Genomic DNA, 61,772 nt, shown 5'->3' with positions numbered 1-61,772 from the left:
ATTGCAATGTCCTCCCCAGCGACATCAGGTCAACCTGTGCATATTTGTATCCATTTTAAAAATATGCTTGGTGAACTTCCCAAAGAAACCATCAGTTTCAGGTACCCTTTCTTCTAACTGGAACTGTAAAGGCTGGTGATGAATTTTCCACCACCTGGAGAAGGGGAAATAGTTATGAGTTCAAGAGCCAGATCTCCTGAGGAACACACTGAGCATCTCAATCGAAAATTGGCCAAGGATCTTGCCATGGAAAGGAGAGGAGAGGCAATTTATCCCAGCTGCTAATCAGGCTCCCTGACTAATAGCACAAATCCAGAGCCAATTTAAAAATCTCAGTTCCCTTTAGCAGGACAAAGAGACAGGAAGATGAATGCTTAGCTCCTGACCCTGACCCCAAACATCAAGGAGACATGAAACAGAATTAACTTTCTGCCCCTCCTTTCCTATTTTAAATCATAAAGTGAAGAGACATATGTCTGATGTCTCTTATATCACCATACCTCTCAAAGAATGGTCTACCCTTAGCTAGGAATGGATCCAATCGCACCAGATTTGCAACACAACCTCAAATCAAGCCATTTTCTTCTAGGAGGAGGGCTCAGCTGGTCTGGGGAGGAGAGCCTGTCTTGTGGTAGAGAGCATGAATTGTCCCCTTTGCTAAGCAGGGTCCATCTAGGTTTGCATTTGGATGGTGTCTACGTGTGAGTGCTGCAAGATATTCCCCGTGGGGGTAGGGCCATAGCTCAATGGTAGAGCATCTACGTACTGTCCATGCAGAAGGTCCCAAGTTCACTGTCTGGCATCTCCAGATAGGGCTGAGAAAGACTCATGCCTGAAATCTTGGGGAACCACTGCTGGTCAGTGTAGACCAGGCCTGCTCAACTTTGGTCTTCCTGCAGATGTTGGCCTACAACTCCCATAATCCCTGGCTATTGGCCACTGTGGCTGGGGGTTATGGGAGCTGCAGTCCAAAAACAGCTAGGGGGCCATTGTTGAGCAAGCCTGGTGAGACGATACCTTGATGGACCAATGGTCTGACTTGGTAGAAAGCAGCTTCACGTGTTCCTATCTTTGCCCACCCCTAACTCTCCATAGCTCCAATGTACTCCCAGTTCTTCCTTGTCTTGTCAGGTTTAATTAAAGCCATACAGGCACTAGACACTTACTGTGCATGCATAAACACATCCCGGAGGACAATGGAGATATGACAATCACCATTGTTAACTTGATGTGGCTAGCAGCCATAGTACACACACTGTCCATCCAGGATGGTGTTGCCTTTCAGATACATGGCTGCTGTGATCTTGGATGTGATCACTTCTCACTAAGAATGTGTTCACGTTGGTTCAAAATGTTCACTGGGCATGTGATATAATCAAGATGGTAGCACCCAAAAAAGTTTGTGTCATGGCCAACAGCCACTAGGTGGCACAAGGCTAGAGGCCAGGACTGAGAGAGCCAGGCAACCAGTCAGGACTCAGGAATCGAACCTGTAGCCAGAGATCAAGGCAAACAGACCATCAGGAATCACGGTCAAGGAAACACCAAAGGCCAGGCCAAGCTAAGCAGACCGTTCAAGGAAGCAAGCAGGAAACACAAACAGCAACAAGGAAACAACAGTACTGAAGCAAGGCTTGCTTTAGACAAGAAGCCTTTTATATTTCCAGCTACAGCCAGTGGGTGACTCCACAGGGTGCGGCCCACCCAGGGGGAAAAGGCTTAAGAACCTGATGCAGTGCAGCAAGCTGCCACAAGGGGCAGCACAATGCAGAGACAGTGTGACACATATAATTTTTATGCATCAACTCGGAATAAGGTGATGACTTGATTTATAGAGCACTATCCATAGAAGGAGTGTTTTATCGAGTTTTATCATCAAAATGCAGGTCTCTGCCTCAATGAGCTTACAATTCAAATTTTAACTATATAAGGCAGTAGAGATGGAGGGTGGCAGGAAAGAGACAGTGAAGGCTGGATATGGGGGGTGGGGAGTGCAATTCCATGGACTTAGGGTGTGTTTCTGATGGGGACGCAAATTCAAGGGTTATACTGAAAGCTTCTTAAAGCTGGGTTTGAAGAGAAATTTGGAGGGTGTGGGGATGAGAGGTGGGGGACACAAAAAGGGCAGCAATGGTGGAACTCATTGGTAAGTGAGCTAAAACCCTTGTTTTACATGGAAGCATTCCCCATTGATATGGTTATAAGGAAGAACCCCGAATACTATTTACAACAAATGCAATGGAGGGTGACATTAATGCAGGGGTTCTCAAACTTGGGTCCCCAGATGTTGTTGGACTACAATCATCCTCAGCCACAATGGTCTTTTGGCCATTGTGACTGAGAATGATGAGAGCTGTAATCCAAAAACATCTGGGGATCCAAGTTTAAGAACCCCTGCATTAATGGATACTAGCTGACCTGGCACAGAGCATCTGTGCCCCTAGTTCTCCCTGTCTTTCCCCTCCCGATCCCTTCAGCCCCAATTCATTCTCCTCCAATGGCCGGACTGGCCATGGCTTCCCCTACTGCCTGACCAGGCCACCACTTCCCCTTGCCACCCGGTTGGTGGGCGGCCTGGCTGCTGCTTCCTCTCACGGGGCCGCTCACCTTCCTCTCCCCCTCCCCTCGCTCTCGAAGTCTCGTGAGAACTGCCACGCATGGGATTAGCGACAGGTATGCCATGTGTGTGTGTGTGTGTGTGTGTGTCACACTGATATACTGAAGTTGATGGAATAATGTTAGCATATTCAACATCCATCCGAGGGTGAGCCATACCATAATAGAGATCGCCTACCTGTATCAATTATATGAACCATTTTGTCTTCTCTTTGTAATCAGGCTTTATGCCTGCTGAGGAAAATAGCTCTTTTTGAAACAGCAATATATATATATATATATAGAAAGTAATATATTTTTAGATGTCATTACTACAGCAACTGGAGAATGAGAAAGGAGCCAGCCCACTCCACCTCTGAAGAACTGTACACAGTTCTGTAAAAATGAGGTTAGGCACCTTTGAGATAATCCATGTTTTAAGAATTCACTTATCTTTTCATTAACTTTCTAGGCCAGCACGATACAAGTTACCCGGATCTGTTTGGCACACCAGGGAAGAAAGCACTCCCTTAATTAATGCATCGATGCAAAAGGTGGAGGGATCAGCAATTCACATATTCACACTGCATGCTGCACCAGTGACTTGATTTAAGATGGGAAACTGGTCAATAATTCACACATTCTACCCGATGTTCCTTCTTGGTAAGCCACACATAGCAAGTTCCAGGAAAGGCGTTCAATATAAAGCTGCTCATGCAGATCAAAATGCCACTTTAGTGCCAGTTCTAGTGTGCAGGAAGGTACAGGATAGCCCTATTCAGACCATGAGGCTCTACACATGATCGGTGTGTAGAACCGGGAGGGGTTTGGTGGGGAGAGCAGGTCAAGCCCGTTATCCCCGCACACAAACACTCGGCTTGCCCTGGGCAGTGAGATCAGCCGCCTACACAACTACCGGCTTCGTCATTGAGCTGGTAGGGGCAGCAGGGATTGGGGCCACGCAGCTCCCGGAAGTCCCAGGATGCAACGTGCGAGTGCACAGGGCATTCTGGGGAGACCCCCAAGGCCATGAGGCTTGTTGTAGCCCCCTGGAAGGGGGTCTTCTCACGAGTCGCTGTGGCACGGCAACTCAAAAAATGGGGTTAGTGGAACCCTCACTCTGCTAACCTTGTTTAAGGGGAGGGCTACTTTGGCGGGCTAGCCACTGTTGAAACCCTGGGCTTGCCCACAAGCCTAGTAGTTCTCATGATGGAGGAAAATCGGACTGGCTCCCTTAGCCCGGTTTTCCTCCATCATGTGAACAGCCTTATTATGTTGAACACTTGTATGAGTGTGTAGTGTATGCAGTTACACATCTGTGCACAGGTAGAGTTATTCAAACATTATGTTGAACACAAGTACAACAGAACACTTCCTGTCTGCACCATGCATTTGTACCCAGGTGACCAGCATGATGGTGATCAGCGGAGCTGTGATCGGAAGGAGGAAGTCCTCCATTATCCCATAATGCATTGCACAGGAAGCAAAGAGAAAGCCTACACCAGTGCATGAGGGCTCCTTCCACTGGACTCACAAGCCAAAGCACTCTATGGTCACTGCCCCCCGCAAGTGGATGTTTCTGTCCTACCTAGGTTAAAGGCAGGGTAGAAAAGCAGGGTAGCCCAGGTTGACAGGCTCTGGGGAGGAGCAGGTTCAGAAGCTCCAGACAAGCCTCTGGACCCAGGTTAACCCTCTCCTACCCAGACAAGGCTGGTCATATGAATGATCCCAATGTCTGAACAGGGGTAATATTAGCGCAGTTGCCTTGGCAATGTACTCCCTCTTCCCTTTCCATCCAGAGTGCACTGCATGAGCTTCTATTGCCAGCAGTGACATCAACATGTAGCCAAATCTCATAGGCAGGATAGCACTGTGGCATCACTGTGATGCTTGATCTCTGCGTCAAACAGAGGGCCCCACTGCAGAAGTCAGCGGAAGTTGCACAGAAGCTTCTAATTAAAACACCATACAATCTCTTTTCTTCTCTTAGGGCAGCTTCACACATAATGGTGGCAAGTAAGTACAAGGGAAGAACCAATTTCTGGCAAGAGCCCCTTTCCATGTTGTCCAAACTGGGACCTATCAGGTTGCCAATGTCAGATCCTCTTCACTATACTGGTGAGGGAGAAGGTTAGCCCTGAGGGAGCATTTAATCATGTGATTCCCCCACCTGTAGACTAAACTGGTACAGTCCAAACACAGGTTTACTGACCCCATGAAAACTAAGGCTATATTCTGCCTTAATCAAAAAACAATACTTTGGGCAAGCCTAGCTAAGGCCCAGGGAAAGGAAATTGTGTAGGAAACGGTGAGGCTGTTCTCACGAGCAGACAAGCCTGGGCTTAGACAGCCAAGCTGGGCTTCGCTGCCTGTGAGAACCACTGGAAGCCACATGGATCCTGGCACTGCTGTGGCACCAAACCCAGCTTTCAAGTTGGGCTGTTAGCCAGGGCTAACAGACAGAGCACTCCATTAGCCCAGGAAGCGTGTGTCAGCATGGGTTGCTTGCAATCCATGCTAACACAGAAATGGGCTTCTAGAGCACCCGTCTCCGTGGGTATTCCTCAATGCACTGGGGGGGGGGCGCAGTGCATTGTGGGATTCCCCTGGCCTGTGGGTCGCTGTGCCGGTCTCTGCTGCAGTCATCATATGCGTGGCAGCACAGCTGGGGCCAGTTCAGGATGGTCTGTGGAGAAGGTAGGCTTAACTCTGCCTTTCCCCCACCCGCCCACATGATCGTGTGAAAGGCCCCTCTGTTTCCTGTGTAGGCCATTGTTTAATATGGAGGAACATTCCATCATGTGTCTGTAGTAGTACCCAGAGAGTTACAGCCTCAGTGAGAAAAAGGCCGTAAAAGTGAATGGGGGTTTTTTTGGGGGGGGATGCCCCTCCTTGCAGCCTGTGAAAAGAGCAACAAAGTTGGAGATCATTTTAGCTCACCTGGATACAGGGCTACCATTTGGGGTGCTGCTTTGTTTTTTCTTATAACGTGTAATTCCACGAGAAGAGTTAAAAGGGGGAGAATATAAACAGAGAGCTAAAACTCCATGATTGTTCCAATGCAATTGAAATGAGATGCGGACACAGTTTACATTTGCAGACAGTTTATTTATATATGGCACCAGATCAGAAATCCAATGTGCTCTCCAGAAGGAAAGAGAAAGCATTTTATATAAAACACATTTATTAAATACTAACAGTAAATATGCTATTTTAGGCAGAGATTGGATCCAAGCCTGCCTCAAACCAAAAACAATGGAAACCTGGCCATTGGCTCAGAGAAGGAGAAGAGCTAGCTATTACAGTTTTGCCTGAAGTCAAGAGGATAGAAGCTATGATGTTCCAAACTCCCTGCTCAGCTCTTTAGAGGGAGGAAAGCAGCACTCTACATATTTAAACCCAATATTTGTTTCCCCAATACATTACATGCAATTCATGCCCAACTAAGCAGTGAATAAAGGCCCCAAAAGAAAATACAAGGTACGAGTGTAAATTCTCAGAAGGTCTTTGGATGCAAATGCAAGATTTAATTTTTACCCAAAAAGTCTTAAAATTTGGATTTGGCATTTAACACCTATAGCTGGCATACAGAGCAAGGGTGCACCAGTGCAGTGGAAGAGCAGCCTAACAGAACTTCCTGACTAACTGTACCAGTGCACAGGGGGGACAGCAAGTTTTGATGCCCTCCCCTTCCCCAGGAAGTGCTCTGTACCACCCAAAAATATGTCCTCGAGGGTTGCACAATCTTCAGGGACATATATTTGGGTGACACAGAGGGCTTCCTAGGAAAGGAGAGAGCAGCAAAAACTGCAGCTTCTCCAGTGCACTGGTGGAGTTAGCTAGGAATTTATATTAGGCTACTGTTACACTGCACTGATGTTTCCGCAATCTGTATGTCAGCCTAGTAATGCAAAATGTGTTTAAAGTTCAGATTCCATATTTAAAGCCCACGCTACACAAGGTGGAGAGAGGTCTCTAATTTGACCTCCCATGGCTTTGTAAAAGATCAAATGGAGCCATAGATATCTGTATGCTTTGCCCCACGTATCAAATAGCAGCTGTGGGGAGAGGTGTGTGAGTCGGAGCAGGAAAACCACATGGGGAAAGGGTTAAATTCCCCCTCCCCACTTCCATGGTCTTTATCCCAATTGGGAGCCCTCTGCAGCTCCATTTGACCTTTTGAAAAATCAACCCACAGTTCTCCCAATAAATAAATACATCTGCCTAAATCAGAGCTGCTCAACTTTGGCCCTTCTGCAGATGTTGGCCTACAACTCCCATAATCCTTGGCTATTGGCCACTGTCACTGGGAATTATGGGAGTTGTAGTCCAAAAACAGCTGGAGGGCCTAAGCTGAGCAGGCCTGGCCTAAATACATCCCATTTGTGAAAACAGGGCTTGATGAATCCCAGGTGCCAGGGAGCCATGATTCCTTGAAATGCAACTGTGGTGTCTAGACCAGCATCTTTAGAGATAGGGATGCAGCCCTGTTTCTGCTCCAAGTATGTTATTTGGAATAACATACTTGGGAGTAAAGAGAAGCTCATCTACCCTCCCTCTCCACAATGTCCATTGCTAATTTTGTCAAGCGACCCCTGTCTGGTTCTTACAATTTGGGGCTAGCTCCCAGATCCAGAGCAAATTTGTCAAGGCCTGTGTTAAAATAAATTAGTTAAAATAAATACATATAACTAGTTTGACCCAGTTTCTCAAACCTGGGAGAATTTCAAGTTATGGCATGAAAATGGGTTATCAGTTCTCATGTTGCAATGCCCAATGGTTGGCACTTAGATTTCTTTTTTCATTTTCAAATGTGGATGTAGAACAGGGCTGTACAACTTCAGCCTTACGTGGGAGACTACAGCTCCCATTATCCCCAGCCACAGTGGCCAATAATCAGAGGTGATGGGAGTAGTCTAACAACAGCTGGAGGGCCAAAGTAGTGCAGCATTGATGTAGAATTTCAATGTTGCACTTTCATTTAAACTTATTCTTTCCCCAGGTAGCAATGGAGGAGGCGTAGTTGATGGCACCACTCAAGTAGTTCATCCATGAGTCTGTAATGGCCCACTGTAACTGTTGCACACAGATAATGGCCCACTGTATCTGTTACACACAGAAGTCTTTTTTACATTATGATAATTTCTTTTCCCATATTAAAAAAAAAGTTCACAAACACACACCACAGGACACATATTTAGAGGCTGAAACATTCATCCTTGTCATTATGAAAATAATCAGTAAAGATAAGAGTTCAAATATTTACAGGCAGCGAAAGTTACTTTTCCATTTATATGGAATATTATACTATTATTTCAGTATTGGTCAACAACGTTGCGGAAGGGATATAGCTCACTGGAAGAGCACAAACCTGACGTGTAAAAGGTCCTCAATTCCATCACTAGCATCTCAGTTCAAAAGGCAATCAAGACCTTACAAACACTTCAGATGATGTAAATCTAGTTTGCTTGTTTTTTGTTTGCTTTACTCTTTTGAAACTGGCACCAAACTGGTCATGTGGACACATGGACTGCTGGCAGCTCTGTTTTGGCTGCTGGGAGCCATTGTGACCATAGAGGCTGGGGAAAGGAACAACCCAGCTTCAAGATTTTCCATAATACACCGTGTTGCTCACAAAATGCATTGTGGAATATCTGGCGGCTGGGCATCCTTCCCCCAACCTCTGGAGTACCATGCTGCTCACTGCATTTCAGTTCGTGTGGGCGTACAAGTGGCATGGCTGGCCAGAACTGGAGGTCATGTGGGGGAAGGTAGGAATGATCCTGCCTCCCATCCAGCCCTCCCTGGCCCTACCAGAAGCAGTCGTGTGAACAACCTCACCCATTTGAAAAGGATAGCAAAATGGTGCACGTTCAGGGAAGGGTGGGGGATAGCTGTTTCAGCAGCTGTGGTTATTCACAACAACTACTGAAAACAAGATCTTTGGTTTGAAGCAAAGAATGAAACAAAAAATGATTTGGGAATGTGAGGGCCTTGTAGGAATGTTCCGGTACATTTTGGAACTCTGGGGAGAATGCCAGCACCTTCTTTCCCAGCATATAAAATTAAAGACATGGATTTCTTCAGATGTTACCATCCTCATTAAAAAGTCAGGCATGCAGGGATATTTATGCAGAAGGCAAATTACGAAGAGGACTTTGCAAGATCAAAGACTTATAATACATAAATAATCTGACATTGCTCTCAGTGGCAGATTCAGTAACAGAAGTGGCAATTTACATGAGTATCCAAGTCTACTGCAAAGTGGAAAGCCTTGGGCCCTGATCCAGCAGTAGCCATTGGCAGCTAGTCACATGTGTCAACAGACAGCTCTGGACACAGATGCCCATTCTCATCCAAATCTATGTAGTCAGTTCAATAGGGCTTGGTTGAGCATCGTGGCAATATGTATCCAGATTAGGGATGCACAGAATGAAATTTCACTTGCTTTATGCCAACTCATATATCCTTGGATGTTTTAATTTGGGAGGTACAGGTTGACCTCATTATCCATGGGGTTAATCCGCAGATTCCTGCGGATAACGAAAACGGGTAACGAAATGGGTTACTGCAGATAACAGGTAATAAAACCATGGATAATGAGGCATTGAGTCTATGGGATTGTGGGGGTTATGTTCCTAGACTGTTAAGAAATGAGGGGAAATGGGTCAAATAAATTGCCCTACTGTGCTGCCTTGATCTCCTGGCATCCAGCAATGCCTCCCAAATGCCTTCCCAAGTCCCAAATAGTCCCCAAAATCATTGATTTTTTCTTTCCATTTTAAAAAATGAAATGAGTCACAAAATGGCTCCTGTGGACAAAATGGAAGCTGGAAATGACCTCCACGGTCATTTCTGGCCTTCTAGGAAAAATGGACCCGTGGGTTTCAACCCTTTGGTATCCACGGATAAAGAGGTCGGGTGTCATATTTGACACCTGCGTATGAGAAATCATGAATAGCGGTTCCATGTATAACAAGTTTGTCTGTACTCTGAAATGCCCTTCAAATTTCACATTGTGTTAATTTTAGGAATGTGCAATAAGAAACTCCCTGAGAAATGCCACTTGTTTTACAGAAACTCACTTGGTTACCCTTGAACTGTCTCATATGCTTTTTCTTGAAAGTCACCTTCAAAAGAACTTTTTTGAAATTTCAGTTGTAACCCAGATATGCAAATCTGTTGCTGGATTGGGGTGAGTGTGATGCAGCAGAGAGAATGTTGGGTTTGGTGACAGTTCAAATCCTCTGCTCAGGAATGAAGCTCTCGGGTTGGCCTGAGGAAAAGCAACGGGTTTTTACTGGTAAAGAGATGTTGAGAATTTTCACTAAAAGGAAAAGGAAAAATATTTGAACTGCTAGAAGGGGAAAAGAATATTGCAAAAAACTCATTTTATTTTTGCTTCTATGAAGAGGTTGTGGTGTGGGGGAGGGACTGCCCCTTTCCCATCAGTAATGCAAAACTGAGCAAAGTACATAGGAAGCTGCCTTATAATGAGTCAGATGATTGGTCCATCTAACTCAGTACTGCCTGAACTGATTAGCAACAGCTTCTTCAAGGTTTCAGGCAGGAATCTTTCCCAGCCCTACCTGAAGATTCCACAGATTGAACCTGGGACCTTCTGTGTGCGAGAAGATGCTCTACCACTGAACTAAAGCTTCACCAGACTGTTACAAACGGATAAATCACACTTTTACCCTTATCACATGTGATTGTCCTTTTGAACATTTCTGTAGGGAGAAAATCAGAATTAATCGGCTCCACCTGATATTGCCCATGGACCCATCTACTGTTAGCTCTGCCTACAATTAGCTGTGCCTGTTGTTATCCCTGGCTCTGCCTGCCATTACCTGCCCTGACCTCCACCACACCAGCCCCAGTGGGCATGAACCACCACTGCTCCTGGCTGATCAGATCACAGGGGCTTGTTGAACACTGCTATGTAGAGGAGCTCCTTAGCAAGGGGGCAGGGGGGAGGCAAACTGCCCTGTGGCCTCATATGGCTGCGGGTCCTCAAAATGCCAGGACTATTGTTATTTTTTGACAGCAACTCATGAGGAGACCCCCAACCGGGAGGCTGAAAAGCAGCCTCCCAGTTTGGGGGTCTCTCCAGCATGCACTGCATGGTTTGTTTTCCTTAAATGATGGTTATATGCAACCTAAACAATGAAGCTCTCCTTATGATCAGTGGAGAGAGCTGCCAGGGCTAACTAAGCCCCAGTAATGCACCCTGGAGTCTGAAGTAAACCCTTTCGACCCCTAGTAATGCATGACATGAGTGCACAGTGCATTCCTGGGGGTCCCCCCTTCCCCCCTTCCCTGAGTGTGTCCCCTGTGGCTGGAAGCAGCTGCAGCAGACTCACACAGTCAGAAAAATGGGGTTAACACTAACCTCATTTAAGGGGAAGGGCATTTAAGCGGGCTTGCCGCCGGGAGCCACACAGCTCCCATTGCAGCACACGACCTGCCGAAACCAGGCTGGGCTCCCTTAGCCTGGTTTCGGCTGGTCATGAGAATCACCTTGACTTAAAATGGGTTTGCAAACAAACAGGTCTTTCATATGACCTCACGGTTGCTGCTGGTCATGCTGCAGGGAAGGCATGAACTTGCCTGCCTTCCCGGGCAGATGAACAGCAGCTGACCTCTCCTCTGCCATACCGCAGGCCCACATCCATGGCGGCACCGTGAATACAGGAGCTGGGAGCAGGAGGACTTTCCCCTCCCACGTCCCAGAGTGCACCGCACTAAACACCAGGTCAGAACCTCAGGCTTGGTGTGGGGGCAGTGCGGGGATTGAGACTGATCCCGGCACTTCACACATGTACTGTAGCCTAGGCTAGGAGGCTATTCACACAGTCTACCGAAATCGAGCTAGGGGAGCTTAGCCCAATTTCAGTCGACCGTGAGAACCACCGGGCTTGCAGGCGAGCCCCGTGTCCTCCAGGCTCCACGCCACAGCAACTCACGAGGAGACCCCCAACTGGGAGGCTGAAAAGCAGCCTCTTGGCTCAGGGGTCTCTCCAGGGTGCCCTGCGCACTCGTGCAGGGCATGCTGGAACTTCCAGGGGCCGTGCGGCCCCCGAACCCCCCAGCCTAGTGTCCTCCAGGCGGTTAACCCGCCAAACTACCCCTCCCCCTAAACCGGGTTTGCGGAGCAAGCGCGCCACAAACCCAGGTTTTTAAATCGTAAGTTGCCACGGCGCGGCTCCACGCCACAGCAACTCATGAGGAGACCCCCGACTGGGAGGCTGAAAAGCAGCCTCCCGACTCGGGGGTGCTCACGCAGGGCATGCTGGAGCTTCCGGGAGCTGAGCGGCCCCAAAACTCCCCAGCCCGCATCAGCTCCGTGACGGAGCCAGCAGTCATGTGAGCAGCTGCTGTAGCCGCCCGGAGCAGACTGACTGCTCGTCTGCGGGGAGGGAGAGCAGGCTTAGCCCGCAAACACCCTCATGGCTCTTCTCACCGATCGTGAGAAGAGCCTCATGGTTTCACTGTATTTTTGAGTTATTAATCAAGGTTAGGAGAACAAACCGTGGTTAGTGCTAACCATTGTTAAGCAGCATGTCTACATTAGCGTCTGGGAATCAAGTACCCTTGATCCCCAAAACAAATGCTAACCCTGTCATTCTCTGGCATGCAGATTCCTTGGATTACAATTTACATCTGTAACCGTTTACTTAAAGGGGAGAAAGCATCCCAGTTCAGATATAAACTGCCCACCTGACCACATCCCTGTCTATTTTATATAAAGGTAGATGTATTCTGTAGCTAATCATAATTTCACATATCCTATGAGAGCAGCACTGCGAATGAACACTAGTACAGTATATCATTAAGATTCTAGTTGTATATATGAAGAAGCAAGCTTTGGATATTAATTGCTTACAAGGCAAGCTGTTAACTATCGCCTTTTGCACTACATTTTACGAAGCAATAATAATATATTTTGCATGCCAACCTCAAGTTTGAAGCTAATCAAAAATGCACTCTGCAAGTCCTCCATGAGATCTACAAAGTACATCTAATATAATACAATGGCTTAATTCTTTAATTGTTTTAAAAGCTATCGTTATGGCAATCAAACTGAGCATCTAGCCAGCCACATTGCTCCATAATTTTTCAACTGAATCCCACAGGAGCAGAGACATTTTAAACAAAAACTGGAGTGGAGCAAAAATCTAAACACAAAATGCAAATCTGCAGCTTAGCCACTAAAAACCATCTTGTGCCAAATGCAAGAATTGTGCAAATGCATTGGCACAATGGACAGCCCTTGGAAATAACAGCCATCCATCGTGCAACTGTGTTTGTGCCATTCTTGCATTATAGACATGAGTGCTCTTGCGCAATTGCACGTCCATTCCATTGCAAGACAGATGGAACGTTGCGGAGTATGTCGGCCACTGCTCTTTAGCCTAAAAAGAAAACTAATACCAAGATCTGGCACAGTTTGCTCCTGATCATAGGCTGGTTCACACATGTGTGTCCATCACTTGTTGACTGCAGTGTTGATTGATGACCATGAAAAATTCATTCCCAGAGGTAGAACTCTAGGTCCATTCACACATTAAGGCTATTCTCATGAGCAGCCTAACCTAGGCTAGGGCAGCCCAGCCTGGGTTAGGCTGCTCATGCACAATGCCAGGATCAAGGCTGATCTTGGTGCTGTCGCCTCAACCAACCCTACCTTTCACCCCGGCTTTCAGTTAAGAGCATGAGCAACTTGAGCATACACCAAGCCGGGCACTCTGGGAGGATCGTTCAATGCACCACACTCCTGGCATGGTGAACTGAGGGATGCTGGAGGACTTCCTTCTCTGCCGATCGCTGCAGCATCGGCAAGCCGCAGAGCCTGGACAGAGACAGAGATTCTGTGCAAGGAGGCAGGCCTCCGCACCAGCCCTCCACCCCGCCAGCAAAAATGGTCGTGTGCACGACCTTATTATGTTCAATTATTACTGGACCTGTGTACGGATCTGTTCCTGTGTACACTGTACATCCGTACGAGTGTACACAGGAACAGATCCGTACACAGGTCCAGTCATTCACACATTATGCTGAATGCAGGTACAGAAAGTATACTTCTTATCTGTACCATGCATTTGAATGGCTTCTATTCAGGTTTACTTTTTAAATGAGCACAGGTACAGTTATTCACACAAACACATGTAGCAGTGTACAGACATCTGTACACTCATACAGCATAATGTCTGAATCGGACTCTTGATAAGACCTGATGAGAGTTTGTACATTTGACAGAGAGTCATCAAGTGTTGGAGAGTCATCAACTGATGAAAAACCATGAAGGACATGGATGTGTGAACTAGCCTTCTGTGTTGTCTTAATTGTAATGTGTCTACAGACAATATCTCCTTAACAATATACTTAATTCCGATTCAGTTTCCTTTCCAAAGACCTTTGCAGGCATCCCAATACAATTTTCACACTTGAACTCCAACCACAGCTGCCAAATTAGAGAATTATAAAACCTGCAATCTGCCGGGTAGACTGGCTTAGCTACCCATTAGATCATGCCACTTTTCTCCTCCTGAAAAGAAGTTCGTGATGAGGATCGTCCTAGCAAAAACTCCTTCTCATGAATCAGGCTATCCAGGAGGTCCTCCTGCCGGTAGTTGTGGTAAACCTTCAAGAAGGCCAAAATGGTAATTCCCAGCCAAGTCAGCCAGGCGGCCCAGAGGCCGAACTAGAGAAAGAGAGAGAGAGAGAGAGAGAGGAACTGAGAACAGGGACTATGAAGAGATCAAGCAGCTCAAAATACTACTTTGTACACTAACTGAATGACAATTTAATGCCATTTGCAATCCTGTTCATATTGATCACTGATGGACTGGATAATAATTAATGTTTGGGGTTGCTTCGTCTAGCCATTTCTCATTTGCATCCCAAACTATTGTTAATTTGTGTGTGTTTTAAAAATCAAGCTTCAGCTGGATATTCTTTCATTACACCAGTTGCTTTCAATGCTGAGGTTCTCAGAAGCTTAGCAAGAGAAGTGATGTGCCAAATTTTTGCAAGCATTTTCCATGTGACGGTAAACATTTTGGGGGCCCTGAAAACCTACCTCACCTCCTTTTCGTTTGTTTCTTCACAGCCCTGATCAGCTCTAGATTTGCCTGCCTCAACTTGTTAAGTTTTATTATTTGTTTACTTTATATTTTACTTTATATCTTATATAAAAATTAATTTTATACTTTATAATATATTTATATTATTGATATAATTTTTAAATTTTTATCTCTTTTATTAATGTTGTGAGCCACCCCGAGCACTAGCATGCTGGAGGGGCAGGGCATAAATATTTTAAATAAATAAATAAAATGTGCGAACTGACCCCAAGTGATGTTAGGTACAGAAGTTCCAAAGTTCCTACTTTGGTACATGGAGGAAGCTAATGCCCAGAGGTCCTTTGGGAAGCATTACTTGACTTACCTGCGTGATGGCAAACTGGTCATAGAATGCTGAGTTTTCTAAATTCAGCTCAAGATCTATATCCTGCAATTCTTCACAGCTAGAGGGTTTTGGATGAGAGGGAAAGAAAAGAAAATCATTTCAACCATTCCAAATGACCTTTCTGAGCTTTAGCTGAATCAGACCTCTAAATCCTGTTCTATAAAGCTTCATTTTTGAGTGCCCAAAGCCCACAGCTATATATAACCACCGGATGACAATATCTTCATTATAAAACAATCATCCTGCTATCCTTGAAACACAGATAAACTTTCATATTACAGCCCCTCTCCGAACACGCTATTAAACAGTCAACGCTTATTGCAGTTTTATCTCAAACAGAAATAATGGAACAAGGGCCAGTGTCAATGTCCCCTCAAATACTGTGCCAACTGTTCCAGTATGGACCAATTTCCTGCAGATGAAGAGAAAGAGAGAGGCTGTAAGAATTTTTCATCTAAATCCATAGCCCTAGTCACACATTAGCGTCACAGCACGTACAAGCTGTGTGTCATGGCTAGAGATGTGAAGGCCTAGGAGGAAAAAACAATTCCCTCCCCCCAGAAGAAGAAAAAACCCTCTTCCCCACCCCGCTCCAGTTTCCCCATTCTACCACACACCCCCAGGCTTTCAGATCTCTAATAGTGGCCGACTAACAAGTGCTTGAATAACAAAGTTTCATTAGCGTGTGGAGATTTCAAAGTTGCGCTAAAAAAAGATGGGCATTTATGGACTTCATCCTTTAAAACACATGAAGCATGCTGCAGGTGTTGCAGCTGTTGTGCAAGCACAAACCTGCTTGTGATAGCCCAACACTTCTCTGAAACGCAAGCACCAGACTTGGTGGAAATGGGCTGCTCAGTGCTCTTGTGCTAGTGCATTGCTGGTCAGGATGTCAGCCAGAGAAAGCATGTACAGAGCTGTACACATGTACAGTTTTCCACAATCATGTTTGAGGGATGTACAGTAGCACATTTCCCATCCAAAGCCTGCATTGCAGTGGGTCTGTGTCACTGTTCCATGTAATAAAATCGAACAAATAATAAAATAAAATAAATAACAGAGAACCCCAGATGTAGTTTACTAAAACTCCCATCATCCCCAGCTGCAATGGCCTTTGGCTGGGGATGATGGGAGTTGTAGTCAACAGCATCTGGGAATCCTGTTACTGTTCTGCACCCAGGACAATTTTTTTAAATTTTTAAAAATTAACACATATGTAGTTATTCACATAAGCACATGTGCACATGTACAGATATCTGTACACACAAACATCACATCTGAATGGGGCTCATGTCTGTAATGAAGCTGTAATCTTCAGCTGCCAGGGCCTTTCCACACAATCACTAAACATGCGATGCAAATGTGCATTTTAGCCATTGCACAACAATCTCATAACACGCAACACAAGTCCATTTTCAATGCGAAATAATGCAACATCCTGTCTACATACAAGGATTTGGCAACAGAGCCTTCTTCTAGGGCAGGAGTCTCAAACTGTGGCCCTCCAGCTGTTTATGGGCTACAACTCCCATCACTCTCCATTACAATGGAGAGAAGACAGGGATGATGGGAGATGGAGGCCAACATCTGCAGAAGGGCCACAACTGGACACCCCTCTTCCAGGGGGGATTCCTGTGCAGCTGTTTGCCTGTTTCTGTTCACAGGCATGTTTAGATGAATAACAGAGATCTATGAATAACAGGGAACAGGCAGCAGGGCAGTGTAGTTGCCTTTATACTCTGTTTGTGGACTACAGAGGCATCGGGCTTCCCACCGTGAGAAATGGGATAGTGGACTCTAAGAACCTTTGGTCCAAACCAGCAGGGCTCTTCTGAGTGTACAATCAATAGTTTTCTAATGAGAACTTCTGTGTGCTGTTTGCGGGATAAAGAAAGGACAAATGTGCCTTCCAACTCATGACAAGAGGAAGTACTTTTTCATACAGCGCACAATTAATCTATGGAATTCTTTGGCATGGGATGTGGTGGTGGCCACCAGCTTGGATGGTTTTAAAAGGGGCTTAGAGAGATTCATGGTGGACAGGTCTATCAGTGGCTACTAGTCTAGTGGCTGTGAGCCATCTCCAGCCTCAGAGGCATGACGCCTCTCAATACCAGTCGCAGGGAAGCAACAGCAGGAAAAAGGGTGTGTGCACACCTCTTGCCTGTGGGCTCCCCGGAGGCATTTGGTATTTGGTGGGCCACTGTGTGAAACAGGATGCTGGACTAGATGGGCCTTGTGCTTGATCCAGCAGGGCTGTTCTTATGTTTATGTTCTTATGTCCCTGACATCCTGACATCACTTGCACAACGACAATGTGCTTGCGCAAAGATGGTATACTGGCAAGTTCTGCTACATCAGGAGCCTGCGCTCCAGATTAGCGTTGTGCTAGTAATAATAATGCTATAATCCTTAAATTCTAGCTTAAGGATATAATGCAAGGATATTGTACAGAGGAAGGCGCCTCTGCAAGACCAGTCCTTGCATCAGCAGCAGACGTTGACAAGTTACACAACACTAGCTGCATAGCAGCTTTGTCATATGCCCCAGAGAAAGTCTTTCACTTGCGGTTGTCAACATCACGGAGGACCATGATTTGGTGCAGCTCTGCACCCTCAGCTCTTGCACAAGCACAACTCTGTGCACTGTGCAAGCACAACATCAGTTAGGATGTCAGCCACCAATTTTTGCCACCACTGGCCTGTTTTGTGGCGGCGGCAGCACTGTTCCTCTTGGCAGCCAGTACCTGCCATTCCCCCCCCCCCCCCGGACCATCCTCAGAGCTATGCTATATAGTGACTTTACATCACATGGGGAGAGATTTAGGGTGGGAAGGATGGAGAGGAGCACCGTTGCTACTTTCACTGCCTGGAATAAGTTCTGCCTCTGCCCCAATTTTGCCCACCACTCCTTCAAAAATGATCAAAATGGCCCCCAATTTTCACTGCTGGCGAATGGGACAGCAAAATGGGACAATTTGCTGTCTAGCTATCTCTCTAGCTAGACGTATGCCCTTCCATAAGAGCAGTATAAAGGGGAGCACACTGTTCAAGGAAAGGCAATGTGTACAAATGTAATAAATAAATAAGAACTTGAAGGGTTCACACTGGGAGGGGGAGCTGTGGCATTCGGTACTAATGAATGAGTTTGTGAACCGCCTTGAGGCTTTCGAGTCAGGCGGCATATACATAAATAAAACAATGACATCACAAACAATATCCAATAGATGCCGGACATTTGTCAGGCAACAATCAAGAGCCAGCGTGGTGTAGTGGTTAGAGTGCTGGACTAGGACCAGGGAGACCCGAGTTCAAATCCCCATTCAGCCATGAGACTTGCTGGGTGACTCTGGGCCAATCACTTCTCTCTCAGCCTAACCTACTTCACAGGGTTGCTGTGAGGAGAAACTTAAGTATGTAGTACACCGCTCTTGGCTCCTTGGAGGAAGAGCAGGATATAAATGTAATAAATAAAATAATAAATAAATAATAAATCAAAACAGTAATTGATGCACTGCCTGGAGCACAAATAACCTTTCCCCCGGTACAATTTATTGACTCTTAAGTACTAGGAACACAGGAAGCTGCCTTCTACTGAGTCAGACCATTGTTCCACCTAGTTCAGTACTATCTACACTGACTGGCAGCAGCACTCCGAGGTTTCCAGCAGGAGTCTTTCTCAGCCCTACCTGGAGATGTCAGGGACTGAAGCTGGGGTCTTTTGCATGGAGAATAGATGCTCTATCACTGAGCTATAGCCCCGTCCCCTAAGGGAATATCTTACAGCACTCACAAATAGTCACCCATCCAAATGCAAACCAAAGTGGGACCTGCTTAGCAAAGGGGGCAATTCATGCTCACTACCACAAAACCAGCTCACCTATAACAGTGCTGTGCCATGCTACCTTGAGGGGAGAAGTGCGAACTGAATGCAATCAATAGGAAACCAATGTGTACATGAATTGTGCAAGATGATACAAAACATGTGTGGAAAGGCCCAAAATTTTTATTATGCAAAAATAAAAATTTTAAGCACCTCCTCCCTTATTACACCCCACCCACTAAACCACCCACAGAAACACCCACTTTCACATCACCCAAAAGGGTGAGCTTCACACCACAACGAACCCAAGCTTATGAGCTTCCATTACCTTTTGACATCATCAGAGAAGACTTCCGAAGAAGGGAGCGTTTGGGTGTTTTGTTTCTGTTGCTCCAGAGTAAGGAGTTGGTAAGACAGACTCTGCCTATAGATTTTTGTTTTTTGTTTTACAAATAACTTCTATTTTTACGTGGCGCTGTGAAAAAATTCCAGGGGTTTTGAGGTTTCAGAAGGCCTCTTCTCTCTCTTTCTTGCCTTTCCATTGTTGTCGGCCATCTTGGAAGCTTATCCGAATATTCGATTAGTCAGGGTTTTTTCCCCCCAAAAAACCCCCAAGGGAATGTTTAACCGAATATTCGAATAATTGTTGCAGCCCTAAACAGAACATTTACCATGGCATTTTACAACATATGACAAAGTGAAACATAAAATTGACGTCGTAGCAATGCAGTTTACTCTATATCATATGACATAAAATGTCACGCTTTTCTCCTAAGACCTTGTTATCTAGCAGATAAAGTATTAAACTTAAATCCCTAAAACCTTTTTCCAATACAAAGACTGGTGGAATGCACTGGATAAAATCTCAAATTTACATTTTAATATAGAACTGGTTCTCCATACAGGTGGTCCTCATTATCCGTGGTCCCAGAAACTGTGGTTTTGTGTATCTGCAGTCGAGCAATGTAGACCCGACCTCATTCTCCGTGGTTTGAAAAATAGTAAGAATTCCCCTAACCATGGTTCCTGGGTGGCCCGAAATGACTTCTGAGGTCATTTCCGGCCACCATTTTGCTGAATGGAGCCATTTTGTTTTTTTGCAGAAAATCAGTGGAATTGGGAGTTGGGGGGCGGGAGGCATTTCTGGACAACTGGAGAGGATGGTACGGCACTTTATTTCTCTTATTTCTGCCTTTTAAAGCCTTTTTAACCTTTTTTCACCTTCAAGAACCTAACCCCCCAAATTCCATTTCCTCAAGATTTCATTATCTGTGGCTGTGAGCTAGAACAGAACCCCTACAGATAACGAGGGCCACCTGTAATAGATAGCACGAGCAAATTTAGCTTGCAGTCTGCAAGCAAACACACACTTCCCTGGGTCTCTCTGGCAATTCAGGTGTGTAAAGGGGCAGGAAAAATGACACAACTCAACATTTAGTGCTGCCCTACGTTTTGAGGTAATGTCCATGCCCTGACCTCTTCTGTTTGCCATAAACATTTCCAGATTTTTATAGAAACCCAGTTTCTTCGGGTGTCTTATCATATTTCCGCTTCCTAGGTATTGTAGGGATAGCCTAACTATTTGGGGATACACCAAGTTTGGCATTTTGAGAGAAAAGAGATAAAAATACCCCTCTTTACTAATAACCAGGAATCAGGACGTTCTATACAATGTCTGTATCCACCCTGCACAGGTTTGGAGAGTTGGGATATAAGTTAAATAAATAAGTGTGCCAAATGCAGGTGGTATAGAAGTCCCTTAGCCCCGCTTTTGGTGCATACTGAGTCCCCCATTTTGAGAGGAGTTTAAGTCTCTTTATAGAGAAGATTGTGCTGTATATTTTCCACCCGTAAGGCATTCTACAACTATTATTGTAAATGGGCAACCCCAAAGCACCACTGGGAAGAATGCTCTCGTCTTAGGTTACCAAGCACATCTGCAGTGCAGTTATAACTATAACCCAGAAATCCACATTTCCAGTCCCCTAAGCCAGGTCTTGACACATTTTCTTTCTATCTAGGAACCAACCCAAAAGATTTAGGAGACAGACAATGGACACTTGACAAAATTACTGGACTTCGTGACAGACATGGGGTGGGTGGGCTTTATCTCTTTTATAAGCAACATACATAGAACAGAAAAGGGGCTATCCAGGTCATATAAAGATTTTATTAAATAACTCTACTTCTGTATATCCTCGACCTCGACTAGGTACCATGGTTAAATTTAAAGGTGCCATGGCTCCCTGGCCCTTGAGATTTGTCAAGCCCTGCCCTAATGAAGATTCTGGTCATGTGATATAATTTTTAGACCATCAAATTTTATTTTAGACCAACAAGATGACTGCCATGTGTGCCAACATCACAGCTACCAAATTCAATACAGGACTCGCCACTTGTGTTTTCCTGAGTCACACAGAACTTTCCCTTCTCCCATGGTGCCTCTACATAATTCTGAAAAGATACTAAACTTTTGCCCTGTGTTGAATTTGGCCACCTAAGTCAAGAGCTGAATTACGTGAGGTGGCAGTTCTGTGATAAAACTCTCAAAGTCATATTCTTTTCCAAAGAGCAAATGTGAGGATTAGGTACAATTTGGACTAGTGCTCTGATGTGGGGGCAGGGAAGGTCTAACCCCTCCCCCCTCTACCTCAACCCCAGTCCAAATCATCCTGCTGAAGTTGCTATTAGCTGCAGAGAGGAAATCTAATGGGCATAAATTATGCCCTAAATTTTCACCTGCAGGGGATTTAAACCAGGAATTCAGAGATAGGGGCAATGGGCTAAACCCCTCTTCCCTGCCTCTCATGCTGCACCTGTAATCTAAAGAGCTTCCTGTCATGAACCAGGACCTATCATCCCACCAGGCAAGGCTGGACAGTGAGAGATGTGAGGATGAGGCTCCTGGTTCCCAGGAGATACCTGCACAACCCAGCCCCGAGGCTCCCCTCTGGGAACCCTCCATATGCCCAGCTGTATCTGGACCTAGTGGTGAGAGCTCAAGGGAACTGAAGAGGCACCAGGTTCGGAAGAGCCACCACTTGCAATTTGCCCTGAGGACACACTGTTGCCCGCATCCTCCGATGGGACTTTGAGCCTCCTCCAGCGACTGAGGAATTGCCCCTGCTCCATAGGAGTCTTAGATTAAGAAACAGGGTTCGGCCCTTTAATTAGCCATTGTCTCTGGGAGCATGGGAGGAGCCTAGGACTATACCCAGCAGCAGGGCTAGATAAGAGCTCAGTCTGCAGTATGCTATTGCTGAAGCAACATCATTGCAAAGGTTCCCTGTCTGTTGTTCCTAACTTGCCTTGACTACCTGACTCCTGATCCTTGGCTTCCTCTGACTACGTTCTTCGCCTGCTCCTGACAACTGATGTGTATTGACTCTTGGCCTTCAACCTCCTGCTCTGTTGACTATGCCTGTCTCCTCCCAAATGGTTCCTTGGGACTACTGACCCTCACCTCATGCAGAACACAATACTTTCCCCCATGACTGCTTTTTGTAAAAGAAAAGGATGCTAAGAGTTCTGATTATGGAACTCCCATGTCATGACTGGCTGTAAGAAGGAAAAGACTCTTTCATGCTTGTCAAGTCACACCTTTCCAGGTGTTTTCCAGAATATAACTCATCTTGCTTGCTTTCCTTGCATTGAATAACTACATTTCATCTACTGTCTCCCATTTATCTGCCTGTACATAGAAACAGAAAGCATCTTCAATACCCACCTATTTGGCATGCTTCCCTTTTCAGTGATAGCATCACACCACATGTTAAAGCCGACGCTGACAATCGTGCTGGCAATAAAGATGACGAAAACCACAAAGGCGCTGACCAGCAAATTCAGAAAGGCATAAAAGAAAGAGCTGTAAGCAAAATAGAGGGTGGGGCAGAAGAAGGAAAAAGGATCATTCATAAGCAACATGAGACAGCATTTTGGGACAGGTTATGGTTCAGTAGTAGTGCACAAGCTTTGGCTGCAGAAGGTTCCAGGTTCAAATCCAGCTATTTCCCAGTAGGTCTGGGAAGCCCTAGAGCACCACTGACATTCAGTATAGATCATGGGTTCCCAACCTTTGTTCTAGGGGTGTGCACGGAACCGGTTTTGCAAGTTCGGTTCAAATCCAGACCGGATTCGAACCAACCCAGCCCAGTTCAGTCTCAGGCTCAGCCAAACAGGATCTGGTCCAGTTCAGACATTGAACCAGGCTGAAGTGGTTTAAGAGTCGGCTCAGGGGGTATACTTGTGAAGGGGATTCCCTAGCAAGGATTCCCCTTTACAAGTGAAGGGCATTTTCTAGTAATGCTGGGGGGTGAGAGCGAAAGGGTATTTTTAACAAAGATGGTATTGTTACTTTAAGGTGGCAGGGCCAGCAGCAATGGCAGAGATGGCGGCAGAGACACTGGTGGCGATGGGGGCTCCTCCAACCCTCCCGCTGGATTCCTTGCTGGATTCCCCTTTACAAGTATACCCCCAAACTCAGTTTAATTTTTAGGAATATTGAACTGTTTAGATTCTTTGGTGTCTAATAACTTTTCCTCATAATGAATCCCTATGAGGATTCATTATATGCCTTCATTTCTTCTGTTCCTTTTGAGTGTCATTGGACAGCGCCAACTGTCAACTGCCATGTGTCAACTACACACACACACATACAGACTGGGATACTCAGTTTATTTTTTAGAGATTTTTGAGGTGTTTAGATTCTTTGGTGTGTAATAAATCCTCATGGGGATTCATTATGAGGAAAGGTTTTTATTTATTTGATTGATTGATTGACTGATTGACCTCCAAATTGACTGATTGACTGATTGACCTCAGATTGATTGACTGATTGACCTCCAAAAATGGCTCAGGGCAATTTACAACAAATAAAAACAATTAAAATCAATTAACAGTTAAAATCAAAACTAAATCAATTAAACAATTAAAATCATTTAAACATTAAAAACATTAACATTAAAATCATTTTAAAACAGTGTTAAAAATTTAAACCATAAATCTAATTAAAAGCCTGGGTGAATACATGTGTCTTCAGCACCTTTTTAAAAGTTGCCAGAGATGGGGAGGCTCTTATTTCAACAGGGAGCGTATTCCAAAGTCCAGGGGCAGCAATGGAGAAGGCCTGTTCCCGAGTAGCTGCCAAGCGAGTTGGCGGCAACTGCAGGCGAACCTCTCTAGATTATCTCAACAAGCGGTGGGGCTCATGGTGAAGAAGATGTTCTCTTACAAACCCAGGGCCTAAGCTGTTTAGGGCTTTATAGGTAACAAGTAAATTTTAGCCCGTTGAATAATGGGCGCTAGGAAGGGAAGGGCAAATCAGCGGCCGGGCGGACTCTGGGGGCACCGCTGCCGGTCCGGTCCGGGCCGCCCCCACCTCACATTCCCGGCCGGTCTCCCCGGCCGGGCAAGGGCCCCAAGGACTCCCAGCCGCCCGGCTTCGGCGGCAGCGCCAGGCCTCGGCGGCGGCTCTGCCACCACCTCGGCCGGCTTCCCCCGCCGCCTCCTCCCCCCGCCCGGCTTCGGCGGCGCGGCCAGGCCGCGGCCATGGCTCCTCCGCCGCCTTGGCCGCGCCTCGGCCAGTGTCCCCCGCCACCGCTTACCCGGCTTCTTCGGGGCAGCCACTTCTGGCCGCCCAAGATGGCCGCCGGGTCCTGTTGTTCATGCCTCCCTTGCTCTGTTCTGGGCATGCGCTTCGCGCATGCCCAGAACAGGCGAGGCACAAACGCACGCTTGGTGTCCGTCCACAGATGGACACCAAGCGTTTTATTAGAGAGGATAACCAGCACCTTGTATTTTTCCTGTAAACATATAGGCAGCCAGTGTAATTCTTTCAACACAGGAGTGATATCGTCTCTCCTAGATGATCCAGAGACCAACCTGGCCTCCAAATTCTGGACCAACTGCAGTTTCCGGACTATGCACAAAGGCAGCCCCACAAAAAGCGCATTGCAGTAATCCAGCCTAGAGGTTACTATTAGACACCAAAGAGTTTAAACACTTGGGGGGGGAAATCCTAGACTATAAACTGAGTAGTACCCCATTGCCTTGTGGGTGGGATTGGCACATGGCAGTTCACAATTGGCACTGTCCAAAGGCAGTCAAAATGAATAGAAGAAATGAAGGTATGTAATGAATCCTCATAAGGATTCATTATGAGGAAAGGTTATTATACACCAGCGAATCCAAACACTTGAAAAATAGTGACCACACATTTTGCTCCATAACTCCATTTCTACAAAGCTGGGAATCGGGGGGAAATAATAGGAGGAATCTGAATTTTGAATTGATTCAAATCGAATCTGGCACTATTCGATTTGGACCCAAATCTAGCCAATGGACCACAGGGGCGATTTGTTCTGTCTCCAAATCACTCGAATCAGGTAGATTCAGGTACAAATTGATTTGTACCTGAATCGATTTGCACATCCCTATTAACAACATCTATGGACGCTAGACTGGGAACTCTTAGTATAGATAATGCTCACCTAAATGGACCAATGGTCCAATTCAGTATAAAACTACACATCAGAATTTTACAGCTGATGCCCCATTAGCCTTGTATAGTGAGCCACTCTGAATCCTGCCTTTGACTAGAGAAATGGGGAATTATCAAAGCATCTCACAGGCTACCACACATAGCCTATAGTCTGCCTGGAGCTTAGTGGGTCACAAATCGTGCAAGACTGACACACCAAGTACATACAAAAGGAACCATTTACATTCATAGCACATTTACAGGATTGGACCTATGAGGCTGCTTTCTCCCGAGTCAGACCACTGGCCCATTTAGCTCCGTATTATCTACAAATTGATTTCATAGGAACATAGGAAGCTGCCATATTCTGAGTTAGACCACTGGTCCATCCAGCTCAGTATTGTCTACACTGACTGGCAGTGGCTTCTCCAAGGTTGCAGGCAGGAGTCTCTCTCAGCCCTATCTTGGAGATGCCAGGGAGGGAACCTAGATGCTCTCCCCAGAGGAGCTCCATCCCCTGAGGGGAATATCTTACAGTGCTCACATGTAGTCTTCCATTCAAATGCAAACCAGGGTGGACCCAGCTTAGCAAAGGGGGCAATTCATGCTCGCTACCACAAGACCAGCTCTCCTCCCTCTGTTATCTTGTCTAGCTAGTCCTTCAGACTTCTAACATGGAATCAGCTCCTATTTTATAAAGCAGCCAATTGCAAAAGGTAAACTTGATATAACTTGGTTTGGGAAATGGTCAGATCCCTTGCATATCCCAAATATCAAAAGGCTATTTCCACACCGGCTCATTGGTTCATGCATGAAGAAAGGAAAGCCCTACTGGGTCAGGAAGAAGAATCACCTCATGCAGCATCCTGCTTCACACAGTGGCCAACCAGTAAAACAGGGAAGCCCACAAGTTGGGGAAAGAGGGCAACCACCCCACCCGTTGGTTTTCCCCAGCACCTGGTGTTCAGGGGCATGTATCCTCTGAATCTTGATGGAAAAATACAGCCATCCAGGTTAGTAGCCATTGATAGCTCTATCCACCATATTTTAAATATAATGCCATGTTCCTGAAAATGTAAATCATGATGTAACTAGAGATGGTATAAGCGGTCTCTAAATCAAAAGGTTAAGGGATCAGGCTCTCCCTTAACCATGTTTACTTGACCATGTGTCAGCACCAGCTGTCTTCAGTCTGTGCTGACACACCGACGGACACCTGCTCATCACTGAGGGGATCCACACAATGCACCTCACACTAGTGCAGTGCATTATGGGATTTCCAGGGACCAGGACGCGTCATCCCAACTCCTGCACCTCCGCACTGCAGGCACGCAGCACTGCTCGCCTGGGAGCACATTTTGCACTCCCAATAGGAGAACTGGGTCATCGGGCAGCAGGGGGAGGAGGTAAATTTACCAAGCCTTCCGCCCGCCCACCACCCCTCCCTTCCGGTCATGAGAACAACTTCATAGGCTCTGCAAGGGTTATAGTGGATCACAATCTGGACATGGGGCAAGAATTGTGGTGGCGAGACACACAAGACCCATGCTACTTCAGATGGTATGAACCAGAAGTTAATACAGTTACTGCAACAGTAAGACAAGGACACTCCGTTCTTGACATCCCATTGCTAGAAGGATATTAACAACAACAAATATTTATATACCGCTTTTCAGCAAAAGGTTCCAAAGTGGGTTACCTAGAGAAATAATAAATAATTAATTAACAAATAGGAAAGGATTCAAAAGAGCAGAATCTTCATATTAAGCAGAATCTGGGGTTGGAAATTTTGCTTGAATAAATTTCCCATACACCTCCTAATGGCACAGCAGAAAATGACTTGACTAGCAAGCCAGAGGTTGCCAGTTCGAATCCCTGCTGGTATGTTTCCCAGACTATGGGAAACACCTATATCGGGCAGCAGCGATATAGGAAAGATGCTGAAAGGCATCATCTTAGACTGCGCAGGAGGAGGCATTATTAAACCCCTCCTGTATTCTACCAAAGAAAAACACAGGGTTCTGTGGTCACCAGGAGTCGACACCAACTCAATGACACACTTTACTTTTACTTTGTTTCTCTGTAGAACATTGTTGTCCCAGGGATGTTATGAGGATAAAGATAGCCATGAACACCACTCTGGACTCCTTAGAGGAAAAGCAGGATATAAACCATGCTTGGAGCAAAGCACAGAGCTGTGCAGTGGGAACAGCATCGAGTATTCTACTTCACACTTAGTCAGGGAGCTGCACTTAAGGTTTATGGGGGTCACCATTGGCCCCCAGGCCTTGTAATGAAGAACACTGCCAAAAACACTACTCTCATAGGAGAGCATGGCACTAATTTACAGAATTGCAAAATCCATGTTACCCTGCAAAATCCACCAGAGGAGAGATGGTCGTGGGGTAGCAGGCAAGAATTGTCCCCTTTGCTAAGCAGCATCCACCCTGGTTGCATTTGAATGGGAGACTACATGTGAGCACTGTAAGATATTGCCCTCAAGGGATGGAGCTGCTCTGGGAAGAGCAGAAGGCTCCAAGTTCCCTCCCTGGCAGCATCTCCAAGATAGGGCTGAAAGAGAGATTCCTGCCTGCAACCTTGGAGAAGCCGCTGCCAGTCTGTGAAGACAATATTGAGCTTGATGGACCAATGATCTGATGATATATGGCAAGTGCTTCTGTTCCTATGTGTGCACTGCAATCTGAAGCATGGGAGTAAGTCCCATTGAACTTGATGGGATTTGCAGCAAAATTAGACCCAACATCAGAACTAGATTTTGCAAATTAGAAGGAGGGGCTCCACCTGAATGGGGAAGCACATGCTCTGCATACAGAAGGTCCCGGGTTCAATCCCTAGCATCTCCAGATAGGGTTGTCTGAAATGCTGGAGAACTGCTGCCATTCAGTGCATACACTACCAAGCTAGATCAATCAATGGCCTGACTCAGGCTTCATGTGTTGATAATAGCAACAAGGCATCCAGGTCCCCATCATGTCTACACACGAACAGAGCGAAGAAGATAAGGGAACAGAATCTGTCTTGTACCAAATCAGACCATCCGTCTATCTAGTTCAGTATTGTCTCCAGAAGTTGTTGGACTACAACTCCCAGAATCCTCAGCTGCAATGGCTTTTGCTGGGGGATTGTGGGAGTTGTACTCCAACAACATCTGGGGACCCAAGGTTAAGAAACCCTGGTCTACACTGTCCAGGGTTTCAGGCAGGAGTCTTCCCCAGCCCCACCTGGAGATGCCAGGGACTGAACCAAGGACCTTCTGCATGCAAAGCATAGGAACATAGGAACATAGGAAGCTGCCATATACTGAATCAGACCCTTGGTCCATCTTGCTCAGTATTGTCTACACTGACTGGCAGTGGCTTCTCCAAGGCTGCAGGCAGGAATCTCTCTCAGCCCTGACTTGGAGATGCTGCCAGGGAGGGAACTTGGAACCTTCAACTCTTCCCAGAGCAGCACCATACGCTGAGGGGAACATCTTACAGTGCTCACACTTCTAGTCTCCCATTCATATGCAACCAGGGTGGACCCTGCTTAGTTAAGGGGACAAGTCATGCTTGCTGCCACAAGACCAACTCTCTTCCACTAAGCTATGGCTTCATCCCAAAGTTCCTATGGCATTTTTATGCTGACATATTGTGTTTGACCCGATGCCTAGTGGGTTGGACTAGAACTAGGGAGACTAGAGTTCAAATCATGACTCAACCATGAGGATCACTGTGTGACCTTAGCCGACCACCCTCAGCCTAATTTACTTCATAGGGTTGTTGATAAGGTGGGATGGGGGGGGGCGGGGGGAAGCCATGTAAGCCACCCTGACTTCCTTTGAGGATGGGATGGCATATGAGTAGGAAAGGGAACACTTCCATGTGATGACACTGCATTTCAAGAAGCAAATATGATGAGAATGAAAAAGGGGAACTGGAAGCTGGGTTGCCATTTTCAGCAGCAAACTCACTTCTGGTATTATGGGGAATGGAAAAGACCATAACTTTTGCATGCAGAGAGATTCACTTTTTTGGCAATGTTTAAAATTTGCTATTGTAATGCTTGATTATGCCTCACCTGTACTTTTTGTTGCACTTGCAAACCTTATTTCAATGTGAAATACATTTTTTTTAATGTGACATATTACTAAAATAGATATTTGCATGTGAAGGATTCTGTACTCCTGGATCAGGGGCAGGGGTTCGATATAATGACCTCTTGGAATTCTGAAATCTCATTGCAAAAATCACTCAAATCAGCCCAGCGCACCTCCTTAGCATCAGCCCAGCACCATCAGGATATCAGATGCATGTAGAGAAGCATTCCTGGTGGAGCTTTTAACTCTTTAATACATTTTTTGAGCGATTTCACTTATTTTAATTTATTGGATGCATTCTGCTGTCCTCCCCCCCCCGATCTCTGGGGAGTTGGGTGAGCTAAATGCAAAAAAACAAATCTATAATATCTAATGATTGATCCCACTGTCATTCATCCGGTGGGAGGGGGCTCTGTATCCCCTGTGATGGATTGCTAGCTCTGGAAGAGAAAAGGAGATCCTGCCATTAATGATCGGTAAGAGCTCTTCCAAGCTTTCCCAAGGGAAACAAGGAAAGGAAGAGCCAACTGCAGATGACGATGACAAGGATGATGATGATGATATTCAAACTTGGGTTCTGATGGCCAGCTATAGGGTAAGATGGGGTAGGATGGGGCTCCAGTGATGCAACTGAGAAGTCTGCAGAGGTGCACCTAGGTAATTTTGGAGCCTGGACCGAAAGGCCTTTGGGGGGCTCCCCCCTCCCCTGGAAATTAAGCACCATCATGCTTGGCTGGGCGGACACACCATCCAGGACATACTAAAGAGGATTTGGGGGTACCCAGGGGCTGTGGAGGCCCTGGACCTCGGCCCCAAAGTCCAGGAGTAAGAGCGCCTCTGGAAGTCTGCAATGAACATATCCTTACCTACCTTGAGCCCTTGGGCTGGGGAGGGCTCTAAACAGAAACAATCCCCACCATACTTGATGTGCCCATTGTAAAGAGCTGGTTGAGATAGATAGATAGATAGATAGATAGATAGATAGATAGATAGATAGATAGATAGATAGATAGATACATACATACAAACACACACATTTCCATGCCCAAGTCTTCTGCTGCAAGGGAAATCGGACTTATGCAAGGGTTGAGAAATGTACCTCCCTCCTCGCTCCCCTTTAGCAGGGAGCCAAGCGCGCTGCAGCTCCGTGGCGGGCCAGGAGGGAGCTTTTCTTGAGGACCCCCCCCCCCTTTTTTTTTAAATTTAGCCAGACACACACACACCACACACACACACACCACACACACACACATCCCTTTTGTTTCCCCCCGCCGCCCATGATTCCCCCGGCAGGCGGGGTCTCCGCGTCCGTCCAGACGAGCACTTACTCCTCGTGGCCTTTGCACAGGAAGAAGAGGGTCCTCCAGGCCTGCACTGCGGCGAGCAGCAGGGAGAGGAGGCCGGCGAAGAGGCTGAAGCGGCAGGCGGACTCGGGCCCCCACTCCTGCACGGTGAAGCGCTGGCTCTCGGCCGTCAGGTTGGCGTTGAGCCACATGCCCTCGGTGAAGAGGAGGCAGCGGCCGTGGAAGTCGTTGCTGTTCTCCGACAGCGGCACCACCACGATGAAGCTGAAGAGGAAGGCGAGGAAGTAGCAGATGCACTGCGCGAAGAGGAAATTGCTCAGCGCCATGATCGCCCTCGCCGGCCGGCTCGCCTGCCTGCTGACGCCCGCCGCCGCTCGCTGCCTCCAGCCGCCGGGGAAAGGGGAAGCGGGAGGCTGCGCATTGGCAACCGCGCCTCCGCCTCCTCCATGGCGCGCGCCTTCCCATCCCCCGCGCCGCCAAGCCAGGGGTGTGGGGCTCACAGGGAAGAGGGGCGGGGGCTCACGGCATGTCTTTTCTGAAGAGAGGGGGCTGCCTTCTGCCGAGTCAGGCCACTGCTGCCTCGAGCTAAGCGTTGTCTGCTCTGACTGGCAGCGGCTCTCCAAGGTCCCCAGGGATGGCTCCAGAAGCAGGCGTTTGCCCCCACCTGCCCCCTCATTTCTGGTCCAGAAATCGAATATACTGGGGTCACATGTGGCCAAACAGCAGTGGCATTTGAGGGAGAGCATTCAAGGTGAAACCAGTGGTAAGTATATTTATGCAGATCTGCATCAATGGGAACATGTAACTTCAGAGTTCTCACACATGTCTTTCCCGCTCCCACCCGCCTGGCGTCTTTGAAAAGTCCAGTGTTCAACTGATCCCATCCGCTTGGGAAAGAAGGAACGTAGAGCAAGTGTCCAACTTGAACTCCTGGCTGGATCCAGCTCTTCTGGTTTCAAGCACTTTACTTGCAGTTTTCCACGAAGGCCCACAAGACAAACTCAAGAATTGCAGCCCTGTAATGAAATAATACATACACATAATGACAGCCAAACAAAATACATCTCCCCCGCCCCCTATAATCAAATACACATCTGCTCACCTATACAAGAGGTTAGAGCTGGCTCAATTTCTGTCTCATGCATCAGACAGACATCCATTATCTCTCTCTGAGTTTACTCACAGCAGAGCAGCTATTTGACCACAATTGCCAGCCTGAACCAAGTACTACACCCTGGGGGAGGGGGGGTTACACCAGCCCACCTAGAAATGCACTTTGCCCCTTCTGTGTGTCCCTCCGAAAAAACCCCACAATTTTTGGTCTGCCACCACCACAGAAGGTCCCTTTCCTAGACTTTCACCTACAGGGAGGAGAGCTGGTTTTGTGGTAGCAACCATGCATTGTCCTCTTTGCTAAGCGGGGTCTGCCCTGGTTTACATTTGAAAGGGAGACTACATGACTCTCCAAGATAGGGCTGAGAGAGACTCCTGCCTGTAACCATGGAGAAGCCGCTGCCAGTCTGTGTAGACAATACTGAGCTAGATGGACTGATTCAGTATAAGGCAGCTTCCTATGTTCCTAGGTGCTGAAGATTGACTCTAGAATCTTCTGCATCAATGGGAGCATGTGCTCTTTCCACTGAGGTATGGGGCCCTCTTTCAGAACCAGCGTGGCTTTGGCACACTGGCAGAGCTTCATTGGGGACCAGGGTTTGGCTCTGCTTTGTAGTATCAACTCAGGTGGCCTACTACCTATGAAGCATCCCCAAAGAAGAAAGGGTCCTTCTGAGCATGGGAACAGTGACAGTCTGCATCTGCGGGTTAGCCCACCCCCATACACACCTTGAGATTAAGGATAAGGTCAGCCAAACTTGAGCAAAGTGACAGCATCCTGTACATATCTACTTGGAAGCAAGCCCCATTCAGTTCAGTGGGGCTTGCTCCCAAGTCGGTATGGATAGCAACCTTAATCATCAAGGACTGCACCCTGGTGGGTTTAAATGAACAGGTGACGATTCTGCTACTCATTTTCACAGACTAAAATAGGCTCAACTTCCAAGGAGGAAGAGGATGGTCCCTAGTTTCCTATTTGATTTAATATGCTGTTGAATATGGTTAAATATGCTGTTGAATCCTGACGTTTAACCAGTTTGGCTTTGGAGGTGGTTGGAGACAAGTGTGAGCTTCTCTCAGGTTGCATATTGCCCTCAGCAAAGCATCTGATCCCCCTGCCACATACCCTAAAACATTTGTGCAGATGCACTCCAATCATGAATACAACAATTATATGTAATATGGAGGGAAAACTGTAATGCGAGTACCTCCCCGCCCACACACACAACAATACACATACAGCATACACTGAGGAAGGTGTGTGCACATGAGAGAGGGAGAGAAAGAGAGACAGACCAATCCATGGTGTACAAAACAGTACAGTTAGAGCTATGCCATTCTGAATTTAGAATTTGGAATTGTATGCATACAATAAATAATAGCCTTGTGGTACCCTTAGAGATTAGCACATTTATTGAAGCATATGTTTTATTGAAGCATATGTTTTCATGGACTACTCTCCACTTCATCAGCTGTTCATCAAATGTAGTGGACTCAAGTCCACAGATACTTATGCTACAATACATCTGTTGGTATTTATGGTCCCACAAACTCTTTGTTGTTTTTGCTGTGGCAGGCTAATATAGCTATCCCTCTGGAAACACTTGCAGAAGAAATCAAAGGAGAACTGGCACATGCCAGATCCCAAAGCTTTAAAAAAAAAAAAGTTGCTCTTGGCAAATCTTAACATAGCAATTGCAGCCACCGTTTTCTATTTTAAACTATTCAGAAATGTGAAAAGCATGGATCAGCACCAAGGACAGCTCAGCCAGTCTGGCTACATCAGGGTTGCTTGGCTGGCTGCAGACTGCTGTCCATGGTCCTGAACTTTGCACACAACTCTGTTGGTGAGAGCTGCAATTCTAAGCACTATGGAATACTGTGTGTTTGTTTGTTTGTGTGTGTGCGCGCGCACGCGCGCACACACACACAGGCAGACCCATAGCCAGCTGGTGGCATGGTGTGTACATGCCACACCAAAATATTCTCTTTCCTCCCCAGCCTCACTGACTATTTTCACTGAACATTTTATAACCTGCCACCCTGACTTCTGCAATTCCCACCCCACCCCCCACCCCCCAAAAAGGTGAGGCTGGTTATAGGCCTGTGTGTGAGTAAAAATCAGGAAGAGCTTGATAACTGGCAGATTTTGACATTTTATATCCTGCTAGATGTTAATCTTATCATTTTCTTGAACTTCACACAGGGACTGTTAGAAAGACACAGTTGGAAGCACTGATGCATAGCAATGCACTAATTTATATTAAAAACAGTTAATGTTGAAGCACCAATATGCTTTTGTTGGCTCTCTCTATATGAAGCTGCTTGGGCCTCCCTGACTGACATGAAAAATCCAGACCACACCATGAAAAATAGAAACATACTATTTTTGCAGATATGTTCCAGACCTTGCCCAGACTACCAAAAAAAAAAAAAAAAAGGGAAAGGAAAGGAAAAGGGGAAATCCCAGAAAATGCAGGAGGAAAACTCTTCCATTGAAAAGCATGGGGAATGATACTTCATAGAGATATAAATCAACTAGAGTCACAGAGAGATGTGGCAGCCATTTGAGTGGTCAGCATAGCACTCAACTGCCTGCTGACTACTCAATTGGCTGCCACACATGCGCAGAGACCAGCTGAGCAGTGCAGGCAGGGCAACCTCCACATGGAATGCAACATAGCCTTCCTGCAGGATGCTGGATGCCAGTGGCGGTGATGTTGGCTGTTTTAAAAATGTATTCCCCACCTTCAATCCCCACCCCACCCCCGGAACTGCCATCACAAGAGGAATGCTTGCAAACTGCAAAACCATTTTACTCATGTGTGTGCATGTGCATGTCTGCATATCCTACTTTTTATCAAATGATTTCCAAGGCAGCTTGCAGTAATTTAAAACAATAACAGCTCCACGCTCCCACTGAGTGTCGAACAATTGTCTGGGGGGAAGGCAAGGATTAGGAAGCCTTCCATCCACCCACCCAGTAGGTCGTGTGAATGGCCCCATAATTTTAATATTTTTAAATTTAACACATGCTTTTCTAGCCTGTTTCTCTGCAGATGCATAATTTTTGAGGGGAAATCTAGCTTCCGTACAATGTCGCAGTTGATATTAAGCATGGAAAATCCATTCAAATGCTCTTGTCCTGTAGCTGAGCGAGACAAGAGTCCTGACAGGGGTGCACATAAGAACAAGTTGCAAAATGTACCAAATTCCAAAAAAAGCTAACCTGTGTCTAAGTGTGCTGCCCAGAGACGTAAGTTTGGGCAGGGTATAAATTAGATAGATAGATAGATAGATAGATAGATAGATAGATAGATAAATTCGAAGCCCCCTTTGAGTCTGAGGCCCAAGCCAAATGGCCCTCCTGATCCTCTCGCTGATTGCCCCCGTGTAAATGGCCCCAGTTTCAATCCTTGGATTCTCTAGGTAGGGCTACAAAAGACCCCCGTTTGAAGCCAGAGAGCTGCTGCTAGCCATTGTAGACAGACAGACCAACGGTCTAACTCAGAAAAAGGCACCTTCGTGTGTATGTGATCAATAAATATATTATTGTTGTTATTCAATGTAAATAATTATTGTGCAGGTCCAAATATTCTTGTAGCTGGAATACGGAGAATTCAAAGAAGTCAAAGAAGCAAAGAATACAAAGCAAAGAATACAAAGAAGGTGCTCTTTGATCATGGCTGGCAATCCATATTCTCACCCTCGACAGTGGAGCGAGATTCCGTTTCCACTGCTGGGAACTTGATTAAACTTCAGTAAAGAATCCCTGCCAGTCCTTCTGAGAATATAAAAAAGTCACAGAAGTTGTGCCCTGGGCAAAGTGATTTTGCTGGTAATTCAGGGTCTTTCAGGTGAGGAGGAATGCGGATAGCAGCTGCCTTTTCATTAGATTCCCAGAGGTTTTATACGACCTCATGCCTGGAAGCTTAGGGGGTGGGGGGGCTTCCCAACTACAGAAGGGTGGCCCATTTTTTCTTTCGGAATCTAATGCTTTATGTCTCCTAGGTATTTTCTAAAAGCAAAATGGGGATCGATACAAACATGAAACTCAATCTGTTGCTTAAGACAGGGGTTGCTGGAAACACAGAATGACAACCCAAGTCTTTTGTTGTGGATCAAAATTCTACTCTCCGAATGTTGGCCTCAAATCTCATAGGGCCCCTTCATTCATTGCAATTTTCAGGAGATAGACCAGTCTTTTTTTCCTGTAGGAGAAAAGGGGCATGGAGAGATGAACCCCCAAATAAGGCTTGTTACACCCTGGAACCCCATCTGACACTATTGCCGGGTGTGTTTGTTCATTTTCAAGGGCAACATTCAGGGAAATGGGATAGGAAATAGAAGCTGGCTCTGAACAGCATGATTTGGCTAGTAACATTGATGTCACCATCTCCTCCTCCATTGATATAGTGACCCTTCCTCCTCCATTGATATAGTGACCCTTGACATCCATTCAAATTTGTGACCATGACCATTAGCTTACAAGCAGCATGTGCATGGACTGAAGCACACTGGAAGAACATTTAAAAAGGACAGTAGCCCTATGGGAAGCTTATTTCAGGGAGTGTTTTGCCTCTGGCCAGCATCACCCTAAAATCTGGCCTAAGCAGAGGTACTTTCTTTTCTTTCTCTCTCCATAGATATCAAGAAGTCCTTAGAGCAGGAGATTCTCAAACCGGCGTACCCAAATGTTTCTGGACTACAACTCCCATCATCCCCAGCCACAACAGCATGCATTCTCAAACATGGGTCATCAGATGTTGGACTACAACTCCCATCATCCCCAGCCTCAGTGGCCAAAGGAGTTGTAGTCCAACAACAGCTGGGGACCCGGTTTTGAGAACCCTGCCTTAGAGTGCTTTGGATGAATGGCTTCTTTTCAGTTTTGACTTAGTTCCTTTTGCATAGGGTAGTAGGGATAGTAGTAGTAGTAGTAACAACAAGAACAAGACTAATAATAATAATACCAATAATAATAATAAATTCTTCCAGTTATGTTGTTGTTGTGGTGGTGTTGGTGGTTGTGGTCGTGGTTGTTGTTACCAAAAGAACTTGAACACCATCATGACACCTTGAGCATTAATAAAATTACAACACATCAACTACAGAAGGCCACACTATGCAGGACAGCACGAATACTATGAAGATATCTTTAATTCTTCTTTGGTTATCCTAGACCCAATAATTAAAGTACCAAATCCAGCTAATAACATCTGGTAGACTGTGTGTAAATATAATAATAATTATAATAATTATAATAATCAGCAGCTAATTACAAAAAGCAACTTTACTGGGAACAGCCTATATTTTGCAACGATATCCATAATAATAACAACAATATTGATAATACAATTCAGCCATCCCAGGTGCTTGGGAAGGACTTGATGTCTGTATAAAACAAACCAGTCAATAACACCTGTCTGATTGTGTAAACAAGAAATAATAGTAGTAGTAGTAGTACAACTTTATTTGTTAGCCGCCCCATAACAAATTGTTCTCTGGGCAGCTCACAACACAATATTAAAACATCAAGTAAAAACACATAAAATCACAACATATTAAAAAAAATACAAAGTGCCGTACAAAACAATTTTAAAACTTTTTTAAAGTCTGTTTTAAAAATCAAATTTAAAAATCAAAATTTGAAATTTGAAATTTCTAATGAATTCTCTGAATGTTTTCAAGAAGGACCTGAAAACATACCTGTTTAGCCAGGCTTTTAGTCTATAGCTTCAAAGCTTCGGGTTTTAGAGTTTTATTTGTATTTTTACATTCTTTTAATTGTGTCAATGTTTTAATGGTTTTTAGATAGTGAACCACCCAGGGCATTTTTTGTATGGGGTGGTATAGAAATGTAAGAAATAAAATAATAAAAATAAATAATAAAAGGCCCTAGTGTTTGTTCTAAAAGAACAAAGTGTTGGTGCCAGGCGAACCTCACTGGGGAAGCTGTTCCATAAATGGGATGCAACCACTGAAAAGGTCCTCTTCCCAATAGCCACCCACCTCACCTCATTTGGCACTTGAGGTGAGGTAAACATATAATAGGAAAGGAAAGGTTGTGCCGTCAAGTCAGTGTTGACTCCCGGTGACCACAGAGCTGTGTGGTTTTCTTGGTAGAATACAGGAAGGGTTTGCCATTGCCTTCTCCTGCGCAGTCTGAGATGATGCCTTTCAGCATCTTCCTGTATCTCTGCTGCCAGATATAGGAGTTTCTCATATTCTGGGAAACACACCAGCAGGGATTCAAAAAACCAACAACCTCCTGCTCTCTAAGCAGGTTACTTCCCCGCTGCACCATTAGGTGGCTAAACATATATTAAAGTAAAGGTAAAGTTGTGCCATCGAGTCGGTGTCGACTCCTGGTGACCACAGAGTCCTGTGGTTTTTCTTTGGTAGAATTCAGGAGGGGTTTGCCATTGCCATCTCCCACACAGTGTGAGATGATGCCTTTCAGCATCTTCCTATATCGCTGCTGCCCAATATAGGTGTTTCCCATATTCTGGGAAACATACCAGTGGCCATTTGAACCAGCAACCTCTTGCTTCCTAGGCAAGATACTTCCCTGCAGTGCCATTAGGTGGCTCAACATATAATAGTACACTATTAATAGTGAGGTAAACATATAAGAGCCAGTGTGTTATAGTTGTTAGAGTGCTGGACTAGGACTGAGGAGACCCAAGTTCAGATTCCCATTCAGTCATGATACTTGCTGGGTGACTCTGGGCCAGTCACTTCTCTCTCAGCCTAGCCTGCTTCACAGGGTTGTTGTGAGGAGAAACCTAAGTATGTAGTACACCACTCTGGGCTCCTTGGAGGAAGAGCGGGATATAAAAATGTGAAAATAAATAAATAAATAATAGTAATAGATGGGGACTAAAGGCCTACCCACTATTCCTGTAATGATTTATCAAATCAATTTCAGGAGATGCGGTTTTCCTCCTCCCTGCACGAGAAGCTGCATTTTCCCTGTCCCATATACTCCTCTGCATTGGGCCACCCTGTAGAGATGGTACCTGCAGCTACAGAGCCTTTTTTTAAAGCACTGGAGACATTTCCCCTTTTCCTTTCTAAAGACAGAGGTTAAGAGAGAGCATCCCAGAGAATGTTCCTTGCTCTCCCAGAAGGCTGTTTTTTTCTGTTCTGGCCAGGCTGACCTGTTCTTCTATGTTGCTAAGCAAAATGAGATTGCCCACATTCTAGCAACAGGAGCGGAGAAGGCTGCTTCTATTTCATCACAGCTATTTCTGCTCCCTGAGATGGTCTCCTACAGTCCTGCTGACACAGGCTTCTCTTGGCAACGAGGCCGTGCAGTGTCTGGAGTTCACCTCTTTCCATAACCTCTTCAACCTTAATAACGCTAAGCCACATCTCAAGCTTACAGGAGAGAACAAGGAAACGGTTATAATTCGAGGAAATCACTAAAATCCTTTGCAGTGTTTAATGAAAATCTTAACCGAGGAGAGCACAATGCTGAGGGAGGCTTGTCATCAAATTCATCTAACAGTTTGTCCTGTTGTTGAAATGAATGTGTCCCCGCAGTTTCTCCTTGTGAAATTGGATGTTGAATATTCTACAGCAGTCCTCCAAGTACTAGAAAAAGAAGCAACTGTTCTCAAAATATTAGATATTTGTAGAGCAGAGGAACATAGGGATATAGGAAGCTGCCATATACTGAATCAGACCTTTGGTCTATCTAGCTCAGTATTGTCTGCACAGACTGGCAGCAGCTTCTCCAAGGTGGCAGGCAGGAGTCTCTCTCAGCCCTATCTTGGAGAGCCTAGGGAGGGAACGTGGAACCTTCTGCATGCAAGCAGGCAGGTGCTCTTCCTAGAGTGGCCCCATCCCCTGAGGGGAATATCTTCCAGTGCTCACATGTAGTCTCCCATCCAAATGCAAACAGGGTGGATCCCTCCTTAGAAAAGGGGACAATTCATGCTTGCTGCCATTAGACCAGCTCTCCTCTCCATGCTCTGCATTATTTGATTTCCGGAAGTTTATGTGTTACAATCTTTTATAGCTGGCATGTAATGTCATTCATTGTTTTATTGCAACGGCCAGGTGTGTACCTATAATGGAGCAGGGGGAACACATGTTCCTAGGCCACTGGTGCACATGTAACTTCTGGGGGGCCACCACAGGCTCCCCCTGCCCTCACCCACTCATTATGTCCTCTTGGGGCACCTGATGTCTTGGAACCCTGACTCTGAGCCACAATGCCACTGCCCCCTCCCGCTTCTGCTGCTGTCCCCTGCCTCCTGCCTCCACTGCTGCTGCAACCAAGCACAGGACCTACCTGCCTTTGTGGCGCCTGACAGCCATCTGGCCACCCACCTGCAGCATTGTGGCCACTACCAGCCTGCCTTCCAGCTGTGACGTGATCAAATGTCAGTGCACCAGCTCACACCAGTGCCATGATGTCATTAGACCACAATGCAGACTTAGGGCCCAAATTCTAGGACCTCCACACCCCCTGGGGGCCCCCAAATCCTCTTTAGTCTGTCCCGGGTGGTGTGGTCACCACTGTGCCGGGTGGCTGAAGATGATTGTGACCTGTGCCGGGTGCTTTAGAGGGGGGAGTGGAGAAAGAAACACGTGGGATGGGAATATGTTAAGTTGTGTGTTGAAATGTTTCTGCTAATGCATATTTGCATAAATATTCCTGTCTTATAGTCTTACATTCTTGTGAGTTCAGTTGCTGTTTGTGCCCTCAAGAACCCATGTGTAAAAAAGACTGTGGGGCTATTCTCACGATTAGGAAAAATCAGGCTGGGGGAGCCTAGCTCGATTTTTGCTAATCGTAAGAACCACCAGGTGCGAGCCTGGTGGTTCTAGAGCAGGTAACCCGCTCAAGTACCCCTCCCCTTAGCCCGGGTTTGCGGAGCAAGCGCTCTGCAAACCCAGGCTATTGGATCGAGAGTAGCCATGGCTCAGCTCCGCGCCGTGCCTACTCACGAGGAGACCCCCCGGAGGGGAGGTGAAAAGCCACCTCGCCAGCATGCCCTGCATGCTTGCGCAGGGCATGCTGGAGCTTGTGGGGGCCAATCAGGCCCTGCTCCCCCGAACCCCCGCTGGCTCCGTCACGAAGCCAGCAATCATGTGGGCGGCCAATCCAGCCGCCCAGGGCTCCCTCCCCATGCACCGCCCCAAACCGAGTCTCACGGATTGTGAGACCTGGTCCTGCATGTGTCATAATGTGTATGTAGGGGAATAATGCTTAACTTGACTTGACTTATCTTAACTTAACTTGACTTAACTTGCAAAGGCCCATTGAGCATATGCGGCGGCCTCCAAAACGGCCGTCACAATGGAGGGCAGGACTGGAATGGGCCGAAGACCACCCAATGCGCAATTTCGACATAAATGGAGGCTGGCGGGAGGGAGGGGGGACTTCTGGAGTCACCCTCAGCCAAAGCTAAGCCCCCAGACTGAATTCTAAGCCCGCTCCCCACCCCTCTGGCCACCATTTATGTCCAAATTGCCCAGGTGGCAGTAAGTAAAAATTAATTTTTAATTTTTTTTTAATTAAAAAAAATTGCAAACCACCCCCCGCCCCCGAATGGCCAGAGGGTTTGGTCAGATAGTGAACTGAACTGGCGTGGGTGGGTTTCGGTTCGATATCAAACCATCAAATCGAACCTGTTCACGGATCCCTACATCACTCCCATGTACAGTAGTCTCCCATCCAATTGCAAACGGAGGTGGACCCTGATTAGCAAAGGGGACAATTCCTGCTCACCACTGCAAGACCCACTCTCCTCCCCAGAGCCATGCATGACTGCTTGGATGAAAGGCAGGATCAAAGGGCAATTAATAAGAGAGGGCACCACACCAACTTTATTATGTAGCTTGACCACTGGTGAGGGCATCTGCTAACATGACAAATGACCACTGCCAGGAAATACAGAATAGTGGCCCCTGAGTATAAATGTACATTGCTGACCCTCTCTGGCTTATATGATACCAGGAAACGACATGGATAAATCATGATGGGCATGAGATGCAAGGTCTGATGTTATTCCCCCTTCCCTCGTATCTCTGTCTAGCCGCATCTCCCAAATCCCCCACAGGGCAAGCAAAATTGTATGTTGTGGGTTTTGCACAGAATGACTGATGGGGATGTACAGTTTGAGCTGTTGCTTCCTGATCCCTCTCAGGCCATTAATTATTCTGTCTGACACAAACAAGGCTCTCAAGTTGATTGTTGAACAATAAATGATAGATTCCTTCTCCTCCAAAGAGCTCATTAAGACATGTTTTATTATGAAGAAATTTGCTGATTAATCAACCATCAGTTCTAATTCAAGAGCATTCTTTTCCCCAGGATATTCTGTTGCTCTGATCTGCCCGCTGCTGTGCCACCACCCGCCCCGAAATATTACCATCCCTTCCAAACAGAGAGGATTGCCTTGATGCCAAAGCTGGTGCTCTAATTTATTCCAACAGATAGAAATGTCGGCGGAAACGTTCAGCTCCGGGATTCTAAATAATCATTGTAGACAAACAGAACTCCTCTGATGTATTGCTGTCACAATTAGAAAACATAAAACTGGGGCTAAAACAAATAGCAGCTTTGTAGTTTGGGGAAACAAAACAAATTTGTGCTGATCTGAGAGCCCTCATACACCCCCAAATAGATAAATTGTTCAAGTGGTTGTCATGTCTACTGTATACCATAACTCAAATGGAGCAGGAATACTGAACTATGAAGCAGGGATGTGCACGAAACAGATTTTGTGTTTTATTTATTATTATTTATTTATTAGATTTATATACCGCCCTTCCAAAATAGCTCAGGGCGGTTCACAAAATGGCTCAGGGCGGTTCGAGCCTGAAACAAAATGCAGATGTCCGACACGTTTCGTCGAAGCAGTGGTCAACTCAGTTGTTTCGACATAACAAACCTTGAAATGTTTTGAATGTTTCGGCCATAGGGAACAATGGGGAAACTCAAAACACCCCATTGTTTCCAATGGGTAGCTCCTAGGGACACCCAAGTGGGTTGCATGGTTGGGTGCTACCAACCACCCAACCCACAAAAGAAATGGGCAAATGGGCAGTAAAACAAATTTTATTTGTTTGTTTGTTGTTAAATTTATACCCCGCCTTTCATTAAGAAAATCCCAAGGTGGCTCACAATAAAATTAAAAAACAAGATTATAAAGAAGACACATTAAAACATTGAGCATATATATATATATATATGGGTTTTTGAGGAAAGGTTAACGTCACGGCTGGATTACTGTAACGCGCTCTACGTGGAGCTGCCCTTGAAGAATATCCGGAAACTACAGCTAGTGCAAAATGTGGCAGTAGGGTTTTATCTGGAGCTGCCCAGTGAGAGCACATCACACCCATTTTGAAAGAGTTGCACTGGCTGCCAGTTCATTTCCAGGTCCAATTCAAGGTGCTGTTTTTGATCTTTAAAGCCCTTAACGGTACACAAACACACACACACACACACACAAACAAATCTGATTTTAAAAAAAATAAAAACACAAGCATAAAAACAGTACAAAATACAAGAAGCAGCAGTGGAGACAATCATATAAAAACTTGGGTAAAAAGCCACGATTTGACATGCTTTCTAAAAACTGTGATGGAGACTGAGGAGTGGATACCCACCGGGAGAGCATTCCAGAGTCTGGGGGCAGCAACAAAGAAGGCCCTGTCCCGAGTGCATGACAACCTAGCCTCCCTCATTGTCGGCACCTGGAGCAGAGCCCCCTCAGATGACCTCGTCAATTGGGACCAGGCGGTCCCTCAGGTATCCCAGGCCCAAACCGTTAAGGGCTTTAAAGATCAAAAACAGCACCTTGAATTGGACCTGGAAATGAACTGGCAGCCAGTGCAACTCTTTCAGAATGGGTGTGATGTGCTCTCACTGGGCAGCTCCAGATAAAACCCTACTGCCACATTTTGCACTAGCTGTAGTCTCCGGATATTCTTCAAGGGCAGCTCCACGTAGAGCGTGTTACAGTAATCCAGCTGTGACGTTAACCTTTCCCCCAAAACCCACAGCCTTCTGCATCCACTTGATCTACCTATTCACTTGCCATTCTGTGATTTCTCCCTGCTTTGTCTTGAAGAAATCTCCAGCCTGCCCAGGCCAATGTTGTATTATAGACTAAGTCTTCTCCACAGGGACCATGTCACTTCTGTACAGAGCTGGCTTTTCCCCACTGCGGGCACAGCATAAATGTTAAATATTAGCATCAGTAGTAACTCTGCCAGCTTTGCTCTGCTCAGGGATTCGTATGAATGAGGGGAAATTCCCTGTTGTCTGTTTAAAGCAGCTTTCCAGTCATTCGAGCAACACAAAGCGCAGCCATCGGGGTGACTGGGGCGATCAGCTCATGGAGATGATTGAAACTGACCCATAATTCAGGCAGTAACTCACAAGCCCCAGACAGAAAGATTCATGAACTTAGTGACATTTCATTAGATTTCACAAGCTAGTAAACAGCACTAGAGGTGGGCAGGAGGGAGGGAGCCGTGGTGGCTTAATAGGTTTGGTGAATGTTCATTTCCAACTAGATGGAACAAAAGCACAGCTGGTCTCCTGCTTTACATTACAAGAAGCAACAGTGTACAGATGTGCAAGTGGGTTATGCTTCTGTATTTAGGGGCTTTGATGCTCAGGTTGGTTGACTCAGGAGCAGGGCTGCACAACTACTGCCCTCCAGCTGTGGTTGGACTACAATTCCCATCATCCTCAGCCACAGTGGCCAATCACTAGGGGTGGTGGGAGTTGCAGTCCAACGACAGCTGGAGGGCCAAAGTTGTGCATCCCTGCTCTGGAGGCACAGGTAAAAAAGGTCGCCCATCTCCAAGTAGGTGCCTAGCCATTCTCAAGTCAGGAGCCCTATGGGTCAGACCCCAACTACCTCTTCCTTGAGCCACTGAGACTGTTGCTCAAAATCAAACAGAAGGTCCCAGGTTCCATCCCTGGCAGGATCTCCATACAGGGCTGGAAAAGGCTCCTGCTTGAAATCTTGGTGAACTGTTGCCAGTTAGTGTTGACCAGCGGTTCCCACCCTGGGGTCCTCCAGATGTTGCTGAACTACAACCCCCAGCATCCCCAGCTACAATTCATTGTGGCTGGGGATGCTGGGAGTTGTGGTTCAGCAACACCTGCAGGATGCCAGGTTGGGAACCATTGGTGTGGACAGCAAATGGACCAATGGTCTGAATCGGTAAAAGTCAGCTTCCTATGTTCCTAACTATAGACAGCTCCAGCTGGGGTATTCACACAACAACCCATAATCCTCCACAACTTCAAATGTCAGGTGACCCTAGAAGACCCTTCTCATGCCAGTAGCTAATATAAAGCCCCCCAATATTCCATTTTCCCTTAGTCTGGGTAAACTGTTGCTGAGGCCACCTGTTCTTCCCTCTGTAGTGCTGGCCTACAGGCCTTACGCCTGTCCGCTTATTACCTGCAAACTCCTGCCCCACTGCCTCTAGGCAGAGGCACTCTTACCCCTGGACTTCGGAGCCAAAGTCCAGGGTCTCCACAGCCCCTGGGGGCCCCCAAATCCTCTTTAGTCTGTCCCGGGTGGTGTGGTCGCTCACTGGAGCATGATGATGCTTAATTTCCAAAGGCCTTTATATCAAGGCTCCAAAATGACCTAGGTGCACCTCTGCCTCTAGGCCTCAAAGCCAGACAGTAAATAGGCTGGGGGCGGTGAAGCAGAAATCCAGCTGGCATCAAGGTGGCAATAGCTCGGTCTTCTGAAGAAAAGCTGCTTGGACCCCACTGGTCCCTTGTGTCACCTGATCATTGCTGAATCTGCAAGTTGCTCTGCCTCATTCCTGATCTTGTGGTAGCAAGCATGAATTGTCCCCTTCGCTAAGCAGGGTCCAGCTTGGTTTGCATTTAAATGGGAGGCTATATGTGTGAGCACTGTAAGATATTCCCCTTAAGGGATGGGGCCGCTCTTGGAAGAGCACCTGCATGCTTGCAGGCAGAAGGTTCCAAGCTCCCTCCCAAGAGAGGTCTAAGAGAGACTCTTGTCTGTAACCTTGGAGAAATCGCTGCCAGTCTTGGTAGACAATATTGGGTAATACAGCCAATGGTCTGACTCAGTATAAGGCAGCTTCCTATGTTCCAGCCAGCTGTTTTAGTACTGACTGCACAGTAGCTAATAGACAGTGGCTCCCTCATCTGGTGAATTGATGGAGGGTAAGGCAGAGACTTCTGTTTTCGGCTGCTTGAGTCTCTCATTTGAGTCCTCTGGCTCCTTATGCTAACCTGTAATGTCCCATGAGAACCTTAATTAACCCATGAGAACCTGCAAGGGTGTGATGTACATGCTTCATATCCCAATGTAGATGCTACATTGTCATGCTCCAGATGGGTCTTGCATCTGCCTGCAGATTCAGAGTCCCCGAGGAGGAGTTGAAGTCTGTGAAGAATTAGCCTCTAGGGAGGGCAGGTGGCAACCTAACACAGCTGTTTGCAGGCAGGTATTTATTTTTGCTTAATCTGTCTGTACTATAGCACTGAAAGGGTTTGTGCAGTAATGCTAGATGATGGTGGCGTGAATTAACATAGTCCCTCGGGCAGAACGGCAAGTTTGCACCGATGAAAGAGTGCAGGATCACCCTTTCATCATGATTATGAGGCATGAAAGATCACCTGCTGATGAGCTGATGACAAATTCATGGAGGTCAGGTCCGTCAATGGCTACTGGTCTGAAAGCTAGAGGCTGCCCACCTCCAGCCTCAGAGGCAAGATGCCTCTAAAGACCAGTTGCAGGAGGGCAACAGCAGGAGAGAGGGCATGCCCTCACCTCTTGCCTGTGGCCTTCTCAGAGGCAACTGGTGGGCTATTGTGGGAAACAGCGACCAGGGGCGTATCTAGGGGTAGGGCAGGCAGGGCACGTGCCCCGGGCGCCACTTGAAGGGGGGCGCCATTTTTCTAAAATTTAAAGAAAATTAAAATGGCTGCTGAAAACAAAATGGCCACCGCGCATGCTCAAATGGCCTCTGTGAGGCCCTAGGCCATGCCAGGCCTCACAGAGGCCATTTGAGCATGCACAATCACCATTTTGTTTTCAGTGGCCATTAAAAAATTTTTTTTAAAAAATGGCCACCGCACATGCTGAAATGGTCCCTGCAAGGCCCTAGAGGCCAGAGAGGGGAGAGGAAACTTTTGCAGACCCCCCCCCCCCACAGCCTTTAGGAAGCCCCCCGAAGGGGCCACAGGTAATTTTTTAAAATTAATTTTTAAAAAAATTATTTTAAAAAATTATTTTTAAAAACTTTTTAAAAAAAAATTAATATAATATAAGTCACTGTACACATATTCAGTTTGGCGCTATGTGCAGAGAATCAGATGGGTGTCAGATGTTTGGACAGGGGCGCAATTTCAGTGCTTGCCCTAGGTACTATTTTCCCTAGATACGCCTCTGACAGCGACTGTGGGAAACTGGCAGGCTACTCTGGGAATGCTGGACTAGATAGGCCTTGGGCCTGATTCAGCAGGGCTGTTCTTATGGATGAAAGAAGTTGTAAACATGTTTCTTTAAGATAAGTTTGCTTGCACTAAAAGGCATTCCTGGTCAAACTGGTTGCTGACTGCCTATTTGGTGAGGTGCCCAGTTTAAGATCTTGAAAAATCAACCACCAAGTACCAAGGGAAGAGGACCCTGCGAGCTACCCGCTGTATATAATCGAGCAATTGATGCAGACAGTAGCTGGTGTGGAAATACCCTAAATCCTTGGGATTCTATTGGGCTCAATAGATCTCTGTTGATTTACATCAGCCAATAATCTGTCTCCTTCCCTGTCTCAATAGTTTCTGTACTACAGCCACAGACATGTACACTAATAGCAACTAATGGATGACCTGCCAATTAACTACATGTACTTGCTTTAATGTATGACATATTGTGCCGTGCATTGATTTTTAATCTGCCCAGGCTCGCATTTGTCATGCTGGGTGAGAAGTCCGAAGTGAGAAACAGCCTCTCCATTTTTCCTGGCAATTATTAACACTGAGCGGATCTTCGCGGCTGTTGCGCTGTAGGCAATGGCTCTTGCCGAAAATAAATGCAAAGGCGCGGCGGGGTGGGGTGGGGGTAGACAGACAGAGGAAGAGAGAACGGAGCCAGCATGCAAAATCACAGAAGCCCTCAAAAGGACTTAAGTTATGGGGAATCGGTTCACTTTCTGGAGCAATTCTGGGTATCTGACCCATGCAAGTATTTATTAGTACTATGTTACAGTGCTGGGTTGTTATACAGTAAAACCTCAATTGTACAAGTCCCAATCTGATAGACTTTGGATTTCATAGGCTGGCTGTTGGGCATGGCCCTGCCCCACCCATCTAGTTGTGCATGGGGGGTGGGGTCACAGCTCAGAGGTAGATCTTCCGCTTTGCATGCATCAAGTCCCAGGTTCAATCATGGCAGCATCTCCAGGTGGGGCTGGGAGAGATTCCTGCCTGAAACCTTGGAGAAGCTGCTGCCGGTCTGTGTAGACAATACTGAGCTAGATGGACCAATGGTCTGACTCGGTATCAGACAGCCTCCTGTTTTGCTGTGTTCTCCATTTTATCTTCATGACAGCTCAGTAAGGCAGGCGACGAGGCTTAGAGCTAGCCAGTATGGTGCTGAGCTAGATGGATCAATACAACAATACCATTGCCAGCATAGCGTAGTGGTTAGAGTGCTGGACTTGGACCGGGAAGACCCGAGTTCAAATCTCCATTCAACCATGAAACTCACTGGGCGACTCTGGGCCAGTCACTTAACTCTCAGCCTAACCTACCTCACAGGGTTGTTGTGAGGATAAACATAGCCATGTACACCGCTCTGAACTCCTCGGAGGTAGAGCGGGATAGAAGTGTTGTTGTTTTTTAAAAGAGCCCTATGCAGTCACTTGGCAGGAGGGCGGGGAGCTGGAAGGTGCTCACCTCCCTCCTTCTCAGTAAAAGGGGGAACTCCCGCCTTCACCAACTTCCCTGTAGCCACCACCACGCCCCCCTCCCCTCCCCGGGTCAAGGGAAAGATTTAGGTAAAGGAGACCTCAGTTCTCCCCTCCTCACCCCTCCCTGCAGTTTTTAAAAAAACCAAACATAAAATCCCATCCTCCCTGCAGCTACTGTCACTGCAGGGAATTTTGCCGACATAGGCAGCTGCCTCTCCTTTAGTCCTCCCTGGGCTCACACACACCCCTAATCAGTACACACGTAAAGTTATTCACACATTATGTTTTATGCTTCCATTAGCTGCCCTACCCAACTCCCATCTAACAGACAATAACTCCCTGCTCCTCCTACCTAGGTATTTATTTATTTATTTATTTATTTATTTATTTATTTATTTATTTATTTATTTGATCACATTTGTACACCCCCCCAAACCTTTGTCTCTGGGCAGTTAACAATAACATAAAACAAGTTAAAAAACGTGCATAAAACCCCCCAAACAATGTAAACGATGTAAAAGTCCAAGCCGATTAAAACCTAAAAATTTAAAAAGCTTGATTGAAGAGGTGGGTATTCAAGTGCTTTTTAAAAAATTGCCGGAGATGGGGAGGATCGTATTTCAGTCGGGAACGCATTCCACAATCTCGGGGCAGCAACCGAGAGGCCCGACCCCCTGTGACCACCCGTTGAACTGGTGGCATCTGGAGACGGACCTCTCCAGACGACCTCAGTGGACAGTGGGGCTCATAATGAAGAAGGTGTTCTCTTTTGAAAGTACACAACCAAAAACCAGGAGTGCACACAAACCCTGTGTCCTACTGAATTAACAATCGTGTGAACTGGCTTCGTATTTTTTCTGGCCGAGTCATTTATTCAAGCTCCATTTACAGGGTTTGGTAAGCCTGCACACATCAAATACACAGTTTTGCACACATCAAATATTACAAATGAGAGCGCGAAAGAGAGCAGCTTTAAAACATTAGAATAGATTGGCTTCTTGCTTTCAACCACAAAGCAATGCAGAATCAAAACAACAGTTACCGGAATCAATATTTCAAGCGCACTCTTGACACCAGCTTTTCAAATGGTCTATTAGCATCTTTCATTAGTGTGTCAAACACACCAGCTTGATGGAGATGGCTGAAGGAATTGTTTGGGGGCTGGAAGGAAATGTGCAAATGACTACTTGCGTACATGTAAATGAAGTGCTAATTGCTCTTTGCAAACAATATTTATGCAAATGACCATTTCTACCAGGTTGATGGAGAAGATGAGGCACGTGCTTCACACTTTGAAATATGGTTATTAGCAGAGTGGATGGAGGCATGAGGCCAATTGCTAAAAGTTGCTTTCACAGGCCGATAGCACTCACACATTGTTTGCTTTATTGATTGATTGCAATTTTAGCCCATGTATTCCACAGATCCCAGGAAGCTTATGATATAATCTAATTAACAAAAACGGTGCCTGTACTATTAAGTACAGCTAGTGTTAAAATTACAAGTACTCCGTTCCAATTTAGGTTGGAGGCAGATAGCAATAGCAATAGCAATAGCAATAGCAATAGCACTTACATTTATATACCGCTCTATAGCCGGAGCTCTCTAAGCGGTTTACAATGATTTAGCATATTGCCCCCCAACATTCTGGGTACTGATGGTAATTTTGTCTCTGCTTTGTTTTAATGGAAGGTGCTCTGAAAGAAAGCTTGCCACTTATGGCATTGTGTACATTTATGCCATTGTGACCTCCGAAAAACTGGTGTGATGCTTTTTTTTTTTTTTTTTGGCCATCACACCAGTTTTTGAAGGAGAGAGTGGGTCTTATGGTAAAGTAAAGGTAAAGTGTGCCGTCGAATCGGTGTCGAATCCTGGCGATCACAGAGCCCTGTAGTTGTCTTTGGTAGAATACAGGAGGGGTTGACCATTGCCATCTCCCGCACAGTGTGAGATGATGTCCTCAAGCATCTTCCTATATCGCTGCTGCCTGATATAGGTGTTTCTCATAATCTGGGAAATATACCAGCGGGGATTCGAACCGGCAAATTCAAACCTCTCAGATTCTAACCTCTCCTCCTATGAGAGGAGAGCTGGTCTTGTGGTAGCAAGCATGACTTGTCCCCTTAGCTAAGCAGGGTCTGCCCTGGTTGTACATGAATGGGAGACTAGAAGTATGAGCACTGTAAGATATTCCTTAGGGGATGGGAACCCTCTGGGAAGAGCACCTGCATGCTTGCATGCAGAAGATTCCAAGATTCCTCCCTGGCATCTCCATGTTTCCTCTCTGACATCTCCTGAGAGATTCCTGCCTGCAACTTTTTGTCTCCTTTGTATTGTCTCCTTTGCTAAGCAGGCTCTACCTTGGTTTGCATTTGGATGGGACACTACATCCAAATGCTACATCGAAGTGAGTGCTGTAAGGCATTCCCCCTTAGGGCAGTTCTGGAACCTAGGTCCCCAGATGTTGTTGGACTGGTCTTTGGCCATGTGGTAGAGGATTGTGGGAGCTGAAATCCAATGACATCTGGGGACCCAAGTTTGAGAACCCCTGCCTTTGGGGATGGAGTCATAGCTCAGTGAAAGAATTTCTGCATGCTTGCCTGCAGAAGGTCCTAGGTTCAATCCTTGGCATCTCCAGGTAGGGCTGGGTGAGACTCCTGCCTGTAACCTTGGAGAGCTGCTGCCAGTTGGTGTAGACAATACTGAGCTAGCTGGACCAAAGTCCTGACTCGGTACAAGGCAGCTTCCTGTTTTGTTTTGTTTTGAGTGCATAGTGGAATTTGTAATAGTGGAATTTGTAACAGTGGAATTTTGTAATAGTGGAATTTGCATAGTGGAATTTGTCCCTTGGGACAATTCACATGAGGCAATTGTACAGTTTGTGTGAACTGTGTGAAACTTTAAAACATCAGCAATTCCCTTGACTCCAGAGAATATCAGTTTTGGGATTTCTTTTCTTGCCACGCCCAAAGAGTTATTTACTTCACTAGATGCCCCTGCCTCTTACTAAATGGAGGCATAACTACCAGGCCCATCAGATCCAGAATCATCTAACATAAAAGCTGCATTCAAAAAGGAAGAATACAGGCCATTGTTCTTCAAGTGCTTTTTGGAATAGAAGCACATTGGTTTAAATGATGTGCAGTGAATGGCAGCTCTCCTTGATGTGGAAACCTCTGATGTTTGCTGACTTTTGACCAAATTTTTGGAGACATACCGTACCACCTGGCTGCCCTTTTCCAGAGCAATTTTGTGAAGCTCCCAAGAGCTCCTGGGCCTCCGCCTTCTCACATTACAAATAATTCTGAACGGTTTCCATGCTGGCTGGAGGCAGACACATGCGGAGCACTCCTGACACTGCCATATGTCCTGCGTTAGCCTTTCTAGTTCCATGTCTATTATTGGCATTCCATGGACATGCTGCCCATGCCCATGGGATACCATGTCAAATCCTTCATCTCCGTCTGACAGTGATGTTCTGAACTGTTTCCTGCAGTTGGGTGATTCATCCATTGCCTCAACAGCTAGCAGGTCTGGCACTCCTTTCAGGGAGAACAGCCTATCTTTGGCATTGCATCTCTCTCTCTCTCTTTCTTTTTCTCCCAAGAACCCAACCCAGATGTAATGCAGACAGACAGCATGGTGTAGTGGTTAGCATGTTGGACTTGGCCTAGGGCAACCCGAGTTCAAATTCCGATTCAGCCATGAAACTCACTGAGGTGAGTCTCACGATCAGTGAGACTCGCCTGAATGGGGATAGCGGGAGAGCACACCGGCAGCCCTGGGTGGCTGGATCAGCCGCCCACACAACTGCCGGCTCCGTCATGGAGCCGGTGGAGGCTGCGGGGATCGGGGGCCTCATGGCCCCCGGAAGTCCCAAGATGCCTTGCGTGAGCTCACGGGGCATCCTGGAGACACCCCCAGGTTCGGGAGGCTTGTTTCAGCCTCCTGGCGGGGGGTCTTCTCGTGTGTTGCCACGCTGCAGAGCCACGCCGCAGCAATACACAGTCAGAAAGACAATTCAACGCTCACTCCGTTAACCTCAGCTAAGGGAAGGAGTACTTTGGGAGGAGAGGAGAGTTGGTCTTGTGGTAGCAAGCATGACTTGTCCCCTTAGCTAAGCAGGGTCTGCCCTGGTTGCATATGAATGGGAGACTTGATGTGTGAGCGCTGCAAGATATTCCCCTCAGGGGATGAAGCCACTCTGGGAAGAGCAGAAGGTTCCAAGGTCCCTCTCTGGCTTCTCCAAGATAGGGCTGAGAGAAATTCCTGCCTGCAACCATGGAGAAGCCACTGCCAGTCTGTGTAGACAATACTGAGCTAGATAGACCAATGGTCTGACTCAGTATATGGCAGTTTCCTATGTTCCTATGTTGCTTCTGGGAGCCGCGCAGCTTCCGTGGCAGCAGTTGATTGGCAAAAAGCAGACTAGGGGCACTTAGCCCACTTTTTGCCATTTGTGAGAATCTCCTCCCTGGGTAACTTTGGACCAGTTGCTTATCTCTTGGCCGAATCTACCTCACAGGATTGTTGTGAGGACAAATATAACCACGTGCACTGCTCTGGGCTCCTTGGAGGAAGATTTGTACAGCTCTGGAAAAATGGGGCTGTTTTTCTGGGGAGAGTGACCCACACGATTGGGGTCAGTGGGTAGGTCAGCCCTCCACTGCGGATTTAGTGTGCCTGCCTGCATTGGAGGACTGGTCTACCTGCCGATCCCAGCCTAGCTCTCCCCAGAAAAACAGGCCTCAAAATGGCACTCAAAACACTTGGAACATTTTGAGCCCTCTATCACGACCAGTGAGAAAGGGCTAGCTGTTTCGCAGGGAGGAAGCCCCCGAATGCTTACCTCCCTGCAGATGATCAGTCAGACATCCCTGGGCGGGTGGATCGAGCATTGGCTGCTTTTGGCAGCTCCAAGAGTCAGGGTGATGGGATGTGTTGCCCCTGGAGCTCCAATAATACACCACATGAGTGTGTGGTACATTATGGGGATTTCCACCTCCCCTAGACTGCCAGCTGTGGTTAGGAGAGGTTAGGAGATGTGGTTAGGAGAGCGTCGTTTTCAAGGGTTAGGTGGGTTTGCTACCTTCATAGGCGGGTTTGCTACCGTGGTGCCACTGGGATCGGCACAATCCCAGTGGTTCACATGTGTGTGCAAAACTGGGCTGGGCTCCCTTAGCCCAGTTTTGCACATGCGTGTGAATAGACTCTTTGAGTTGAAACGAGGCTGTTTCACTTTGAGCTTGAAACAAGCCCTGTATTTTAAGGGTGTTTTGTTTTGAGCTCGAAACACTTGAAACGGCCCCTTTCGAGCTCAAATTTATTTGAGTTCAAATCCATTTGCACATCCGTAGCCCCCTTCTAACTGAGCAACGAGGCACCTTTTAAAAGTGGTGATTCTCTTTATTGAGCAGGGGGAGAGCAACTGGCCCTATCCAGCCCCACCACAGCATCCCTTCAGTGACTGTTGCTGGTGTCTATCTTATGTTTCTTTTCTAGATTGCGAGCCCTTTGGGGACAGGGAGCCATCTATATTTATCTTTATTTCTCTATGTAAACTGCTTTGGGAAACATTTGTGGAAAAGCGGTATATAGATATTCATCATCGTTATAGTAGAGATGGGCGAATTCATCTGCGCTCAATTCAGAATCACTGGGGAATTTCCTAGTAAGCTTTCCTTGTAAGCATTTTTTTTTAAACAAAACACCTCTTAATTTGTTTTTCAAGACTTCTTTCCCTGCTTAGAATGTTGGCACACAGGTACATGTACTTGATCATTTTATCCCCCTTCCCAGGGATTATTGTTTTAAGCACCACCCATGGTGTAGAGCTGTTAGAAGGTTGTTCCTCAACCCAGTGAATGACCAGCCTGTGCATTTGAGATTAAAGGGGTAGGATGGGGTGGGGTTAGAGAGACAGAGGCAGCCGAGGTGGGATAACAGAAGTGTGAACGGGAGGCAGTTGCAATGAACAAACCGCTCCCACCCCCCGCCACCACACCCTCTATGTCTTTAAGCAAATCACTTTCCTGGGTCTTGCCTCACAGAGTTGTTGTGAGGCTAAAATGACAGCCCACATTCTCTGCACTGCAGCATTATGAAGACAGAGCAAGAGCTCCACCCTCACAGTGAGTCAGAAACTAGCTGTTCACTGCCAGGAGTATGTCCCTGAAGGCTGTTCAGCCTTCAAGGAAATATTCCTGGCAGTGAAAAGATGGGAGGAGGGAGTAGTGGAAATTGTGCCCTGGTTCCCCACCGAGCATGCTGGGCTACGAGACAAGCCTTCAGCACAGCTAGTGCCCTAGCTCTCTGCGAAGGCAGAGCTCTTGCTCCACCCTTGTAATGCTGTGGAGCATGTGGGCCACTGCTCTGAGCTCCATGGAGGAACAGCAAGATATGTGTGAACTGCTTTTTAAAAAAACCCTTAAATTGCTATTAGCCTTTTGTGTTATGGCACCTTGCTTGTTAACTCATGTTTGGTATGTTCATTTCCCCACCATTGCTCACCCAAGATATGCATTGCACATTAATTGTCAGCTTCTAGAATCTTCTCAGGAGTAATTCATTTCCAAAGGGGAATGCTCTCTTTGATTACTTTCACATGCTGGTGCTTCACGTTCTCCTGCTAACCCGTTAATTTTTCGTTTCCAGCCCATCAAACACAGGTTAAGTGAATTCTGCAGGTTCGTTAGCTCCAGCTTTTATCTAATTTATCCTTCTGAAGCTTCGGTAGTTTGCAATATCATTCCTTTAGAATACCATTTGAGATCGCCTTCTGGGAGAACTGCCACCAAGACAGTATGCCAGAAGAGACCCTCGCTCTGCTACCCCTCCCTGCTTCATTGATTGGCCTTCAAATGGACTGCGTCAGAAAAGTTCCCTCCGCTGTCCCTCAAATGCTTTTAAGAAAGCCATTCTTATGCACCAATGTGACAAAGTTTGCTAGTCTGATAGCTCCCTCCCCGCCCCCATTTTTGTTCTCTATCTAAGTCTGGTCAGAGTTTGGATATGGATTGTTGTTGGACGTAGTTCATCCTTCTATCTGGACAGCCTTCAGAACAGAAACTATCAGAGGCATCGCCATGGATCCATCCCCAGCATAGCATCCCTCCAATGGCTGTTGCTGGAGTCTGTCCTATGTTTCTTTTTAAGATTGTGAGCCTTTGGGGTGGGGTGGTGGTGCAGGGACGCGTAATTAATAAATAATAAATAAATAAATGATATTTAATGCATAATTAAGAATTAATTGATGATACAATATTTTTGATTAATTAAGGCTCCCTTAATTAATTAAATTTATTTGCAAACCATTTTGTCAAGTTTTGTTGAAAAGTGGTATATAAATATTGGTCGTATTCATATTGTGAAGGTGCGTGCATTGGATACAGACTGCCGAGGGCCATGGAAGGCCATGCTTGCTTCCTTTCCCGCTTCCTATAGTGCTCGCCCCCACCTCCCCACCTCCCGCCACCACCACCATGCTCACCCAAGCTCCATGAGAGCTGGCAAATGCACACACACAGAGCCATTTGAGGGGTCAGCAAGTTTTTGCCATGCAGATGCCTCCAATGGCACTGCAAGTGCAGTTAGGCGGGCAGTGAGGTGGGGCAGTCATGCAGGATGCTGAGCAGCAGCAGGACAACAGAAGGGTCTTCTTATTCCTGCAAAAGGAGCTTCTGTAGCATCAGAGGCATTGGAAAGCCATAGACTGAGAAGGCTGGAATGGGGGTCTCTGACTGACTCCCGCAGCAGGAGGGGTCAGCTAAGGGGTCAGCATGGGAGGCGAGCTGGTCTTGGGGTAGCAAGCATGAGCTGCCTCCTTTGCTAAGCAGGGTCCACCCTGGTTTGCATTCGAATGGAATTAGAATGAGACATGTGAGCGCTGTAAGCTATTCCCCTCTGGGGATGGGGCTGCTCTGGGGAAAGCATCTACATGCTTGCATGCAGAAGGTTCCATATTCCCTCCCTGGCATCTCCAAGACAGGGCTGGGAGAAACTCCTGCCAGCAATCATGGAGAAGCTGCTGCCAGTCTGTGTAAACAGTACTGAGCTAGATGGACCAATGGTCTGACTCAGTATATGGCAGCTCCCTATGTTGCTAACCAATAGCTACTACCATCAACTAGAGACTTCTGTCCACCTGGAGGCTTTACAGACAGGGCTGTTAGCCTGAAACTCCTTCGGAAGAGAGAGTGTGCATTCACACACCAGCCAAACTTACTCCAAAGTCCCTTCGAGATCCTTGGAAGCACTCCACACACAAATTGGGCTTTGTCTTGCAAATTCGAGCTTATCGCAATGTATTTCCAGGTTTTTAAAATGCTGGTTTTAAGCTACTTCTTCTGAAAACGCCAGAGCAAATAGGGAGAGGCACGGATGTAGAATCATTAACATGGTCAGAAGGAAACCCTCTTTAGGAATGCAGATATAGGCTTTAGAAATCTCTCTTCCCGTCCCCGCCCCCATTGGCTAGAAGGAAAACATGGAGGCATGTGATGTGAACCTGCACCAAAAGCAACCCGAGAGCAGAGGGGAGGGGCTGCTTCCCTCAACGCCACAAGTGTACTTCGAAGTGGCTTCGCTCAACATTTACCCCGCAGCATGAAGCCATGTGTGAATAACTCTGTGGAGGCTCTTTTGAGGGATTTCAGGCAAAGTGGGCATAAGTTTAGGAAATTTCCACAGGAAACAGAACTGTAATACATCCTTTTGAATTAATCGCTATAGAACACACTCTTAACTAACAGCATCCAGGCCCTCAATATCATGTCCTTGCTCCTTACTATAGTCATAAAATCAATTTTGTTGCCATTCTAGCCTGCATTTCACTGAAGTAAAGCCTGAAGTGGATACAAAAGGTGGCTTCATTTGGTTCCAGCTGCTGTTCCATGTTATATTTCAGGTAAACAAAGCAAAGGTTGTTAAGCAGATTCCATTCTCTTTGTCATTAATTAAAGCTGGGTTCAATCTTTTCCCCCATTATGTTATAAAATATGTGATGAGCTCCTAGAACAGAATCTTTCTTCTCTGGGTATAAAAGGCCCAGTCACCAGGCTGTTCTGTCTGGGAAATTAACCTTGAACTGGGTCTCTGAAGAAACAAATCCAAACTAGGGAACCTCACAGAAAGGAGAGTGAATCCCCTCCTGTTAAACATGCACTTAATATTCTGTTGGCGATGTTGATTCTGTTGGTGATGCTGAATAATGCCTGAAAGAAAGATATTTCAATAGTGCAGGGAATCTGGAGGAGAAAGACAATGGATGGGTTCACATTTCGTTTGTGAACCTCACACCTGAGATTGGCAGAGTGACTGGAGCCTCAGGAATGAAAGAACACCCTACTTCCAGTCTTGAGAAGGCTATGCTCAATTTGGGTGTGTCATGCAAACCCACCAATCTCGGCATATTAAGAATATAAATATCACTAATATTTATATACCGCTTTTCAACAAAAGTTCCCAAAGTGGTTTACATAGATATAAATTAAATGGCTCCCTGTCCCCAAAGGGCTAACGATCTTAAGAAGAAACATAAGATAGATACCAGCAACACAACAGTCACTGGAGGGATGCTGTGCTGGAGATGGATAGGGCCAATTGCTCTCTGCCTGTTCAAAAAAGAGAGTCACCTCTAAAATGGTGCCTATTTGCTCTGTTAGCAGGGTACTAACTTGTGGCCCTAGTTATGGAAGGGATCCATTGTCTTTCTCTAAGATCTGGACTCCTATCTGCAGCATGCATTTGAGGGCGTCTATGCCTGGGTTCACTTTTTATTTATTTGTTTGTTTGTTTTTACATTTATGTCCCACTTTTCCTCCGAAGAGCTCAGAGCAGTGTACATGATTATGTTCATCCTCATAATGACCCTGTGAGGTAGGTTAGGCTGAGAGATACATGACTGGCCCAGAGTCACCCAGTGAGTTTCAAGGCTGAATGGGGATTTGAACCCGGGTCTTCCTGGTCCTAGTCCAACACACTACCCACTATGCTATGCTGGCTCTCAAATTCAAAAACGTTTTAAATGAATGCAGGTACAGCAGTGTTCCCTGTAATTGAGGTTCCCATAAGTTGTTGACTATTAAACATATTTAAGAGAACTCCTTCTCTGTTGTGAGCCCCTCCACCTATTCAGATCTTCTGGGGAGGTCCATCTGCAGTTGCCACCAACTCGTCTGATGGCTACTCAGGGATGGACATTCTCCATTGCTGCCCCGAGGCTTTGTCCCCGCTGAAATAAGAGCCTCCCCATCTCTGATAACCTTTTAAAGGGCTGTTAGGATGTATGTGTTCATCCAAGCTTTTAATCAGACTTGTAGAATTTGTCATGGTTTTTAATTGTCTTAGTGTTATAATGTTTGTCTTAATCTGTGTTGTTTTATTGTAAACTGCCCAGAGATGTGAGTTTGGGACATTAAATAAATATGCTAAATATATAAATAATACCATTCCTATCATCCAGGCCAAAGACCATTGCAGCTGGGGGGATGGGAAATGTAGTCATCTACATCTGGGAATCCCTGTTACAGGGAACACTTATGTACAGTCATTTACACAAAAGCATGTACATGTGTGCAGCTAGATGTCTGTTCACATGTAAAACATAATCAAGACCCCCAACTACAACAGGACTTCCAACAGGAGAGCTGGTCTTGTGGCAGCAAGCATGACTAGTCCCATTAGCTAAGCAAGGTCTGCCCTGGTTTGCATTTGAATGGGAGACCACATGTGAGCACTGTAAGATATTCCCCTCAGGGACCGCTCTGGGAAGAGCAGAAGGTTCCAAGTTCCCTCCCTGGCTTCTCTGAGAGAGATTCCTGCCTGAAACCTTGGAGAAGGCGCTGCCAGTCTGAGTAGGCAATACTGAGCTAGAGAGACCAATGGCCTGACTCTGTATATGGCAGCTTCCTATCTTCCTAACTCTAGGGCAGGTTCCAGGCCCATTCAGAACATAACCCAAAGCATCTGACACCATGGCCTGAAGGTACATGATGCAGCAGCACCTTTGCTGACACTACAAGAGGAGTGTTGTATTCTACCCAGTATCTTTCCTGTTTTGTTGTTGAGATGTTTCTCCCACTGGGGATCCTGTAGAGAGTGGGTGGAGTCATAAAGGAAAAGGGAGAGAAAGGAGAAGGAGGAAATGAAGTTGTTTCCCTCCACCTCTCCTCCTGCTGCAGCTGCCGGCTGAACTCTTCTGGGTGCATGAAGAGGGGAGTCCTCCGCTCCGTTGGTCCTCGCTAGTCTTGTGTACACAGCGAACCACCCCTCTCAGCCTCTTACCTTTTACTCTCTCATCGGGCAGGCGGGAGACACGAAATTACATGTGCCCTGAATGCGCAGCTGCTGGGCGGGCGGGCAGAACTGAAGCAGCTGATCGGTGGCTCCTTAGCTTGCCTGGCAGCTCGCCTGGGCAGTGGTAAGTAAGGAGAATAAGAGAGGGTGTCTAGTTGACAAGGGGGGACTGCCCTTGAGGGCCCTTGGGGGCCTCTCAAACCCTGTGGGCCCCGATGCAATTGTCCCCCCTTGTCCAATAGAAGCTATGCCCCTGGGTGACGCAAATGTCCTCTGGGCATATGCAGAGGTCTCTCGAATGCCCCTCGTGCATGTGCAGAGGCCCAAACTGAGATGCAGCCAGCCTGGGCTGTCACTTGGGAGGCCGATGGGGGGGCGTGGAGGAGCCGGCAGCAGCGGTTCACTTTTTAAGGTTCAGGTAAAGACAAGACTACTACCTTTTTCCTCCCCCCACCCTACATTTACTAGGAAAAGCCCTTTACTTGTAAAAGGGAATCCTTGCTGGATTCCCCTCTACATGTATACCCCTCTTGAAGCTCGATGACCAGACTGAACTAGGGCCTCACTCGATCGAGCCCGAGACAGCTCGAATCTAACTTGGATTCGAGCCGAACCGGGGAAAGCAGTTCCATGCACATGCCTAGTGGCTGTATCACGGTACCGTCCTTCGGTCTACGGGTTAGCAAACCTGGCCCTCCAGCTTTTATTTATTTATTTATTTATTTATTTATTTATTTATTTATTTATTTATTTGATTTATATACCGCCCTTCCAAAAATGGCTCAGGGCGGTTTACAATTAAAACAAACTTGTAAAACAATGAAAAGCTAAAACAAATTAAAAACAATAACACAACAATTAACAATTTAAAAACATTTTAAAACAAGAATTAAACATTGTCCCCAGACCCCAGCTCAAGAAGGCACGTAGACTTAATATGGATGAAAAGGGCCACAACTTTATTAACTATTACACAGGCATGGCAGACTGGAACACCAGGTGATTAATCACCCTTAGAGAACAGTGCGGGCCTATAGAAGCAGGTCAGCACTCTGAAGTCCTACCCATCACCCTACTGGGCGACACACCCTGGCTCGGGAATGGGCAGGTACGCCCCACTCAATTCCTTCAAAGCCAACCCCCCCTTCTGTAAGAGACGATCTGGATACTTCTAGGCATTCGTCCACCCCGGACCGCGCAGCCCAAAGTTTGGAGAAGTCCTGAAGCAGGTTTCATGGCAATCATTTTCCCCGTGCCACACAGGCCACAAAGGAGCGATTAACCAATCTGCTGTTGTTGAACTACAACTCCCATCATCCCCCAGCCACCCACCCTTGCCTTAGTCCATGCTCTGGGACCCACGGAAGTGGGCAGGGCCTGCCTTCTGAGTGGGAAAGATCCTTGGATGCACCAAAGCTTCCGAGTCTTCAAGAAATGCCTGGCCTGCGGGTTAATGTGTTGACAAGCCCTCTGAGATAGCAGTGTCTCGCCCTTTCTCAAACATAAATTTCCCAGCCGTGTCAAGAGCACACATATCTTGTCCACCTGGTCTCATTTACTGCAGTACCTTCGTGCCATGATCTCTGAACACAACAAGCTATAACCATTTCCTCTCATCAGATTGTCATCATAAACACAGGAGCTGGACTTTCCG

General features: G+C 46.4%; 1 protein-coding gene across 2 annotated transcripts; it reads right to left on the bottom strand.

Moving 5' to 3' along the window:
• Positions 1-5,682: 5,682 nt before the first annotated feature.
• TMEM179 (transmembrane protein 179) lies at positions 5,683-31,347 on the bottom strand. Of its 2 annotated transcripts, XM_053279248.1 has the most exons (5): positions 30,794-31,347; positions 22,616-22,753; positions 15,046-15,124; positions 14,085-14,299; positions 5,683-9,922 (listed from the first exon to the last, which is right to left on the bottom strand). In XM_053279248.1, the coding sequence occupies exons 1-4, from the start codon at positions 31,093-31,095 to the stop codon at positions 14,120-14,122; spliced, it is 699 nt and encodes a 232-aa protein (XP_053135223.1). In that variant the 5' UTR covers positions 31,096-31,347; the 3' UTR covers positions 5,683-9,922; positions 14,085-14,119. The 2 variants fall into 2 exon arrangements, with proteins under 2 accessions (XP_053135223.1, XP_053135213.1); XM_053279238.1 differs by having other exon boundaries at positions 5,683-14,299; positions 30,794-31,346.
• Between the last annotated feature and the right edge of the window lie 30,425 nt (positions 31,348-61,772).

Source organism: Hemicordylus capensis, chromosome 1, assembly GCF_027244095.1.
Source record: "Hemicordylus capensis ecotype Gifberg chromosome 1, rHemCap1.1.pri, whole genome shotgun sequence".
In the NCBI taxonomy this organism is placed as follows: Eukaryota; Metazoa; Chordata; class Lepidosauria; order Squamata; family Cordylidae; genus Hemicordylus; species Hemicordylus capensis.
This window is presented reverse-complemented; position numbering and strand designations above follow the sequence as displayed.

What these genes read in the sequence shown, in the direction of transcription:
- TMEM179 (XM_053279248.1), bottom strand. Translation starts at nt 31,095, where the DNA reads ATGGCGCTGAGCAATTTCCTCTTCGCGCAGTGCATCTGCTACTTCCTC. An exon ending in AAGGGAAGCATGCCAAATAG is followed by an intron (nt 15,125 to 22,615) that starts GTGGGTATTGAA and finishes AAAACCCTCTAG; the next exon opens with CTGTGAAGAATTGCAGGATA. An exon ending in ACCAGTTTGCCATCACGCAG is followed by an intron (nt 14,300 to 15,045) that starts GTAAGTCAAGTA and finishes CTCTTTCTCTAG; the next exon opens with TTCGGCCTCTGGGCCGCCTG.